General features: G+C 45.8%; 6 protein-coding genes across 7 annotated transcripts in view; 4 read left to right on the top strand and 2 right to left on the bottom strand.

Annotated features, from left to right (window-relative positions):
- Positions 1 to 37,553: 37,553 nt before the first annotated feature.
- On the bottom strand, positions 37,554 to 38,311 carry LOC123074815 (copper transporter 3). Its single transcript, XM_044497557.1, has one exon. It carries the CDS (start codon positions 38,199 to 38,201, stop codon positions 37,713 to 37,715), a length of 489 nt encoding a protein of 162 aa, XP_044353492.1. The 5' UTR covers positions 38,202 to 38,311; the 3' UTR covers positions 37,554 to 37,712.
- A 219-nt stretch (positions 38,312 to 38,530) lies between these two features.
- On the top strand, positions 38,531 to 42,988 carry LOC123079311 (ABC transporter I family member 10). 2 transcript variants are annotated; one of them, XM_044502054.1, is made up of 7 exons: positions 38,531 to 38,888; positions 39,772 to 39,858; positions 40,035 to 40,160; positions 40,242 to 40,364; positions 40,929 to 42,354; positions 42,438 to 42,585; positions 42,673 to 42,988. In XM_044502054.1, exons 1-5 carry the CDS (start codon positions 38,592 to 38,594, stop codon positions 41,136 to 41,138), a joined length of 843 nt encoding a protein of 280 aa, XP_044357989.1. In that variant the 5' UTR covers positions 38,531 to 38,591; the 3' UTR covers positions 41,139 to 42,354; positions 42,438 to 42,585; positions 42,673 to 42,988. The 2 variants fall into 2 exon arrangements, with proteins under 2 accessions (XP_044357989.1, XP_044357988.1); XM_044502053.1 differs by having other exon boundaries at positions 40,929 to 42,585.
- Positions 42,989 to 43,166: 178 nt separating this feature from the next.
- On the bottom strand, positions 43,167 to 46,454 carry LOC123074814 (uncharacterized). Its single transcript, XM_044497556.1, has 6 exons — positions 46,316 to 46,454; positions 45,561 to 45,779; positions 45,174 to 45,475; positions 44,392 to 45,082; positions 44,237 to 44,317; positions 43,167 to 44,148 (listed from the first exon to the last, which is right to left on the bottom strand). The coding sequence occupies exons 2-6, from the start codon at positions 45,675 to 45,677 to the stop codon at positions 43,564 to 43,566; spliced, it is 1,776 nt and encodes a 591-aa protein (XP_044353491.1). The 5' UTR covers positions 45,678 to 45,779; positions 46,316 to 46,454; the 3' UTR covers positions 43,167 to 43,563.
- A 3,558-nt stretch (positions 46,455 to 50,012) lies between these two features.
- LOC123074813 (uncharacterized) lies at positions 50,013 to 51,425 on the top strand. The gene is made up of 2 exons (XM_044497555.1): positions 50,013 to 50,401; positions 50,492 to 51,425. The coding sequence occupies exons 1-2, from the start codon at positions 50,113 to 50,115 to the stop codon at positions 51,211 to 51,213; spliced, it is 1,011 nt and encodes a 336-aa protein (XP_044353490.1). The 5' UTR covers positions 50,013 to 50,112; the 3' UTR covers positions 51,214 to 51,425.
- A 12,137-nt stretch (positions 51,426 to 63,562) lies between these two features.
- Positions 63,563 to 68,518, top strand: LOC123079310 (F-box protein At4g18380). Its single transcript, XM_044502052.1, has 2 exons — positions 63,563 to 65,126; positions 68,090 to 68,518. Exon 1 carries the CDS (start codon positions 63,894 to 63,896, stop codon positions 65,097 to 65,099), a length of 1,206 nt encoding a protein of 401 aa, XP_044357987.1. The 5' UTR covers positions 63,563 to 63,893; the 3' UTR covers positions 65,100 to 65,126; positions 68,090 to 68,518.
- Positions 68,519 to 69,366: 848 nt separating this feature from the next.
- LOC123079309 (uncharacterized) overlaps positions 69,367 to 70,823 on the top strand; it is a 2,883-nt gene continuing 1,426 nt past the window's right edge. Inside the window, exons 1-2 of the mRNA XM_044502051.1 lie at positions 69,367 to 69,909; positions 70,343 to 70,823. The exon at positions 70,343 to 70,823 is cut by the window's right edge and continues 368 nt beyond it. Of these exons, the coding sequence (XP_044357986.1) occupies positions 69,382 to 69,909; positions 70,343 to 70,823 (1,009 nt within the window). The 5' untranslated portion in view covers positions 69,367 to 69,381. The remainder of the gene's footprint in view (positions 69,910 to 70,342) is intronic.

The raw sequence follows: 70,823 nt of genomic DNA, 5'->3' as shown, positions 1-70,823 counted from the left end.
TTCTCCATGCATAAAACTTAATGTAATTTAAAATCTCGAAATGAAAAAAAGATATTTGAAACTAATTGCCGGTTTGATGTGTTTTAAAAATGTACAGCCCATTTCTCATTACTGATGGGCCATTTCTCGGCCAGCCGAATGAAAGCTCTCCTCGTCTTGAAAGATTTGCAGCCCAATAGGCCTGACAAAGCGACTTACTTGGCAAATCACAAAAAACTGGGCTGTGGCCGTGGACCCAGCTGTCAGCCTCTCCATGTACAGTACTCTTCCGATGGAAGTCGTTCCTTGACCACGTTGACCACGCCGCATGGAGAGCACCATGGCGGTGGACGACGGCGAGGCCTAGGAAGGGGACGACGCGGAGCCGGGGAAGACGCAGCAGTGGAAGCCCGCGCGGAGAGGAGTTCGAGGGTTCACTGGTTCGGTTGCGATGTCAGGTTGCCGTCGCCGCAGGGCCTGGCCAGCGGTGGGAATAGTAGGGGGCGGTGAGGCCTCCGCAGCAGCACAGCCGGCCACGGGAGGCAGGAGCATGCGGCACGACCGGCGCTGCTTTGGGCGGCTCGAGCAAGAAGACCAGAGGTTGAAGAAGCACTACAGCCGTTGGATGGACATCGTACGGTCACTGGAGCTAGAATCGTTCATGTTGACTAAAGTTGACAAAGGCCCCCGTCCTAGTCAACTTAGTAGGCCCACAAGTCAGCCTCCCACCATGGTGGGTCCCAGCTAGCAGGGGGAGTATTCAACTTTTTTGTGCGTAATAAGGAGGCACTTCCTTGCGTGCGAAGATATAGCTGGTGGGTCCGAGCTGTCAGCGGCGGTAATGTTTTTTTCGCCAAATACAGAGGCCCTTTCGGTGGGTCCCTGATGTCAGGTGAAGGAATCATTATTTTGCGTGTAATAAGGAGGCATTTCCTTGCGTGCGGCCGTGGACCCAGCTGCCGGCCTCTCTACGTACAGTCCACTTCAAATGCATGTCGGTCTTTGACCACGTTGACCAGGCCGCGCCGAGAGCACCAGGCGGTGGACGACGGCGAGGCCTAGGAAGGGAACGACACGAAGGCAGGGAAGACTCGGCAGTTGTTTCCCACGCGGAGGGATGTACGACTGTACGAGGGTTTACTGGTTCGTCTGCCGTCGCCGGAGAATAACAGCAGGTGTGGGTGAGTAGAGGGATGGCTAGGCCAGCGATGGGAGTACGGTGGGGCGGTGAGGCCTGCGCGGCAGCAGAGCCGGCCGCGGGAGGAGGGAGCAGGCAGTCCCGCCGGCGCTTGTTTGAGCGGCTGGAGCAGGAAGAGCAGAGATTGAAGAAGCACGACGGCCGTTGGATGGCCATCCAACAGTCACTGCTTGTGCGTCAACCTTTTTTTAGGAAAGCCTCAAATCAGGGGAAAATAGCATACAGCCCATCTGCCATTATTTCTAATAATTTATAGCCCATTTGCTAATTATTAAGGTTTTTTTTGGAGCCCATATTCTTTTTGTTAGCATTACAGCCCATATTGTGGCCACGGTTAAAAAATTATACGAAATTTTGCATATTTCGGTGCGGTCCGAACTGTTTTTAATCCCGAAATTTTGACTCACATTCAAACTGATTTTAAAAATAAATGTATATCAATATAAAATCCAACAAATTCTCCACGCATAAAAATTAATGTAATTTAAAATCTCGAAATGAAAAAAAAGATATTTGAAACTAATTGCCGGTTTGATGTGTTTTAAAAATGTACAGCCCATTTCTCATTACTGATGGGCCATTTTCTCGGCCAGCCGAATGAAAGCTCTCCTCGTCTTGAAAGATTTGCAGCCCAACAGGCCTGACAAAGCGACTTACTTGGCAAATCACAAAAAAACTGGGCTGTGGTCGTGGACCCAGCTGTTAGCCTCTCCACGTACAGTACTCTTCCGATGGAAGTCGTTCCTTGACCACGTTGACCACGCCGCGCGGAGAGCACCACAGCGGTGGACGACGGCGAGGCCTAGGAAGGGGACGACGCGGAGCCGGGGAAGACGCGGCAGTGGAAGCCCGCGCGGAGAGGAGTACGAGGGTTCACTGGTTCGGCTGCGGTGTGAGGCTGCCGTCGCCGCAGGGCCTGGCCAGCAGTGGGAATAGTAGGGGGCGGTGAGGCCTCCGCGGCAGCACAGCTGGCCACGGGAGGCGGGAGCATGCGGCACGACCGGCGCTGCTTTGGGTTGCTAGAGCAAGAAGACCAGAGGTTGAAGAAGCACTACAGCCGTTGGATGGACATCGTACGGTCACTGGAGCTAGAATCGTTCATATTGACTAAAGTTGACAAAGGCCCCCGTCCCAGTCAACTTAGTAGGCCCACAAGTCAGCCTCCCACCATGGTGGGTCCCAGCTAGCAGGGGGAGTATTCATTTTTTTGTGCGTAATAAGGAGGCACTTCCTTGCGTGCGAAGATATAGCTGGTGGGTCCGAGCTGTCAGCGGCGGTAACGTTTTTTTCGCGAAATACAGAGGCCCTTTCGGTGGGTCCCTGATGTCAGGTGGAGGAATCATTATTTTGCGCGTAATAAGGAGGCATTTCCTTGCGTGCGGCCGTGGACCCAGCTGTCGGCCTCTCCACGTACAGTCCACTTCAGATGCATGTCGGTCGTTGACCATGTTGACCAGGCCGCGCCGAGAGCACCAGGGCGGTGGACGACGGCGAGGCCTAGGAAGGGAACGACACGGAGGCAGGGAAGACTCGGCAGTTGTTTCCCACGCGGAGGGGAGTACGACTGTACGAGGGTTTACTGGTTCGTCTGCCGTCGCCGGAGAATAACAGCAAGTGTGGGTGAGTAGAGGGATGGCTAGGCCAGCGATGGGAGTACGGTGGGGCGGTGAGGCCTGCGCGGCAGCAGAGCCGGCCGCGGGGAGGAGGGAGCAGGCCTAGACGGGGCAGCCCAAAACCACGTCCAACACTTGCCAAAACTTCGTCCCTCGTTTTCTCTGTGTTTCGCACACTCGACATTGTGTGGGCATTTTGACTGTGCATCATATGAAGATGTGCTATGCATGAATGTTGATCAGCATGATGTTAACTGGCTGGTAGTTCCATTTTCGACCATGAATAAAACTTCCAACATGATGTTAACCCTGTTTGAAAAGGCCGTGTTAATATAAATGCTCTGCCTCTGAAAGTTGCAGTTTCTTATCTGAAACTGAACTTGCAGTTTCTTATCTGAAACTGAAACTTGCAGTTTCTTCTCTGAGAATCACATTGTCTGCACTTTTATACTCCTATGAAACTACATTTTTTAAGTGCTAAAAATAGATCTCTAGAATTCATAAAATACTTCATATGCTCAATACTGCAAATCTGAAATTCAAAAGACATTCATATCTGAAAGTACTCTCAAAATACACAACACAAAACACAATTCACAACCTGCAAATACTGACAACCCTAAGCTCCTCCTGACAATTCACAACCTGCCCGACTATTGGGCTGGGGGGGCAGCCCCCTCCTATTCCTCGGCGGCAGACAGCCGCCCCGTGAGACGATGTGAACGGCGAGGGAGACGATGGCGGGGAAGCGTCGTCGGGCCAACTGCTTTTCTCCTCTTGCAGTTGGGTTCGGTCGACGAAGACTCCACCGGCTCGCTCTGGCAGGACACCCTCACAAACGGCACCCTGTAGATGCTCGATCCTTCAATCTCTGGTGGATGCTCCATCTGGGATGGATACTCCCACCACCGCTCCCTCACGATCGGATTCGGTGAATCTGTTTGCTCCATGGCCCAGAGGAGCAGCTCTATGTACTCCGGCGCGACTCCCTCCGGGAGTATCGCCGCCTTTTCGCTCTGTTGCAGATATTTGGCCATGGATGTCGCCGTCGCCGCTACTTGATCCTTGTTGTCAAACCAAGACTATATCTCCAACATCCTAGCTAGCTTCACAGGGTCGCCGTCTGCGATCCTCACATATCAGTTGTACTCCTCCATCGATCTACTTCTCCACAGCACCTTCACTCGCCGACGGTGGTTTTTGAATGGAAGAGGAGAGGAGCAGCGCTGGTTTTGGATTAGAACGGGAGAGAAGCGACGCTGGTTTTGTACTGGAACAGGAGAGGAGGGGCGATGGTTTTGAAATGGAAGAGGAGAGGAGCGGCGCTGCATTTAGATTGGAACAGGAGAGGAGCGGCGGTGGTTTAAGAGGAGAAGAGCGGAAGAGCGGCGCTGGTGTTGGAAGTATTTTTTTGTTGTTTTGCGTATTTTGGGTCAAAGTTTGACCACGTACTGTATTTGACAAGCAAAATGTGAATGCATGTCACCAAAAATTGTATCGTTTGGTTCGTATCTGAATGTACTTTCAAATTATATTATTTTGCAACGTATAACATATATTTTATGTGCGAAAATCATGGTCAATTATGACCCAGAATAAAAGGGAGACTAGTTAATGTGGGGTCGCTTTCTTAATTGAAGGGTAAATTGATTTTGATTTTGATCCAGTCACAGCGCGCCGGCCCTCTCGTCCAATCCTAAATCGCTGCTGCACGCTCCTCTCCCTCTTCCCATTGCAAAACCACCTCCTCTCCTCTCCATCATCTCCATTCCAAAACCACCGTCTCGCCTCTCCCTCTTCTGGTCACATGCATGGACGAACTGATCTTCCGTGTCTTGCAGGGACCGTCCAGGCACCAACGTAGTACAACACTTCTCTAGTACTATCGCTCGTCTCCCTCTTCTATTAAGTCACCCGACTTGCGGGTCCGGGGAGTGTTCCTATGGTCGGTTCTCAATTGCCGTCCCACATGTGTGTGCAAACGCAATATGACGCGCGTTCCATTCGGAGAGCAGCGTGCCAGACCGACCGACCGTCTGGGGTGCGACGCGAACGCGACGGGCGTGTTGTATACTCCGTACATGTGTGCCGCCGTTTTCTAGACGCTTTGCTCCATGGCGCGGGCGCAATCCATGGATACAAAATTAGTATACTGTATACTATTTAAAAGTCGAGGGCGGGGCTTTTCCTGCGCGGTAGGCGGGGCAGTTCCGCCTAGTCGGTTCGACAGAGACGCGAGAAGACGAGGGAGTAGGCTGCTGCAAACGTAGGGCTGTGTGATTTGACAGCGAGTTACTGCTGGACAGGTGGGGCCCCGTGATTTGACTTGCCATTATCATTTTAACTGCGGCGCTACGACCGGTGTGAGTCTCCCGATTCCTGACCACCTCCATACAGGTGCCTCTCCCAATGCTCCACCATGTAGTAGAGGCTGGCTCTTGCATGAGAGCCCACTTCTCCACTTTTTCCTTGCCTCTCTTTCCTCCACATATGCAAAAATGCCATGTAAAGCGCACTATTGTACTTACTTTTACTTGCTCCTACAGGTGCTTAAGCTTGCCACATAGGCATAAAGTCTGATGTGGCAAGTTAATCAAGAAGAGAGAGACTAGTTTGGTGACCCAAGGAAGAAACGGTGCTAAGCGCGTGTACCTAGGTGAAAAGACAATTTTGAGTCTATAGCTAATTAAATGAAGCAAACTTAGCAACACCATTTCATTGGAAGAGGTCACTCCTTGGCAAATGCAATAAATACTAGTACTCCCTGTGTCCCATAATATAAGAACGTTTTTGGCACTACACTAGTGTCAAAAACGTTCTTATATTATGGGACGGAGGGAGTACGAAGAAAGAGATAGAGAGGAGTAAAAAAATTACACTTATAGCAACCTTATAGCCAACCTTGTTGTAGTATGAGTGACTAAGTGATGACTATGTATGACATGCCAACATCAGATAGCCTAACGCACCGTGTTAAATCTCCAAGGGCGCGACCGCGCGAGCGACGCGACGGTCGTGGTAGGCGCGACCATGATACGGGCTGCTGGCAGCCCTTGGATCTGAGATCAAACGGTCGCATGCTAAGTTGCTGAAAATTTGCAGAATAACCCTCCAGGATAGGATATTCACCCATAGGTCTAGAATCACGCCATGCAACCGTTCGATCTCAGATCCAAGGGCTCTCGGAAGCCCGTATCATGGGAGAATGGAAAGCCACTACCCTGCCGTTCGCACGCTGGCAGTTCGCTCCTACTCGTCCCCGCACGTCCTTCAATACTACGGCGGTTCGCTCCTAGTCGTCCCGTCCATTCACATTACGGCAGTTCCACTAATCCTAACCCTCCTCCCAAATCCATGGCGTCCCAAATCTCCACGATCGGCGGTGAGTACAAGGTTAGAACCATCACCGGCGATGAGTTCGACGTCATCTACACCCGTTCTTCCGCGACGGTGAAAGGATGCCTTTCTCGCTTCAGACGCATGTTCGAAGACTCAGATGATGAGTGGGTCGCTGGGCTAGATGTTGAGTACACCACAGTCCTGGGACGAGAGAAGGATCTAAAGGACGAAGAGAGGAAGAAGCCCGCCGTGATCCAGGTTTGCGTGCATGACTTATGCTTGGTCTACCACATATGCCATGCCGACGTTGAGTGCCAGGATTTTAAGGACTTCCTCGAGAGCAACCTAGTCAAATTCGTTACTGTAGACTTTGGTAACGACAAAGAAGTCCTGCGTCGGATAGGCCTCGTTGTAGGCAACACCTTCGACCTCCAGAAGAATCGGCTGGTGTCCTCTCGTCAGCCTTCAATGCTGACCCTGGCAGGAGCCATGGTTCATCCTTCGTACGGTAAACTGGAGAAACCTCCATACACGTTTCATCGTCATGCATGGCAGCGGAATGTACTAGATATAGACCACATCCACTACGCTGCAATGGATGGCTACCTTTGCTTCAATATCTACAAGGGTTGGATGAAGAGCAACAGCCAAGTGTGCGGTTCAAGCAAAGAAGTATCGGCCAAGAGGAAGAGGGACAAGGACGAAGTCGAGGACGTGGACGAGGACTCCGAGTAAGGTGGCAGTGTCGTTGCTCATGGTGGTTCTAATGCAGTGTCTACCGGAATAGTTGCAAAGTTTAATTTCAGGTGTGCTTAATTTAATTTGAGGGGTGTGTTGTGCTGAGCCCCCAGCAGAACTATGTTATGTTTCTTCTCGTTACTTTAACTCTTCAGTACGTACATACTAGTATTTCTTACATTTCATCTTTTAGTTGGTATAGTACTACCACTCGTTTCTTCACATTATATACGTACAATATATATGGCCAACATCATATAGCCAGCAGTTTAGTTGTCAAAGAATTTCAGGGTGCTTAGTTTTGTCAAAGAATTCCAGGATGCTTAGAGGGTGCTTGGATCCAAGGGACTTATTTTAGTCTGACTAAAAATAGTCTCTTTAAGAGGCTAAAGTTCCAAGCACCCCTGACTAAAGAGGGGCTAAAACTAGTCTTGAGACTAAAATTTTTAGTCAGGGGTACCCCTACTAAAATGTGGATTAGTCCTCTCTCTACTCATTTAACTCCTCTCCTTTAACACAGGCGAGTTCTGGATTGGAGGGTTTGGAGGATAATAAATGCTCATTAACTTGATTTTAGCCTTTTTAGTATTTGGATCCAAGCATGGGTGAGGCTAGCATGTTTTAGTCCCACTACTTTTAGTCATGGGACTAAAACGTATCCAAGCACCCTCTTAGTTTTATTTGAGGGGTGGGTTGTGCTGGACACCATTATTGTGACTAGCCTTTTTAATAGTACTATATGCATAATTTGGCGACGAGCGCTCTCTATATGTACCACCTTTTTTTAATTTCAAGTTTTGCTCCATGGCGCAATCCATCGATACTACTGCTGTACAAAAGTATACATTTTTTAAAAGGCTAGAGGGCGGGGCAGTCTAGCTTGGTCGGTTTCACGAGAGGCGAGGGCCTTTGTGATTTGACGGCTCATTACTGCTGGAAGGCGGGGCCTTGTGATTTGACTGCTCGTATAAATGCGCCGACGACCTGATCGAGGAGGAGCAAAGAACCGTGCGGTATACTCAAGTTTTCCACTGGAGTAGTACTGCGACGGAGGAGCACGAAACACGGCAGCCCAGTGCCATATGGCGATAAAAATGATCTAATTTGCTAGTCATCTCATTGTTAGCATTGTTCTATTCATTCCCTCAAAAAAACATTGTTCTATTCATGCCTCGCAGAGAACGTGACACGTGCGGCAAAACACCCGAAGCAAAAGATGAAACACAGGAGCAAAAGAAGAAGGAAGATTATCACCCCAAATGATCTAATTCGCCGCGGAGTCGTAACTGCTTCTTCATCGCCTCCACGACCTCCATCTCCTTGCGCGTCTCCTCCGCCATCTTCTTCATTCTGTCCATGACGCGGGATTTCTCGACGCGAGCCTTCATCATCTGTTCCACGGCCGCATTACGTACCTTGACAGCAGCCGGGTGCTCGATGCGGAGCTTCGTCAACTCCTCCTTCTGTTCCATGACGAGGGCCTGCAGCATCTTCATCGAGGAACTACTATTCTCATGCAGCTTCTTCCAGCCGGCGTTCTTCTCCTTCAACAGGTCGATCTCGTGGCAGAGCTTCGCCTTGTCCTCCTGAAGTCGCAGGATTTCGCCGGTCGCCTTCTTCTCCGAGGCAATGCTCTTCTTCAGCAGCATCACCAAGCCGGCGGTCAACTCCCCATGCTGATTGAGCTCAGCGGGCATGTCGTCGAGGCTCTCCTTCAGCAACTCCATCAAGCCTTGGATGAACTCCTTCTGCTTATTGAGCTGATCGGGCATGCCGTCGAGGGATAACGACTCCAGCTCCGCCAGCTCGGCATGTTCGCCTCCGCGGCTAGGGCGCTCCTGGGAGCCATCGCCTGCCCGTGAGAAATATTTCGAGGTCTCTGCGTGGCAGTGAGCCCTCTCTTTTTTTTCCGCAGCCTTGGTTGCCGCTCCCTGTAACGAGTAGTTCTCGACCTAGAGCTCTGCTCACCGGCCATGGCAACGACGGACAAAGAAGAAGCACTTATGAGGAGGAAAGGTAGAGTAATTTTCGGCTAGGTAGTTCCCCTTTTTATAACCTAAGTACTAGCACTAGTACTAATACCTGCATAGTGGGAACACGTTCAGGTTTGGTACGTACTAGTAGGTGTGAGCAGGCTTTCGAGGAACAAGGTAAAGATTAATTGATGGTTTTGGTTTCGAGGCCCGAAACGGCTCCCGATGAGTTTAGCGGAACATAAATTTCAAGTACTACACTGCTCAAATGCGTAAATATTATGTTACTATCAAAAATTGGCATAAAATACGAAGGAGACCAATGGAAGTACTACTAGCAACCCACGATTTAACTACTCGCATGCGCGCAGTGGAGTAATAATGTCTTTCTTCCGCCCTCACGTCCACTCAATTTGCATGCGCTGTATTAATTGACCATCAATGAAGTGAACGACTTTACACGCGTCAAATTATCACATGGGGTGGATCTTGGTACAAAATTGCGTCCGCCCGTGTACCCGCGTGTGCGTGCGAGGGAATGAGTGCGTGCGTGGCGTGCGTGCACATCTTCGCTTCGTGCATGTACCGCCAGTATGGCTTAGGGAGGACGAGTACATTCTTCTGGAACCAGCAGCACATCACTGTGATCAATCCAGTCAAGGAGGTCGCGACAACGCCTCCACATGTGCCACGTGGCTTCATGAACTGTAAGAGAGACACTGTGTAGCGTGCCATTGGTATTCTAATTTACGTGTTTTGCACATACTCGAAGTACTAGTAAGGTACACGTGCATTGCACGCATCAGATTTTGCAACCAAATTATGAATAAATACCGCACTATAGCATGTAAGCTCTGAGTCATATATGCCTGATGTAGCCCTTCGTTTAATTCTTATAGTTCATCTCATTCAAAATCAATTAGTTTTTATTAAAAAAACTAAGAACGCGGAAATAGGAAAAACATGGGATTATAGTGGAATGTCGTCTTGAATCCTACAGGATTGTACGAGTGTTTGATTGTGCATAGAAAAAACACAGAATTCTTTCAAAGAGGTTCTAGAATCTTCCGTATCATAACTGCCCAAACTTTTTTCTAGTTGAATTGCCATTATTATTTTTTTACTTTATGCTTTACAACGCACAATTCCATCCATGAATCATAAAATAGATTAAGGGCTTCTTTGATTCAAAGGATTCTCAAAGGAATTTTGAAGGATTCTAATCATTAGGAATTTTTCCTATCTTGGTTGTTTGATTCGTAGGATTGTAAACCATAGGAATTTTTCCATATGATTCATTTGCACTAGATTTCATAGGAAACATCCCATCCACTCAAACAAAAGAGAACCACTGTTGTTTTGAGGTTTGTGCAATAAAACAGCGCTTTGGTTTTCTGTTTGTTTACTTTCTGTAATGCCGAACATCATTAGATGAACTACTGGACTGCAATATGAAGTGGCCTTGCATTCAAACTTTCAAAGTTGAAGGGAACACGCAACATGCAAGGCATCACGCAAGGCATCGTTCCGATCTTGCTCATCTGCTAGCAAATCTGAGTTGGGGAAGATCAGAAACAAATGGATTTTGCGTGTGCGTGTGCGTGTGCGTGTGCGTGTGCGTGTGCGCGTGTGTGTGTGTCTGTGTGTGTGTGTGTAATGGATGCATGATCTCCATTGGTTCAGAAGCACAAAAGTGGCCGGGCTGTTCATGGTCACCAGGCATTTGTACCTTAACACCAATATATTCTTCCCGCAAAAGACTCCAGTACATCCGTCCGAACATGTAAATCCCTGCACAGAAGATGACAGGAACAAGAGAGCAGGCAATGACAGGTTGCTACTATCCTAAAACTGACGAGGCAAGCTGATTCTGTAGTACTATATGAATGTGTTCTGTTGTATTTAGGACCTATCCGTCTGGTTAAAAATGTTACCGTGTGAATGTCTGTTCGGTTTAGGTCACGTATGCCATACCACCGGCATTGACCATGGTGCATATCAAATGTAAAATTCATCTGCTATCATGCGCCCAATTTATATTTGGATGGTGATGTGCATCATAGATGGAAGAGACAAGAGAGCGTGACAGAAAAGGAAAATGCAGATAGAGAAGCGGTCGAGTAATAAACAAATTAAACTTCAAAGTTAAGATGAACCTCTCTTTTTTCAGGAGAAAATTCTACTACCTATGTATCATAATATAAGATGTTTTTGCAGTTCAAATAACTTTATCAATCATGGACATATATAAACGCGAGCCACTTCTATTCTGGACAAAAAGTAAGTGGGAGCAGTGTTAAGCAAAAAAAAATCAGGCCAAGCATGCACATGCAAATGCAAAAAAATAAATTAAATGCAAATAAGTCATGCTTGTGCTGATTGCTGAATACTCATTACTCGGCCGTTAATAAGGTAAATAACGACGATATAAATGTTGGGCACGACATATTGACCCAAACTGCTAGCTTACGAGGAAGGCCCTATTTGTTGCTCGCTGCGGTAGTTTATCGCCCAGTCGCACAAAACGCGCGGCGACTATATATCGCATTAAGCGAGTCGAAGGATTTCTCTCGCACAAGTTTTCTGTTTCTCGCGTAGCAACTGGGCCGGCCATTTAATAAACGAAAGTGGGAAAAAGGAGGGAAGTAACGGGGATCGGGTCTACTAGATAGTACTCCCTTCGTCCGTAAATACTTGTCGGAGGAATGGATGTATCTAGACATGTTTTAGTTCTAGATACATCCATTTTTATGCATTTCTCTGACAAGTATTTCCGGACGGATGGAGTACCTAACGACGATAGCCAAAGCGCCTACTTAACATAAAAGTGCCAATTTTTCTCCACCGCTTTTTCTCTCATTTAGTTTTCTCCTGGTTCTTTTTTCCTTTTCTTTTTTCTTCTCCGAATTTTCATATTCTTTTTTCATTTGTTTCTTCAGTTTTCTTTTCCTTTTTTCTTTTGTGTCTTCTTCACTTCTAATTTATTTCGGTGTTTTTTGGTTTTCGCTCTAGATTTTTTGTGTGTCTCAACAAAAAAATTCTACACATGTTTAACTTTTTTGAATACAAATCTATTATTCTTCTAACACATGGTCAACATTTTTTATATTTTTGAAATACAGTATTAACATTTTCTGAATACATGGTCAACATTTTTCCTACACACACTTTCAAATTTTTCGAATGCTTGATTAACATTTTTAAATACAAGATTAACATATCTAATACATGGTCAACATTTTTCTATGCACGTTTAATATTTTTCATATGATTGATTAACATTTTCTAAATGCAATATTAACATTTTTCTAAACATGGTCAATACTTTTTCTACACACTTTTAACATTTTTCAAATTTCTTGTTAACATTTTTTCAAATGCTTTATAAACATTTTCTAAATGCAATATTAAAAAAAGATTAACACATCATCAACAACTTTTCTAGACACGTTTAACATTTTCCAAATTCTTGATTAACAAATTTGAAATACTTGTTCAACATTTTTCAAATGCTTGATTACAATTTTTTATATACATCATCAATAGATTCCATCATTCTTTTACTACATAGTCTACACATTTAACATTTTTAAATGCTTGATTGACATTTTTTAAATAAATTTTCAACATTTTTTGAATGCTTGATTAACATTTTTATATACATGATAAAAATTCCTCATTTTTTAATACATGGTCAACATTTTTTCTATACACATTTAACATTTTTCAAATGCTAGCTCAACATTTTCAAATATTTTTTTACAGTGTTGTTTGTAAAATATATAGTTAAAATATTTTAAAGTGTAAACAAAAGTATAAAAAATAAAGTCAAAAACTAAAATAGAAAATTTAAAATAACAGAAAAAGGAGTCAGTGTGCTCCACCGCTCCTGGGCCGGTCCATCTTGGTCTCACGTTCAGCGATGGAGAAGCTGACGAGCCGGCTCATTTAGCTATATTCGCTTATGGTTTTGGGTACGCCGTTCCAGATTTGGTGTATATTCGCTATATTATTCTTTGGTTTTATCCGGTTTTAGAAACCTTTTAGAAGGTGTTTGTCCTTTTTCATTTTCTCTTATTTTTTCTTCTTTTTCTGTTTTATTTTTTATTTTCCAAATTTATTCAGAATTTCGAAATATGTGAAATTTTATATTTTTTTCTTGAATTCATAAAATATCAAGAATTTCAAAATATATTAGGGTTTTCCAAAATGGTTTGGGATTTAAAATATTGTTCAAAATTTCAGAAATTGTTTGCATTTTTCAAAAAATGTTTGGAATTCAATAGTCATACATGATTTAGAAAATTGTTCAGAATTTGGAAATATTAAAAAAATGTTTGCTTTTTCAACAATTGTTCATGAATTTCAAGAAACGTTCAAAAAGATTTTCAAAAAATTATCAGATCTATAGCTGCTGCTAATCTTAAAATTTCGCGCTGCCCATCAATCATAAAGGCTCAACAGCTTGAGAGGCTAGCAGAACATGTTCTTTAGCTAGAAGTTGCGTGTTCAATCCCATAAAGGTACACCCTTTTTTTGGATTTTCATGGTGCACCTTTTTGGTGCCAACAATTGGGTCAGCCCAGTCAAGGCTCCCCTGTGCATCGTGTTGCTATATTGATAGTACACTATCAATTAATTCTCAGATCTTCATCCAACCAAACGACGTGGTGATCCTGTTCTTCTGCTTACAACTAGGTAAATGTGTACGGCAATGCATGTTGATATTAGACAATATATTTATTGCGGGCATATATTAAGTAGGATATTATTTGGAGGTTGGTGTTGATGTTTGATATGATATTAATTGCATATTAAACATGTTGAGCGCTAAGAATTAGTGCAATATAGGTCATTGGATTGACTTGATTTGATGGTTGAGTTGAATCTCTCCCTTTGGTCTTTTCATATTGGTATAGATATAGATATAGATGAGATGACCTTTAACCAAATTAACATGATCGCACCAATAAATTTTTCAGAACAGCCTCAACTACCATCATTTTGTTGGCTTGCCAAAAAAATGCCTTTTTGATTAACCAACAAGCATATTTTCTTGGTGAATCAATATGCATTGATATTGTTAATAGGATCACACAGTAAAACCAATAAATATTACTTCATTGATACAAAAAGTCAATTTTAATATGTAATCACATTAATAATAAAATAACATGTAAGCCATGTGATTGTGTACAAAATGTGTACAGCCACGTTGCAACACAAGGCAATTATGTAGTAATATTATCACTCATGAACATTCATACAAGTGAGCAATTTTTAGTCGGATAAAAAGTAGAATTGCAGAACATTGTAAAATAAAGTCAAATATGGACATAAAGAGAGAGGGCTCTCATGGAAATAAGAGCAAGAAAAAACATTCTTGTGATAGGCCTTGCTTCAAAGAGAGGAGGATGACCAATCACAACGAGTGCTTGTCAAAAAGCTTTTGAAACTAATCTTGTATGGGATTTTTTATAGCCCGCTTACATGATACTTTTGACTATATAAAGGACGAGTAGATGAAAATGTAAAGAGAGTGAGCTCTCATGCAAGAATCTAACTATACGCAGACTTCTAGACAAATCTATATCTATACCTACTAATAAAGGGAGGTGTGTTTCTCTGATTTCTTGGTCCGTTCACCCATATTATATGTTTTTATTTTTTTCTATCCGAGGTGGTACTAAATTTTTTGTGCGTGGGTCCACCACAGCCACACATGCTGGGCGGCCACATCCAGCTATTTTTTTGAGAGAAGGGCCACATCCAACTACTCACCTGCGCTCCAAGCTTGCCCAGAAAAGCCTGGCGACCAAGCCTTTTTTTGGCCAAAAAAAATCCCGCGACCTTTTCTGTGCTGAAAAATACGGTTGCTAATTAGATAACCCCACCTTGTCTCTTTACACCAATTCTCACAAATTTAAATGCGTATGTGAGTTGACTGCAAAAACAAAGAGCCTCCTCGAGAATCAACAAACAAAGATATAGATAATTAAACTAGATGAAGAAAATATCTCGTAGATTAAATGAGATTGTGGGCTGGGAAGGAAATAATAAATTAAGAAAAGTAATTCCATATCCTGAGCACACAGGAAAGAAAATAATAAATTATGTTGTTGTGGGCACACGTAACGAAAGGAATTTGAAATTAAAAATGAGCACAGGGAGGATAATTAACCTATATGTGCATGTGTTTGGATTATGATTTGAGGACGCAACGTGTGGTGTGCATGAACATTTTGGCCTTGAATTGATTGGCAATGCACGACGGAGGAGCTTGACAACTGACCAAACTTATCGCCTTGAGACTAATCATTGTTTCATTTGAATCTTTAATTTTGCAAAAATATCATATCTATTATAAAGAATCACCGAAAGTACAAAACAACTCAAACATAATAAAAATTATATCAAGGTTCATAGACAACCGAACGACCATTGTCGCTGCTAGATCGAGCCGCCAACGCGCCACTATCGCCGCCCTCATACCGGAGCCGGCCCGACCTTGTCGATGACAACCGTGGCGTCTTCGTGCACATGCCCCTAAGGACCAACGTTCGGGAGCCGCAGTCGTCGGCATTGAATCCTTAAATCAATCTGAAGAACCTGACACCAAATCGCACTGTTGCATACACATAATAAGAAACCCTACGCCGTTTCAAGGAGATGGCATGAATCTACGCCGGAGCTTCGTCTAATCCGTTCCGACGAACAAACTTGAGAAGGATCAGAGTCCGGAAGACTGACTCGAAGAAGAAGCGCCGCCATCCGTCCGAGCATCGTCCTTGCAAGAAATAAAACCATACATATCTAAGCCAAGGCACCAGGAATACCCTCCCCGCCACCAGCCGCCGGAGTGGCAGGCAGAGGGGAGGCGAATCCACAGACTCGCCGGCAGAGATCGAAGGGAAGAAGACTTTCCCTAGTCGCCTTGTGAGAGGGGAAAGAAAAAGTTGTGTATATTGTTGCTTTTCAATATGATGTTATAATTTTGCTTACAATGTTTATATTACTCCCTTTATTTTAATGAATAAGGCGTGCACGCATCCTAGACATCAACCTTAAATTAGACCCCAATATGGATTATGTATGATAAAAATTATATTTTTGATTCACATTGAAAAGAAGTTTTCAATGATATACTTTAAGTCACGAAAATATATTTTTTTAACTAATTTACGATCAAAGTTGGATTTTGGTAAGCATGTGTGCGTTATTCATTGGAATGGAGGGAGTATTAATTAATGCATGCTAGAATGTGACGACCAAGCTCATCGCCTTGAGACTTATCACGCTTGTCATAAATAGGTGGACAAGTGACCACCATCGACGATGATACAAAGAGGAAACGTGACAAGCTTACTAGGGGTGTGCGAGAGTTTGTTCTTCCATTGCAACCCGTGAACATGTTTGCTAGTATTATAAACGTAAAGAGAGAGGAGATGAGAAAGTACAAATATCATAGCCAACCCTACATTGATGAGTGACTATAGATGATGGCTAGTAGCCAAAGCATTTACCAAGACCATTAATGAGATAACATAGCGACGACATCCTGTTGACGATGTAATTTGGCTAGTTAGTATGGGCCAAATTAATTTTATCATTGATCCAACTAATCAGTTGATGCATAGCTTCAATATTGCAGCTATCTATATAAGGCTGACCAGATTTCAGGGATGCGTTGAACTAGCATACTCCTGCCATGAATATCTGTTAACCAACCTCGTATGCTAAGCTGAAGTATGGAGTTTGCATGGACTAGATGGAGAGTATGCTTAGTACATGTTCATTACTGTTGCATGTGATAGCGACGTGGCCGGAGTATTTTATTATTTCCTTGTAGATACAAGAGTATATCTACGTGACATGGTTAGAACTAGAGCCAGTGTATTATTTAGTATGATTAGCGACATGATCGGAATATTTTACTATTTTCCTTGTAGGCCCAGGAGGATTTGTACGTGACATTAATTTGGGCCACTAGTGCAAGTTGTAAACAACTGAAATAAGGCATATCCTATTCGGTTTTGGCTTCAGAGTTTTAGTCTTATATGCCAAGTCCAGCGTGCCGTATATATGTAAGGCCATGGCCGATTGGAAAACCCCTAGCAATCGATCTATCAATACAAACTCTATTTTCACGTACGTCTATTTTCCGTCGTTACTTCTTGCCGAGCCCTAGCAGCCCTAGGGTTTGGTGATCTTTGCCGTTTTGCGCTGAAAAGCGGCCGGTTCTTCTCCACGAAAGCGAGAAAATCTTTGTTGCTTTGCTCGTAAAGCAATCGTTCGTCGTCACCAAAGCACGACAGATATCCTGGTGTTGCTCGGCGATTTCGTGTGCCAACACAATTGGCGACTCCGCTTGGGACGAGAAGAAGAAGAGATACACGATGAGTACCGAGTCCAAGAACGGGAGCGACATCGACCCGGAGAACGTCATTGCCGTCACACTCGACGATCTGTCGGAAGATGATCAGCGCGAGCTTGAAGAGGAGCTTGAGAAAGAAAAGGTTGAGAGGTTGAAGCTAAAGTTGGCTGGATACGCGAAGACGAGGAACGGCGTCGTTAAAAAGGTAGTTCCGAGCCCTTCCGATGCGTTCAACACTCAGGTAAAAAACTCAACCGAAGAAATTGCCCATCTAATTGATGTGTCCATAGCTAGTAAATATGGTTCTGATATGGAAAATACGACACGTACAATTACTCGAGCAGTAGCTAATAGACTTGAAGAATTTAAGGTGCAATTTAATAAAGATCTTGAAAATTGTCTACCTGGTCATGTACGATCATTAGTTTTGCAAGTCAATGATGAGTATTCTGGAAAAAGATCGATGCCACCAGACAGTAGCAGATTTAACAATTTGCCAAGTAATATACATACGCCTAGTGCATCGGCTAATGCTATGCAGCCTCACGTGCCTTTAAACAAAAATCTGGATGGCCGGAACTATGTTGGTAGTTCGGCTAATAATGTTGTTCCTAATACTACTGCTCCTATTGTTTCGACTTCGGCTCCAGAAAATCACAATAGCAATAACCAAAGTTTTGGATTTAATTCTAATATGCAACAGCCTAGTTATCGGACAGTGGCATATAGTACACCACCACTGCCGCCGGTCGGTACCGGGGTTCCGTATGGGCCGGTACCTAATTCATATTTTAGTGGGTCTCCACTTCAAACTTCGCATGCTCCAATTTTTTTGCCAGAATTTCCGCCACGTGCTTGTGTTTCATCTGCTCCACAAGCCAGTTCTATACAGCCCAATGATAATTTTAAAGATCAACTTGTTAGTATACTTAGAGAATCTGGTTTAGAACCTAAGTGTGACGCCCGGATAATTAAGCCACAGTGATACTCTGCTAATGATGCCACATCACCACGATCACTATTGCTAATCTCACATTAGTTCATAACCGATCCAAATTCAAATTTGAATAGGGGCCAACAACAAAAGTTTTGAAACATTAAAACTAAAATGTTCATCATGTGGCAAATAATCCCTAACTAGTTTTGGTGGTGGAACGAACCTTTTCATCGTGTTTAAATGCCCTAAACTAATTAAAAACAATGGCTAAAATAATAATTTCATTGCTTTTGAAAATATAAAAATATTAAACTAAATTATTTTGGGTCCAAACTAGGTTTGGCAGTGGCCTATTTTGATGTTACTAATTTAGGTGCTAACTTGGTATTTTAAAGAAACTAAACTAACAAAAACTAAAATAAAAATAGTAAAGAAAAGAAAAGAAAAGAAAAAGAGAAAAGCCCCCCCCACTGAGCCACGACCCAGCAGGCCACCAGGCCGGCCCACCAGTCGCGCCCATATCCCCCACCCCGATCGAACCCTAGGGAAACCACCCCCCCCCCCACTTCCCCCATCGATCCAGATCTAGATCGGGATCATCCCCGTCGCCCCGCACGACCACCCACTCCTCCCGCACGAACCCCCCACTCCTCGTGACCGAAAACCCCACCCGCTCTCGTTCTCCAGCGTCGCCAAGCACCCCGCACCCGACCCCTTGCCGCGCCGGAGTCCCACGTCGCCGTCGTGCCCGCGCCCGAGGAACTGTCACCTACGGCCATCGCCGACGCCCGCCTTCTCAACCCTCCGCCCCGCGTGGATCTGGTCGGGGCAGCCGACGCCCCGCGCCTCCCGTTGCCTCCCCGACCCCGTCGCCGGACCGTCCCCGTCTTCCTCCTCAACGGCCTCCACCGAGCCTCGCCCCCCCCGTACCCCTGCAACGCCGGTGAGGGCCACGCCCTCCCCCTCTCTCTATCTTGGCCGCGGTCACCGCCGCTCGCCCGCGCTCACCACATCGTGCCCGCGCCCCGTGCGCGCCCGCAACCGCCACACAGCCCAGCGCGCCGCGGCTTGCCGCACCCACGCGCCACTCCCTTCCTCCCTGCGTGCCCCCGTGCCACTGCTCCCCCCGCGCTGCCCACGGCCACGCCCGCCTCACGCGCCCCCACTGGCAGCTCGGCGGCTCCCCGGACCGCCACCCCGCTTCCGTCCCGCGGCGTCCCTGCTGATGCGCCCCACCGACGCGCAGCCCTGGCCCCCTGCTCCGCTGCTGCCGCTCGTCGCGGTGCCCACCGGCGCCCAGCGCCCGTCCCTCCCCTGTCGACCTGGGCGGGTGCCCAGTGGCCGCTCGAGGCGCCCGTTAGCCGACCCGCTAAGGCCCTGGCCCTATGACAAGGGGCCCCACCCCCTGGAACGTTTTAATAATATATATATATATTAAATAAAATTAATTAATTAATTATATAACTAAATTAATTAACTTAATTAATTATGGTTAGTTTAGCTAATAGTTAGCCAACTAATTAAACTTATTTAGTTAGTCTGAGACAATGGCGAACGGGCCCCACCTGTTAGTTTGACCGGTCAACGGTCACAGACTCACAGTTGACCGCTGACGTCATGCTGATGCACTAATGCTAATTTCGAATTAATTTAATAATAATAAATTAAAAATTGATTAAACCTTTAAAAATTAATATAAAATAAATCGTAGCTCGGATGAAAATACTTTGTACATGAAAGTTGCTCAGAACGATGAGACAAATCCGGATACGCAGCCCGTTCGTCCGCCACACACCCCTAGCATATCGAACACACAACTTTCCCCCTTCGGTTCATTTGTCCGAAAACGCGAAACACCGGGGATACTTTCCCGGTTGTTTTCCCCCTTCGTCGGTATCACCTATCCCTGCGTTAGCTCACCCCTGGCACCGCGTATTGCCTTGTTATATTTTGTGATGCTATTGTTTGCTCTGTTATTTATTTGTTTCCCCTTCGTTGCTTCTTTTCGGTAGACTCCGATACTGCGATAGACCCCGAGACTTTGATGCTTCAGTGTTCGACTACGGCTACGCTTCCGAAGATTCCTTTCGTCTGCAGAGCTTCCAGGCAAGCCCCCCCCTTGATCACCAGATATCGCCTATTCCTTCTCTATACTGCTTGCATTAGAGTAGTGTAGCATGTTACTGCTTTCGGTTAATCCTATTCTGCTGCATAGCCTGTCCTTGCTACTACTGTTGTTACCTTTACCAGCAAACCTAAATACTTAGTATAGGATGCTAGTTTTCAATCAGTGGCCCTACATTCTTGTCCGTCTGCCATGCTATACTATCGGGCCGTGATCACTAGGGAGGTGATCACGGGTATATACTATATACTTTATATACATGACACGTGTGGTGACTAAAGTTAGGTCAGCTCGTTGAGTACCCACAAGTGATTCTGATGAGGGGGCTGAAAGGACAAGTGGCTCCATCCCGGTAGAGGTGGGCTTGGGTTCCTGACGGCCCCCAACTGTTACTTTGTGGCGGAGCGACAGGGCAGGTTGAGACCACCTAGGAGAGAGGTGGGCCTGGCCCTGGTCGGCGTCCGCGGATACTTAAAAATAACATGCTTAACGAGTTCTTGGTATTTGATCTGAGTCTGGCCATTTGGTCTATACGCACTAACCAACTACGTGGGAAAGGTATGGCCACTCGACGTCGTGGTATCAGCCGAAGCCTTCGTGACGTCAGCGACTGAGCGACGCACGCCGGATTGGAACGTAAGCCTGCTCTTGTATTAAGGGGGCTAGTTCTCCTTCCGGCCGCGTACGTAACGTGCAGGTGTGCAATGGACGATGGGCCCAGACCCCTGCGCGCATAGGATTTAGACCGGCGTGCTGACCTCTCTGTTGAGCCTAGGTGGGGCTGCGACGTGTTGATCTTCCGCGGCCGGGCATGACCCAGAAAAGTGTGTCCGGCCAAATGGGATCGAGCGTGTTGGGTAATGTGGTGCACCCCTGTAGGGAAGTTTATCTATTCGAATAGCCGTGATCTTCAGTAACATGACGACTTGGAGTTGTACCTTGACCTTATGACAACTAGAACAGGATACTTAATAAAACACACCCTTCCAAGTGCCAGATACAACCCGGTGGTCGCTCTCTAACAGGGCGACGAGGAGAGGATCGCCGGGTAGGAGTATGCTATACGATGCTACTTGGTGAACTTACCATCTACTCTCTTCTACATGCTGCAAGATGGAGGCTGCCAGAAGCGTAGTCTTCGATAGGATTAGCTATCCCCCTCTTATTCTGGCATTCTGCAGTTCAGTCCACCGATATGGCCCCTTTACACATATACCCATGCATATGTAGTGTAGGTCCTTGCTTGCGAGTACTTTGGATGAGCACTCACGGTTGCTTTTCTCCCCCCTTTTCCCCCTTTCCTTTCTTCCTGGTTGTCGCAACCAGATGCTGGAGCCCAGGAGCCAGACGCCACCGTCGACGAGACTCCTACTACACCGGAGGTGCCTACTACTACGTTCAGGCCACTGACGACGACCAGGAGTAGTTTAGGAGGATCCCAGGCAGGAGGCCTGCGCCTCTTTTGATCTATATCCCAGTTTGTGCTAGCCATCTTATGGCAACTTGTTTAACTTATATCTGTACTCAGATATTGTTGCTTCTGCTGACTCGTCTATGATCGAGCACTTGTATTCGAGCCCTCGAGGGCCCTGGCTTGTATTATGATTCTTGTATGACTTATTTATGTTTTTAGAGTTGTGTTGTGATATCTTCCCGTGAGTCCCTGATCTTGATCGTACATGTTTGCGTGCATGATTAGTGTACGATTGAATCGGGGGCGTCACATGTTGGTATCAGAGCCGACTACTTGTAGGAATCCCCCTTTCCAACTCCTTGGCTGAAGTTGAGTCTAGTCATTGAAAAAGTTTTTACTAACATGGATGTGCGGCTTACGGGCCCACGTCGCCATTGGGTGGTATTAGGATCTTTTACTCCTCGTCTATACTCTGGGAATCTGATCTCTCTACTATTTGGGTTAAATGATTTTGCTAAAAACAGACTAACTTTAGGTTCTCGAAAATACTTTCTCCCGGAGAGCCCCTCACTCCAGATGATTGCTTGCTACACCAGAAGATTTCGAAGATACTCTCCGATATTATCCCGAGAACTTGTGCTCATTGCGTTTGCAATCCCCTACCCCCGATAACATCCCTATGGATAAATACTTACACCTGTCCTTCCTACTTTCATTCCCAGCTGCTCTTGTTATTACAAGATGCATCGAATTATTCTTCGACTTTTAAGAATCTCTTGAGCCACTGCCTTACAGATCTTTGCCGCATGAATACCCCTACGGATAATTCCTCACACTTATCAAGTATCCGTTCATCCACAGTTGATTCCCGATTTCACAAAAGTCTTCGAAATACCATTCGTTCTTCTAAAAATCCTTGACATCCTAATGCTCTTGAAATTCTTGCTTACTAGCATTATGATTAATCCCATAAGTCTCGTAATCTTATTGGCATCCTTTGTCGTTATCATTTTGAGTTCATTGATTCAATATGTTGCGAATGCTCGCAATCCTCAATCAGATCCTAGAGTTCATCCTTCCGGCTCAGACTTCATTTTTAACATGAGCTGGATCTCGACCAATCAAATTGTCGTCGTTTGTACCCCTAAGGCTATGCAACTTATCCATCCCTAATCAGAGCATTGCTTCTGATCCCTTGTCTTGGAATTCATAATTCTTTTGCAAATGAGCTTTGAAGTAGTCAGTTGTTTCTATCATCTGATCTCCTTACATGCTTTCTTCTTCTGGTTGAGTACCGATGCTCACACCAGATCCCTTATGGACCACCAGATCCTTTGTTGAATTTTATCCGACAACGTCCTTCATATTCAATAACCTTGTGAGCCCTTCCTCGAATACACAATGCCTTTGGTAAATTGTATCCTCTGCTTTCTCAACCATGCTTTTCTTCCGAGCTTGAGCTATTTACCCCTGAAGTTTGTGGTATATGTTTCTAAGAAGCCCCGATGGGTTGAACCTATACCTTCTCTAAAACCGTGTGAACCCGAAAGTTTTCACGAGTCATACTCTTCTGGTGCTTCGCTAGATAAAATTTCAACACTGCAACTTCTTCGAAGACGAGAAGTGAATGAAAGGTTATGCATTAAAGAAGTGGGAGTCGACCTTGAACTTAGTGTTCATGCCCATGGACACGATGTAGATCCTATCATGGAAACTTCTTGTGATAATAACTATTTCCTTGATATAGGTTCATCTAGTATCCATGTTTGGTCCTTTGCAACCGTGGTTCCGACCATGATTGTTCTCCTTTGATTCCATTTCTCAGACAAGATGAAGTACTTGTCTTCTGCAGATCATTTCACGTGTCCACCGTCTACTCTGCTCTACCGTCAAGTATTACACTCTGGTATCTCGAGAATATCACCGAACTACATAACTTCTTGTGAGTTCTTCATCAACTATTATTTCTCGATGATTCCAATTTTCTCCGGGTTTTGAGTTGTTTGTCACTCGAAACACCAATAACTGAATCGAGTTCGTTCTACGGTTCAACTACTCTTTGTAATCCTTATTACCTGTGAGTTGTACTCGCTGATGTCATTCCCAACCGATTGGCTACATCATCATCGTCATGTTAAAGCTTAAACTGTGCTACCTGGTCCTTATTCCCAGAGCACAACTTTCGATGATGAGCTAAGCTTACGTCGATCTTCCTTGTCTAACCGTTTCACCTCAAACAACAAGCTTGATTCCGAGTTTGTGTCGTATCTGTGGTTTCAATAACTTTTCGCTCCATCCTTCCTTTTGCTTGATGTCGTCGATGAGCGATTATATCTTCATGAAACCTCTCGACAATTGTGTCATGATCATCAACATTCTGAGCTCTTCCAGGATATCAATTGAATTCATGATGAGAAATACCACCCTTGCCCTCGATGATTTGTGTTGTCATCGACCACTTTATTGCCTTCCCTCCAACACAAACTTGTTTGTGTTCTATGTTATACCTTGAGTTCCTTGCTATCTAGCATTTGTTCTTCTTTACCTTGGAGTATTACCATCTTTTATGTCAAGAATGTCGTGAGGATTACTCCACCTCTTAAGAATTCTTGGTATAGTGATACTTCTCACCATCACCATTCTTTCTTGGTCCCCGTGTTGTTTCTAACCAGAATGCCGACAATTGAACTATGATGTGTGAATTCAAAACTTTTAGCAACCCTATTGCTTTGAAGTGAATGGTCGATTGATTCATTTTAATTCTTTTGATCATTAAGTCGTCGTTCTAACATTTATCGTGCAACCCATCCCATATTTCGGGTGCACCTGTCAACCAATGTTTAATTGTGGATGTTTTCCTCGAACATACATCACTATATCTTTTGATCTGACAATTGTTATCTCCTTGTTCACATAATTGTGGAAATCCATCTTGTTGGAAATCTTGATGAATTGTCGCTGAGTCCATCAGCCACCTCCTCATCCTATCCTTGGTTTAATGATGAACTCTTATTTCGGAACTCGCTTCCATAGATCATTTTCGAGAATCTCATAATGTCCTCTCGTCAAATTGTGTTGAACCTTTTCTTCTCAGGCATCTTGAGTCTGAGGTATCCTGACACCAATTGGATCTGAACCTCGGTCAGATATGATGGTTGGGACATATTTCCAAGAGTTATAACATTGGTCTCTACATAACCCGGTAAGGTGGTGTCTTTGCTTAGCATCCCTGGCCAGAGGACCTAGTGTTATAGTTTCCTTTTTAACAAGGTTAACCATTTTTCCATGAGTAAATTGAATGCCTTATTTAATAAGTTTATCATGATGGATCCTTTGTGTATCCAAAGTCTGACCTTTGCTTGAAGACCATGACAATGCTATCTCGAAGCATGCCTGTGGTACTCCGATTTTCAACAAAAACATTTGAAGCCCAATGCTAAATGTTTCTTGCTCAATTATCCAAACACCGTTGTCTGGGTAATGTCATGAAATTTCTCCCCCCTTACCTAAAGGGTTTTCTACATTATATCATGTCATGGATATAATGCTCTGCTTGTCCTTGGGAAGGATATACCCCTGAAATATGTGTTTAAACATATTTTCCTTTCCATTGTTTTGTTTAATCTTTCTTGTGATCTATATGATCTAAGCAGTAATAATTTACTGCTTATGTAAACACCTCGATGTACAACTCTGTCAGTAAGACCCTGTTGCTTTTGTTGATGGCATTCTGGTAACCACCGATGGACGAGAACTTTGCCTATTGGTCCGCCTCGTTCAACGAGCAGGAAAATGGTTCTCTTCGTCCCTCGCCCTTGGTATCGATGTTGTTGCCGACATAACTGACAGGCTATCCTCTGACATGCCTTGTTTACATGATCGTGTAAGACGTCATCGCCTTCCTACTTTTAACCCACATGGTGGGCCCATAACCCACAGTTCCACAGGATCGAAACCTGACTCTCTTGCACTCCTTGTTCCCAAGATTGTCCTCGCGTGTGGCCTCGTATGTAATTCACGAGCTACCTTCCGAGAGATCATCAATTCTGGTATGAAACACAATACTTATTTCGGTTGCTCCAAACCCCTTTCACACTCTATTTCCAACAACGAACAATTGTCTATCCACTTGAAACTTCTTATGGTACCTTCGAACTTTACTCTCGATGTGTTTTAATTGTTCACCTCGAGAGGTACTCATATGCTCATTCATGGGTTAATCCTAGATTATTACCCTTACAGCATTTTGTCATTGTCGATCTGCCCCGTTACCTATTCATAAGTACGAAGGAACCCCCGAAGAAAGAATGCCGACTTCATCACGATGACCCGAAGCCGAGAAATTAAGACATCAACGAGAGTGATTAACTCCTCGATAAGAGCTACCAAGACCAAGAAGAATTCGTTAGAATTTTGGAACCAAACTTTTTCCCCTTACTCTGCCTCTTAAATCTCGGGACGAGATTTCTTGTAGTGAAGGAGAATTGTGACGCCCGGATAATTAAGCTACAGTGATACTCTGCTAATGATGCCACGTCACCACGATCACTATTGCTAATCTCACATTAGTTCATAACCGATCCAAATTCAAATTTGAAATAGGGGCCAACAACAAAAGTTTTGAAACATTAAAACTAAAATGTTCATCATGTGGCAAATAATCCCTAACTAGTTTTGGTGGTGGAACCAACCTTTTACATAGTGTTTAAATTCCCTAAACTAATTAAAAACAGTGGCTAAAATAATAATTTAATTGCTTTTGAAAATATAAAAATATTAAACTAAATTATTTTGGGTCCAAACTAGGTTTGGCCGTGGCCTATTTTGATGTTACTAATTTAGGTGATAACTTGGTATTTTAAAGAAACTAAGCTAACAAAAACTAAAATAAAAATAGTAAAGAAAAGAAAAGAAAAAGAGAAAAGCCCCCCCCCCACTGGGCCACGGCCCTGCAGGCCACCAGGCCGGCCCACCAGCCGCACCCATATCCCCCACCCCGGTCGAACCCTAGGGCAACCACCCCCCCCACTTCCCCCATCGATCCAGATCTGGATCGGGATCATCCCCGTCGCCCCGCACGACCACCCACTCCTCCCGCACGGACCCCCCCACTCCTCCTAACCGAGACCCCCACCCGCTCTCGTTCTCCAGCGTCGCCAAGCACCCCGCGCCCGACCCCTTGCCGCACCGGAGTCCCACCTCGCCGTCGTGCCCACGCCCGAGGAACCGTCACCTACGGCCATCGCCGACGCCCGCCTTCTCAACCCTCCGCCCCGCGTGGATCTAGTCAGGGCAGCCGACGCCCCGCGCCTCCCGTTGCCTCCCCGACCCCGTCGCCGGACCGTCCCCGTCTTCCTCCTCAACGGCCTCCATCGATGGCGGTCATCGCCGCTCGCCCGCGGTCACCACGTCGTGCCCGCGCCCCGTGCGCGCCCGCAACCGCCACACAGTCGTGCGCGCCCGCAGCCCAGCACGCCGCGGCTTGCCGCCCCGCCGTCGTCCCGCCCATGGCCCCTCCCCCTGCTACCCCAAGGCCGCGCCCCGACCAATCCCACGCGCCACTCTGTGCGCCCCCGTGCCACTGCTCCCCCCGCGCTGCCCACGGCCACGCCCGCCTCACGCGCCCACTGGTCGCTCGGCGGCTCCCCGGACCGCCACCCCGCTTCCGTCCCGCGGCGTCCCTGCCGATGCGCCCCGCCGACGCGCAGCCCTGGCCCCCTGCTCCGCTGCTGCCGCTCATCGCGGTGGCCGCCGGCGCCCAGCGCCCGTCCCTCCCCTGTCGACCTGGGCGGGTGCCCAGTGGCCGCTCCAAGCGCCCGTTAGCCGACCCGCTAAGGCCCTGGCCCTATGACAAGGGGCCCCCACCCCTGGAACGTTTTAATAATATATATATATTAAATAAAATTAATTAATTAATTAATTAATTAACTTAATTAATTATGGTTAGTTTAGCTAATCAGTTAGCTAACTAATTAAACTTATTTAGTTAGTCTGAGACAATGGCGAACGGGCCCCACCTGTCAGTTTGACCGGTCAACGGTCACAGTTGACCGTTGATGTCATGCTGACGTCATGCTGATGCACTAATGCTAATTTCAAATTAATTTAATAATAATAAATTAAAAATTGATTAAACCTTTAAAAATTAATATAAAATAAATCATAGCTCGGATGAAAATACTTTGTACATGAAAGTTGCTCAGAACGACGAGACGAATCAGGATACGCAGTTCGTTCATCCGCCACACACCCCTGGCATATCGAACACACAACTTTCCCCCTTCGGTTCATTTGTCCGAAAATGCGAAACACCGGGGATACTTTCCCGATTGTTTTCCCCCTTCGTCGGTATCACCTATCCCTGCGTTAGCTCACCCCTGGCACCGCGTATTGCCTTGTTATATTTTGTGATGCTATTGTTTTCTCTGTTATTTATTTGTTTCCCCTTTGTTGCTTCTTTTCGGTAGACTCCGATACTGCGATAGACCCCGAGACCTTTGATGCTTCGGTGTTCGACTACGGCTACGCTTCCGAAGATTCCTTTCCTCTGCAGAGCTTCCAGGCAAGCCCCCCCCCCTTGATCACCAGATATCGCCTATTCCTTCTCTATACTGCTTGCATTAGAGTAGTGTAGCATGTTACTGCTTTCGGTTAATCCTATTCTGCTGCATAGCCTGTCCTTGCTACTACTGTTGTTACCTTTACCAGCAAACCTAAATACTTAGTATAGGATGCTAGTTTTCCATCAGTAGCCCTACATTCTTGTCCATCTGCCACGCTATACTATCGGGCCGTGATCACTAGGGAGGTGATCACGGGTATATACTATATACTTTATATACATGACACGTGTGGTGACTAAAGTCGGGTCAGCTCGTTGAGTACCCGCAAGTGATTCTGATGAGGGGGCTGAAAGGACAGGTGGCTCCATCCCGGTACAGGTGGGCCTGGGTTCCTGACGGACCCCGACTGTTACTTTGTGGCGGAGCGACAGGGCAGGTTGAGACCACCTAGGAGAGAGGTGGGCCTGGCCCTGGTCAGCGTCCGCGGATACTTAAAAATAACACGCTTAACGAGTTCTTGGTATTTGATCTGTGTCTGGCCATTTGGGATATACGCACTAACCAACTACGTGGGAAAGTTATGGGCACTCGACGTCGTGGTATCAGCCGAAGCCTTCCTGATGTCAGCGACTGAGCGGCGCGCGCCGGATTGGAACGTAAGCCTGCTCTTGTATTAAGGGGGCTAGTTCTGCTTTCGGCCGCGTACGCAATGTGCAGGTGTGCAATGGGCGATGGGCCCAGACCCCTGCGCGCATAGGATTTAGACCGGCGTGCTGACCTGTCTGTTGAGCCTAGGTGGGGTTGCGACGTGTTGATCTTCCGCGGCCGAGCATGGCCCAGAAAAGTGTGTCCGGCCAAATCGGATCGAGCATGTTGGGTAAGGTGGTGCACCCCTGCAGGGAAGTTTATCTATTCGAATAGCCGCGATCTTCGGTAACAGGACGACTTGGAGTTGTACCTTGACCTTATGACAACTAGAACCGGATACTTAATAAAACACACCCTTCCAAGTGCCAGATACAACCCGGTGGTCACTCTCTAACAGGGCGACGAGGAGAGGATCGCCGGGTAGGAGTATGCTATACGATGCTACTTGGTGAACTTACCATCTACTCTCTTCTACATGCTGCAAGATGGAGGCTGCCAGAAGCGTAGTCTTCGATAGGATTAGCTATCCCCCTCTTATTCTGGCATTCTGCAGTTCAGTCCACCGATATGGCCCCTTTACACATATACCCATGCATATGTAGTGTAGATCCTTGCTTGGGAGTACTTTGGATGAGTACTCACGGTTGCTTTTCTCCCCCTTTTCCCACTTTCCTTTCTTCCTGGTTGTCGCAACCAGATGCTGGAGCCCAGGAGCCAGACGCCACCGTCGACGACGACTCCTACTACACCGGAGGTGCCTACTACTACGTTCAGGCCGCTAACGACGACCAGGAGTAGTTTAGGAGGATCCCAGGCAGGAGGCCTGCGCCTCTTTCGATCTATATCCCAGTTTGTGCTAGCCATCTTATGGAACTTGTTTAACTTATGTCTGTACTCAGATATTGTTGCTTCCGTTGACTCGTCTATGATCGAGCACTTGTATTCGAGCCCTCGAGGCCCCTGGCTTGTATTATGATGCTTGTATGACTTATTTATGTTTTTAGAGTTGTGTTGTGATATCTTCCCGTGAGTCCCTGATCTTGATCGTACACGTTTGTGTGCATGATTAGTGTACGATTGAATCGGGGGCGTCACACTAAGGGTAGAGCATGTGCATATCAAAAACCATACCCTGATTATTTTGACTCGACGCCATATCCTCGTGGTTTTAGAATTCCAGATTTTGTTAAATTCACGGGGGAAGATGGTAGATCTACTTTTGAGCATGTAGGACAATTTTTAGCACAATGCAGCGAGGTCGGCACATCGGATGTTTTTAGACTAAAATTATTTCCTTTATCTTTATCTGGTACTGCATTTACTTGGTTTACATCGCTTGCTCCTAATTCTATTTCAACATGGGCACAATTGGAGCAAAAATTTCATGAGTATTTTTATAGCGGTGAAACAGAACTTTGGCTTTGAGATTTAACTATGGTTAGGCAAAAATATAATGAGCATGTTCATGATTATATTAGGAGGTTTAGGGATGTCAAAAACCAATGTTTCAGCTTGACCATAGCCAAAAAGGACTTGGCCGATCTTGCCTTTGCGGGTCTACTCGCTCATATTAAGGATAAACTAGAAGGGCAAGAATTTTTAGATGTTAACCAAGTTTTACAGAAGGCTTTGGCGCAGGAAAACCGGGCTAAGGAAATTAAACAATATAGCCGGTTTAAAGATAATAGAAATAAAGAGAAAGATAACCATGCGGTTAATGCCTTAGATTATGATAGTGATTCGGCTACTGAGGATGATGTTAATATATGTGTAGCCGAATGGGTTCAAGCGCCAAAGTCAAAACCTTTTGCATGTTCTGCTTTGAAACCTACACCTGCTAGAAGAGGCGAAATTAAATATACTTTTGATGTAAGCAAGTGTGATATAATTTTTGATGTTACTGCAAAATAAATTAATTAGAGTGAAGGAGGGTCATGTTATTCCACCTCCAGAAGAATTGGGTAGAAGAGCTTATTGTAAGTGGCACAATTCTTTTTCTCATGCTACTAATGATTATAATGTGTTTCGTCGACAGGTGCAATCGGCCATCAATGAAGGACGATTGACGTTTACAGAAGGTTCTAAGATGAAGCTCGACAGCGACCCTTTTTCTATCAATGTGGTCGAGCTTGAGAGTGAAAAAATGCTTATTCGGTCGGATCAGACCGAATCCGCAAGAGAGAAAAATGTTGTTGATAACAATGCTCCTCCAAGGATGATCAAACCAAAAAATCCAGAACTGGGAGTATGGAAAGTTAATGGCAGAAGAAAACAAGCTCCAAGGCCAAAGCCGGCAGTTAGCATGTTGTTGGAAAAATATACCTCACGCAAGACCAGCAATGTGTTTAATCGGCTCGGAGGTAATAAGCGTCCAAGATCTCCTTCTGGACCTCGCGGTCATGAGCAATGGCAAGGAAGTGCGTATGACCAACAGCCATATTTTGCAATGGAGCCAACATATTGGGGTTGTGCACCTCCTCTGTATCCGCAGCTTCCTCCATTGGGGTTTAATCCTTGGGTGCCATATCTTACAGGGCCAGCAGGTTATTTTCAGCCGAGATGGATCCCGCCGAGGCCTATGTTCAGACCAAACGTGCATGAGAAAAGGGCTCGGTTCAATGAGGAAGCTAGATCACATAATGCCATCGAGATTCGAGGAAGTCGATCACCTGTACGCAATGCAGATGACAAAAACTATAAGGGTGGTCACAAACACGTGTGGGTGCCGGTGAAGCGTGCTGAAACTAAAGCGGCAACAAATTCAGATGATTTAGATGCTGCTCATGGTCTGAAAATAGCGGAACACCAGTCAGATGAAGGTGTTGTCAATTGTACAGAAACAAGCAGTGTCTCAAAAGAAGCTCTCGGTACAGAGGAAAAAATTAATGGTGTAAAGTTGCGGCAAGCTGGCCAGTCTAATCAATTTGAAAAGCAAACTAATTCTGGGCATGACGGCCAGATGCTATATCCTCACGTACTATTCAGAAGCCTAAATCGGCTAGCACACAAACTGATTTGGTCATAAAGAATTGTTGCACAGGAACGTCCAAGAGTTTGCCTCCGAGGAGTTTCAAGTCTAATACTAGTACATCTACACGTTGGGACTCAGGCGATGTACGCGGCCAGGGATTTAATGCCAGTACCGTATATGATCAGCGGAGAAGTTTTTTGGCCAGAGATAAAATGTTTGCCAGAAAAACAGAAGTACGCCAGTATAGGCCGAAGGACCCGGGGGGCAGCCAAATTAAGTCTGTCGCATCAGGGACTAAACTAGCACCGCAGTGGTGCCCAAAAGGACTTACTCACACTCAGAAACGACGTGTACAGCGACTGCGGACATTGGCAATAAAGGAAGAGATAGCTGAGAAGAAGCACGATAAATGGTTCAATCAAGATAAACAATAATATCCACAAAGACTTGGAAGGAGAAGCGCATCGGAGCGGAGGAGAATAAAAATATGGATGACGCAATTGTTGCTGAAAATTCAGAGAATAACGGTGACGCACCTACTGATATGGATGTTAACATGGTGTTCGCGTTCCCTGCTGAATTTCACGCGCCCGAGGCTGAAATTGCTGAACTTGTTCTTGGCCCAAAGAATGCTACATTTGAGAAACCAGAGAAGCATGGCTAGCACCTAAAACCATTATTTATCAGAGGTCACATCGATGGTAAGCCTATTGGTCGCATGCTTGTTGATGGCGGTGCAGGTGTTAATATTATGCCCTTTTCGGTATTTTCTAAGCTGAACCGAAAAGAGAGTGAGTTAATGAAGACCAATATGGGACTTAGCGGGTTCTCAGGAGAATTATCTGAAGCTAAGGGTGTTATTTCTATGGAGCTCACAGTCGGAAGCAAAACTTTGCCGACTGCATTTTTTGTTGTTGATGTCAAAGGCCGATATAATATTCTGTTGGGACGCGACTAGATTCATGCAAATTGTTGCATCCCTTCTACCTTACATCAGTGCTTAATTCAGTGGGTTAATGATGATGTGGAGGTGATTGAGGCCGACAATTCTTCATGCATTGCTTTGACGGATGCGTGAGTTGATTGGCAACACGGTGAGATGTGATGTTTGACCGGTAGGGATTTGTCGGACTATGATTATATCAGTATTGGTAGAGATGGTTTTGTACCTATAAATGCGCAGCCGGCTAATGTAGCTCGGCTTAATGATTTATCTATATAAATGATGAATAAAGACGATAGTATTAAGTGGCTGCAAAGACGCACGGAGGAGTATGTTTCGGAAAGAGCGATATGCATGAAACAATTGAAGATTTTGGTGACATGGAAAAGCTTGGACAAGGATTCTCATCGGTTGATCCACTTGAAAAAATTGATATTGGTGATGGAAGTATTCCGAGACCTACATTTATCAAAGCTAGCTTGAAAGCCGATCAGAAAAGCAAGGTATGTCTATTACTTAAAGAATTCGTTGATTGCTTTGCTTGGAATTATACTGAGATGCCCGGTTTGAGTAGAGATTTAGTAGAACATAGACTACCTATTAAATCTGGTTTTAGGCCGCATAAACAACCTCGTAGAAGTTTCAATCCTAATTTGTATGACCGCATCAAAGAAGAAGTTGATCGGTTGATAAAAGCTAAGTTTATTCGGCCGTGTAGATATGCAGATTGGGTTTCTAATATTGTGCCCGTGGAAAAGAAAAATACTAGTAATATTAGAATCTGTGTTGATTTTAGATATTTGAATAAGGCTACTCCGAACGATGAATATCCTATGCCTATAGCCGACATGCTTATTAATGATGCATCGGGACATAAAGTGATTAGCTTTTTAGATGGTAACGCAGGTTATAATCAAATATTTATGGCCGAATAAGATATGTCTAAGACTGCTTTTCGTTGCCCGGGTTTTGTTGGTTCGTTCGAGTGGGTCGTTATGACATTTGGGTTGAAAAATGCCGGTGCTACATACCAACGAGCTATGAATTTAATTTTTCATGATCTTTTAGGCATTGTACTAGAGATATATATTGATAACATAGTTGTTAAATCGGATGGGTTTGATCATCATTTAGCCGATTTAAGATTAGCTTTTGAAAGGATGCGTCGGTATGGATTAAAAATGAACCCACTCAAATGTGCTTTTGGCGTGTCGGCTGGTAAGTTTTTAGGCTTCATAATTCATGAAAATGGCATAGAGATTGACCCTAAGAAAATGGAGGCAATTAGAAATTTGGAGGAACCCAAGTGTAAAAGGGATATGCAAAAGTTGTTAGGAAAAATTAATTACTTGAGACGATTCATATCTAACCATGCAGGGAAAATTGAATCGTTTGTTCCTCTACTTCGGCTAAAGAATGAAGCCAAATTTACTTGGGGGCAGAGCAACGAGATGCTTTTAATTATATAAAGCGATGCTTGTCGAATCCTCCAATATTGCGGGCGCCCAAGTCCGGTGCATCGTTCAGGCTGTACATTGCTGCAGAAGATAGGGTGATCGGTGCAGTGTTGCCGCAAGAGGTCAGCGGGAAAGAATACATCATTGCATACTTAAGCCGTCGTTTGCTCGACGCCGAAAGTCGGTACGTGTTTATTGAAAAGTTATGCTTATCTCTGTACTATGCATGTACCAAGTTTCTGCCTTATCTTCTTTCTAGTACGTGTGTAGTAGCATGCCAGGCCGACGTCATTAAGTATATGTTGCAACAACCGATTCTTAGTGGTAGGATTGGAAAGTGGGCTTACGCATTCATAGAATATGATTTAAGATACGAATCGTTGCGTGCTATGAAGGGTCAAGTTATTACCGATTTCATTGTTGACCATAGGATTAAAGATGATGAAAATATTAATTATGTTAGTGTGTGTCCATGGAAGCTTTATTTTGATGGATCGGTTTATAGGGACGGGCAAGGCGTCGGTAATGTTTTAGTTTCACCTAATAATGTTGTTTATGATACATTGGTCCGTTTGGAATATCCTTGCACTAATAACCAAGCTGAGTACGAAGGTTTACTGGGTGTAAAGGATGTAGATGCTTTTGGGGATTCGCTTCTGGTAGTACAACAAATTAAAGGCGAATTTCAATATTTTGATGGGTTATTAAATAGTTATTTGGACCGATGTTTGGACATAATTAAGTCTCTAGATACGTTCACCATCCATCATATACCCAGAGAAGAAAATTCTAAAGCTAATTGTTTAGCACATCAAGCATCCGGTTATCACATTAGTAAAGGAATGTTTTTTATATTAGAAAAGCCGATGCATGCTGAGTCTATAATGTTGGATACTTTGCCATAGGGTGCACTTGGGCCAAGCACAGTTGAACAATTAGTTGTACAGTGTAGTGCAGATTTGATGCATGAGTCACAAACGACCGAATTAGCAAATAACTTAGACCCAAGTGATTGGAGAGTTCCTCTAGTTAATCATTTAAAGGATCCAAGTCAAACGAGAGATAGAAAAATTCGGCGACAAGCTTTAAAATATACTTTGTTTAACGATGAGTTGTATCGCCGAACAATAGATGGGTTATTTTTTAAATGCTTGGATTCTGATCAGTCTAGAATAGCTATGGGTGAGGTGCACGAAGGAATATGTGGAACACATCAGTCGGCTCACAAAATGCGATGGTTGTTAAAGAGAGCGGGGTTTTATTGGCCGACTTTTCTAGAGGATTGTTTTCGGTACTATAAAGGTTGTGAGGCATGTCAAAATTTTGGTAATGTACAGTTAGCGTCCGCATCTATGTTAAATCCCATAATTAGGCCGTGGCCATTTAGAGGATGGGGCTTAGATTTTATTGGTGAAATACATCCTTCGTCTTCTAAAAGACATCGCTTCGTCCTAGTAGCCACAGATTATTTTACTAAATGGACAGAAGCAGTTCCTTTGAAAAACATGACCCATAAAGAGGTTATCAATTTTGTTTTAGAGCATATTGTTCATAGATTCGGTATTCCTCAAACTTTAACTACCGATCAAGGTGCTTCTTTTATGTCTCATCAATTTCACGAATTTGCCGAATCTTTAGGAATTAAATTGTTAAATTTGTCGCCTTATTATGCTCAAGCTAATGGACAGTCCGAATCTAGCAATAAAACTTTAATTAAGCTTATAAACAAGAAAATTGAGGAGCATCCGAAAAGATGGCATGAGGTACTTTCGAAAGCTTTATGGGCTCATCGGATATCTAAACATGGAGCAACTCAAGTGGCACCGTACGTCTTGGTATATGGTCAAGAGGCGGTGTTACCTATAGAGGTTAATTTACAAGCTCTTAGAGTGGCCAGACAAAATGATTTGTTGGCTGTAGATTATAGTGAATTGATGATGGATAGGATAGATGAAATTTCAGAAGAGAGATTAAGAGCCTTGCGAGAAATTGAAGGAGAAATTAAGAGTAGCCAAGGCTTATAATAAAAGGGTGAGAGGGAAATCGTTTCAAATAGGAGATTTAGTGTGGAAAAAGATTTTACCTATTGGAACTAAAGATAGGAAATTCGGCAAATGGTCGCCAAGTTGGGAAGGCCCGTACAAAATCATAGAGATTGTTCCTGAAAATTCATATTTTGTACAATCTTTGCAGGAAGAGAAGTTGTCCAAAGCTCTTAATTGAAAATATTTGAAAAAGTACTATCCTAGCATGTGGCACGAGGCTTGAGCACGTTTGGCCGATATATTGTTCAAGATATCGCCCTAAGAAAAAAAATTGGCCGATGTATCTTTGGACATCGCCCAGAGCAGTAATATGGTCGGTGAAGTGATCAATTTCATCCTACGGTAATTGCTATTGTATTTTTGGTCAATACAATTGTATCAAAAACAGGGAGCATGTGTTGACAATGTAATTTGGCTAGTTAGTATCGGCCAAATTAATTTTATCATTGATCCAACTAATCAGTTGATGTATAGCTTCAATATTGCAGCTATCTACATAAGGCTGACCAGATTTCAGGAATGGGTTGAACTAGCATACTGCTGCCATGGATGTCTCTTAACCAACCTCGTATGCTAAGCTGAAGTATGGAGTTTGCATGGACTAGATTAAGAAGTATTCTTAGTACATATTAATTACTGTTGCATATGATAGCGACGCGGCCGGAGTATTTTATTATTTCCTTATAAATACAAGAGTATATCTACATGACATGGTTAGAACTAGAGCCAGTGTATTATTTAGTATGATTAGCGATATGGTCGAAATATTTCACTATTTTCCTTGTAAGCCCAGGAGGATTTGTACGTGACATGTTAATTTGGGCCGCTAGTGCAAGTTGTAAACAACCGAAATAGGGCATGTCCTAGTGGGTTTTGACTTCAGAGTTTTAATCTAATACGCCAAGTCCAGCGTGCCGTCTATATGTAAGGCCATGGCCGATTGAAAAAACCCCGGCAATCGATCTATCGATACAAACTCTATTTTCACGTACATCTATTTTCCATCGTTACTTCTTGTCGAGCCCTAGCAGCCCTAGGGTTTGGTGATCTTTGCCGTTTTGCCCTGAAAAGCGGCTGGTTCTTCTCCATGAAAGCGAGAAAATCTTTGTTGCTTTGCTCGTAAAGCAATTGTTCGTCGTCACGAAAGCACAACAAATATCCTGGTGTTGCGCGTCAATTTCGCGTGCAAACACATGCATGTTGGCCATCACAGATAGACAGTACTACACGAACAACTAAATCCAGCATCTCAATCAAATAACAAAAAAGTTGATCCCGGTCGATATTCAAGATGTAACCAAACAAGAACGGTTGTGAATAGTGAGATGGCAATCACCCAGATTAACAGGATCACACCACCAAAATTTCCAAACCCATGCATACGGATAAGAAGACCTAGCAGCACGCCGCCGGCGCCAGGTAGTCCTTGGCCCCGTCCTCCACCTGCGCCTGTCCGCCGAACAGGCCGGCCCTGAACAGAAGGAACCCCACCGCGTGGCCGGCGACTGCCACGAGGAGCACGCCGACGTTGAACGACATGAGCGCGAGCATGAGGACGTACGCCATCCCGACGCGCAGCGCGTGCACGGCGGCGCGCGCCGCCCCCGCCGCCACGGGCCGGTCGCGGGAGGAGAGGCGGGACTCGAGCCAGCGGCAGGAGGAGAGGCACTCCACGAGCACGGCGAGCGCGAAGACGACGAGGAGCGCGAGCGCGTACATGCCGCCGCTCGAGCCGGGCCACCCGTGGAAGAGGATCTCCGAGTTCTTGCCCCAGTAGAAGGTCATGTGCATGTAGTGCATCCGCATGCCCCCGTGCGCCGCCGCCGCCGCCGGGGCGGCGCCGCCCATGCCCGTGCCCATGGCGTGCCCTCCTCCCATGTCCATCGCGCGCTGGCCGCCGATGATGATCTGGTGGGGTTCGTTGCATCTGCGTCCGCGCCCGCGTGGGTGTATATGTGCGGGGCGGCGCGGCGTGGCGCGGCGCCTGTGCAGTACGCATGTACGACACTGGGCAGCGAAAGGAAGTACACAGTCGTCAGCCGCGGCTGTCAGTCAGATCGTAACCACCCACGGCCCACGGGATCTTTTTTCTTGAGGGGTCGGCCCACGGGATCTTTGTGAAGAAGGATGGCGGATCCATTTTTCCTCTTCTGTGGACAGGCTTTCAGATTGTGGGCCGATTAGGTAGCTTGAAGGGTGGGTTGGTCGCGATCTTCTTTCTAGCCGCCCAGTGTACCGGCCCAGGCCCATCACCTCTTATCGCCCTCGCCGACGATGGCGCACAGCCTCACCGGCGGCGCCGTCCCCTTCTGCTGCTACCCTTGCCCACCCTGCTGCGCCGCCGGGCGAGCTACCCCGACCGCCCCCCCTTCCACCCGCCGCCGTGTGGCCGCCTCGGCGTCCCCTCCGCCGTCCCCGCCGGCCATCGAGGGCCGCGGGGTGGGATTTTCGGTGACGACGAGGCGGGGGGTGGTGCTGCCGGTGCTCAAGGACTGCTCACTGTGCGTCCCGCCGGGGCAGCTCTGGATGCTCCTCGGCCCCAACGGCTGCGGCAAGTCCACCCTCCTCAAGGTCTATCTTTTTCTGAACTACTACTCTGGTGCTTGTTTCCACGCGCATTTTTATCGATAGACCGGCGGTAGCTGTGCTCACCAGGCCATTGACCGAAATACAGCATGCAAATTATCAATTCCAAGACCCATGGTTAAGTAGCTGGTCTGTTCTTAAAGAGAATTTTCTTCTTAGTGTGTAGAACCAACTCATGGAGTGAATACGATACCACAAGCACAATCTGGTCGTGTTTGATTCAGTTCTCATAAAAGATATTTTTGGAGGATTAGGCATAGCATGCATACTTTATCAGAAATCAAAATGCTGAATGGTATCCATTGAATCTTTGGACTGTCCCGGATTTCCTTTGAGCACCGAGATAAGGGTCTGTGCGACCTAGGAATGGCTCAGAATTTGCTGAGTTTGCGGTCATTCGAGTTGCTTGAGAAAAAAAAATGTCAGCCACCATCAGGAACCAACAGGAAATTTAATGTGATTACTGATAGTAAATATATCCTGTAGCATAACTACCAGCATCTTCACGTGTAAATGAGCAATCATGCATCAGATATTGAGTGTATTGTATCAAGTACATTCGACTATTGGAGCACTGAACACCAGATCGACATGGTAATTTCACATTTCTCAGGATATATGTTCAACTTCAACCTGAATAAAAATTATGACAGGAGTAGTAAGGGAGTATTCTAAGAGAAGTTGCATAATCTGTTCTGGTATTGTTAGAATATATTTCATAAAGCAGACTGATACAAAATTTGGTTTTTGAATCAATCTATTTGCTTGCAAGTTTTTCTTTCTCTTTGCATACTTGGACTACAAAACTTTGATAGATTTTCGTACTACTAGTACCTCAATGGGATGCTAACTTTTTGTTCTTTTGTAGGTTTTGGCAGGTTTTCAAAATCCCTCTGCTGGTACAGTGCACATTAATAGGCCATTCAGCTATGTCTTCCAAAATCCTGATCACCAGGTTATCACTAGTTCTTTGATGATTTTTTACCTGCAATTGTGCCAGAACGCATTATCAAGTGGCTTTGAATTCACAGAATGTTTGTATTGTTGATTCTTGAGAGCTTTGTTAGTAATGCAATTGTCCCAAATTAAATGAAGTTCTGCTGCATATTGAATTCTGTCTTTTGGATGCAGGTTGTGATGCCCACGGTGGAATCCGATGTTGCATTTGGTCTTGGTAAGCTCAATCTTTCATTGGATGAGGTTAGGTCAAGAGTGTCACAGTCTCTGGATGCAGTTGGAATGTTGAGCTACTCTCAAGTAGGCAGCTGACATGCACATTTTGGATTATAATCTACTATTGTCTGCACAAGGTTCACAAACATCCTTCATCCAAAACAGAGGCCAATCCAAACTCTGAGTGGTGGGCAGAAACAGAGAGTTGCCATTGCTGGTGCTTTAGCTGAAGCATCCAAAGTACTACTGCTGGATGAGCTGACCACATTCTTGGACGAATATGATCAGGTATTAAGATTATCCATGTTTAGTTTTTAATAAGATGCACTAAGATATATGATCACGAGGTACCTTTGTTAGAGCAATCTTCAGTTAGCATTCCATTTCGAACTGGAGTTGTAGTTTGGCAATTGCGCTAAAGCTCCCAACAGTCTTTAGTTCATTAAAATTGGTGTAGCCATGGTTCTCATAGACACATTACGATTTTGGACTATATTACATATAATTTTCTGATGCTTCTGTCGCATTTGTTGTGTGGTTGATATGCCTTAGAAGCTATGGCTAACCTACACTGTATTATGTATGGAAAATCCTCTGCTGGTTGTTGAAATTATAAGAAATCGTTATATTTTCCTGTTTCTGATATGTACTCCCTCCGTAAACTAATATAAGAGCGTTTAGAATACTAAAGTAGTGATCTAAATGCTCTTATATTAGTTTACAGAGGGAGTAGTTATCATCCTTTTTGATTGACTGGTAGTTACCACTTAGCAGGCCTACTCTTACCTTGTAGTTATACTTGATTGTTATGGGCATTGTAATCTTGGTGATCTTGGTTTCATGAAAGTGCAGATGGGCGTGGTCAAGGCGGTGAGGAACTCTGTAACTGCTAGTGGGGAGGTTGCGGCACTGTGGGTGACTCATCGGCTGGAAGAACTCAGATACGCAGATGGTGCTATTTACATGGAAGATGGCCGGACGATTATTCAAGGCGACGTCTCCAGTATATCCAGATTTATAAAGAGGAAACAAGCACGCTACTTTGGTCATTTTGAGCTCTGATCTTTGGGAGTCCCAAGCTGCAGGCAGAATTATCTGCTCTTGTGTAGTACGAGTACATCACTACATCATGGTACTAGAAAACAGTTTCTTCTCTACGGCGTTTTGTATGTTCGCAACTGGGAAGTTAGGGATTCTGTCGCTCTCGCCTCTATCGCTGCCGAAACATTGGTTTGGCGAATTTAGTAGCTGTCGATTTTCGGTTCATACATTGTCCTTGTTCATTGCTTTTAATGTTAAGAGTGTGCCTTCATGCAAGAATGTGGTATGTTCTCTTGCGTTGTCCTTTGCTTTGTGGTCGCCGTTTGGCAAGTGATTTTCTGCATGGAACCATTCTTTCATATACCAATCATATCTTGGGTGTGGAAAGCGTGCCTAAGATATTTTTTAACTGTGTCTAGATGTTGCTTACACTGAAATCAAATAACAGATAAACAAGAATCTAATGCTAACCATGTAGTTTTGCATGCACTATTATATCCATTAAGTAGTTGAAAGCCGTTGCAAATTGCATCCTGAATTGCATTTGTGCGCCAATGCCAAAGTGCTGATCACCTTCTGTTGTCGCCTGTAAATCATGTAGAGTTAATTACCCTATTAGTACACAAACTTGCAGTGCGGGTACAATTTCATACAACAAGTTGCAAAATGACTCATCTTGCCCCCTAAACTCGTTTTGCGGGTTCACTGATGCACAATTCGCGTCCGCATTAGCCACGTCGGCCCCTGGTACTTGCCCACGTTTAGGATAATTTGCAGGACCCCCCCGCTGTATGCCGTAAATAGGTCTCTAGCCCAACCATATCCCGTAGCTCTTTTGTCTTGTATCTTCGACCTCTCTGTTTTTTCCTCAAATCCCCAGCGAAATCCGTAGACCTCTCCTCTGTTGTTACCCCAATGTCTGCGCAAGGACGGCACAAGGCGGCTCACCGTGACGCGACGTCCTCGCCGGCGGATCGTGGACGGATGGGCTGGGCGGCGACGTTGGTGTTCGCACTCGCGGCGTGTTGGCGGGGGCGCTCGCGGTGGCGTTCGCGGCGCCGTTGTGGTGACGCTCGTGGCTGTGTTGGTGGGTGCGCTCGCGGTGGCGTTCGCGGCGCCGTTGTGGTGACGCTCGTGGCTGTGTTGGTGGGTGCGCTCGCGGTGGCGTTCGCGGCGCCGTTGTTGGTGACGCTCGTCGCTGTGTTGGTGGTGCCGCTCGCGGCGGCTGCTGCAACGAGTGCTTCTTCTATTCATAAGCTCTCGTGTTACAGTTATACTGCAGTATATGATCTCTGAGCAGAACATAAATTTCTTGCATAGGCAAATCGAAATGGCCACTGAGTATGCAAATGGCCCTGACTTTCGTGGGATTTAGCAGGAGATTTGCGGGCATTTTCGTAGCCCTGTTCTTAGAGTGTGTACAGAAGGATTGGACGCTGGGAGTTGGTTTCTAATTTGTTCGTCAGAGGTGTGTAAATAGTTGTGCTGAAAAAGATTTTAATGGGCTCACTTCTGAAACTTTGCACTGATATATACAGTATTGTGTGCTTTGAAGGGTTGTGAATCTCCTTGGATATTTGAAATGGGTTGATGATGAATGGAAAGGAAGATCTAGGACTGTTATTCACAAAGCCTGCGGAAGAAATCATGAATTTGAAGAATGCATTGCTGGAGAAGGACAAGCGAGTTGAAGGATAGCAAGGCTAAAGTCACAATGAGGCAGAATATAAAAAGCATGGAGGAGGGAATTGGTTTTATTCTCTGTACAGGTGCATTTGCCATTGTGTATGTGCTCTGTAGGGTGTTTGTTTGAGAGTTGTAATGCAGTTGCGAGGAATTCTGTATTAATAAAGAATTTGTCTCGAATCCAATGTGTGAACAAAGTTTTAATATTTTGCAGATTTTGAAGAATAATCATGGCATGCTGTTTCTTGTTATAAGCAATTCTATTTGCATTTTCATAGTAGCTGACAGTGAACGATGTCCAACTTGGACTGAAACTACATAAGTAGAGCAAAATTTATAAAAATCTCAGCTATCTGTTGTAGATACTGCAGCAGTGAATGAACATACATCAGCATGTAACAACACTGACTGAACAACAGCAGGAGCGACTAGATAAAGAAGAGCATAGATGAACAACAACACGTACATCAGCAGTAACTGAACTTGCACAGTTCTACATAAAGAACAGTTATAGATGACTAAACAACATGTGTAGTTGAACAGAAAAACAACATGGACACCAAACAGTACGTCATTTATTTGCAGCAACACTTACTAAAAGTTCACAGTATTTTGACTGACTGAAATGAAAGAGCAACACTGACTGATAGTTCACAACACTTACTTAAAGATCAAACCTAAAAGGGATAAATCTGACAGAAAGTTCACACATGAAAAAAAGGAAGGGCTTAAAAAGTCACACATGAACTTTGCTAACAACCTACTCCACATGACCAATAGGTGCATTCTGGGTCACATTTATTACTTCTTGGGTATTCAGTTCTGGAATCACATTTGTATTAAGGTCTGGAATAGCACTGTTTGTTGTGTTTCCATCTTGTCCAAGCAGTAGATGCCACCAGCCATTTCCAGCAGATGTAGATGATGCAACACCTCCTCTTCCACCTGTTGCAGCACCTCCTCTTCCACCTCTTGCGGCATAGGTTGGCCATGTTGCAGCAACTCTTTCACCTCCTCTTGTTGCATTGTTTGGTCCTCTTGCAACACCTCTTCCACCCCTTGTTGCCGCATTGCTTGGCCCTCTTGTACCTCCTCTTGCTGCATTACTTGGACCTGCAGTAGCAATGCTTGATCCTCTTCTCACCCTCTTAGTTTTGCCTCCGCGTGAAGCACTAGTTTCTCCCTCATCAAGTGCCCTTGCTTTGCCTTTTCCCCTTATCCTACCCCTAGTTGTAGCAGTAGTAGTTGATCTTCTCTCAGGAATGGAGTCCCTGGCATCAGCTACAAATCTTGCAATTTCTGGCAATGGACCAAGGGGTCTGACATTTGAGACATGGACTCTCTCCTACAAGAAATATTCACAAGGAGCAATCAGAAGTGAACAATGAAAACTTACATGCATCAGTTAACAAAGTAAAGCATCCGACAATTACCTCTTCCCTCATTCTGTAAACCATGCTAAGAGGCAAATGCATAGGATCCATCCTTGAGTCCAACACATGTGGCCTTATGTCCTGCAAATTAATCTTGTCCAAATAAGTTAACTCTTGAAAATGAATGGCGAAATTATGCAAAATTAAATGGTTACATTTAAAATTGAAGGATCTTCTATTTCATCTTCTTGCTCTTGCGCTTCCCTCTCCATCTCTCTCTGCATGAACTTCTGATGCCCCTTTTTATTGTGATCTGCTTTCCCACAAATTGAGCAATGCATACTAACACCTTTCTTGTTCAGAGCAATGCTGCCATCCTTCTGAAGCTTTTCTTCAGGTGTTTTCTTCCTGTTCTTTGGTGGCCTTCCCATCCTCTTCTTATACACTGGTGGATGAATGAAAGGTCCATCCACTTGCTCCCAATGAGCTCTGTCTCTCATAGGCATTACATTGTGGCCATATGCTTGCAGGTAAGTCTCTATGGTGTAGCACTTGTGGACCATATCTTCTGGATCTATCCTCTCTTCTCTAAAGCATGCAATTGAGTGGCTGCAAGGTATACCACTCAGTTGCCATCTCCTGCAATCACAGGTCCATGCATGAATATCCACAAGATAAGTGTTGTTCCCTGATAACACAGAAAATACTCCAAGTCCAGAATGACTTGGAAAACAGCTAGCAGACAACTCAATTTCCTTCTCCAATTTTTTCTTAATCTTTGGGCAGATCCTACCGCTCCAACTATTTACTGCTTGCCTTTGTTTGCCCTCATGTCTTGCAGTGATCTTACTCTTTATGCATTCCATCATTGAAATGACAGGAAAGTCTCTTGCTTCTAATATGTAGCTGCATTACAATGACAGTCACTGTGAGTAAATAACAAGAATAAAAAATAGGAATTGAAATGAATTTTCTAGCATCAATTCAAATTATGTACCTGTTGTACACTTCTGACATATTGTTAAGCAGGATATCGCACTTAGGGAAAACACTAAAGAAAGCTTTCACCCATTGCGTAGGATCTTTACCATCCAACCAAGCATAAGCACTAGGGCTGTCCTCTCTCAGCTTTTCTCTATTCATTTTGAACTTTGTATCATTAGTAGATCTTGCAATTGCCCACAGATCATTTTTCAAAGTTTCACCTTTGAAAAGCATATGAAAATTTTGATATAGATGTCGAACACAGAATCTGTGTTCTGAATCTGGGAACACTTTTGCAACAGCATTTATTAAGCCCTAACAACAATGCACACATGTCAATACTTATATGTGATCTTATGCAGCAAGTATGCACCAAAAAGAACACATGATAATTGCATACCTTCTGTTTGTCACTCATTGTGGTGAATGGAGAAGTGTTCACAATGTTCAAATCATTTTTTACTGTTGTCAGAAACCACTCCCATGAGAATGTTGATTCTACTTCAACCATTCCCATAGCTATCGGATAGATGCAATCATTAGGGTCACATCTGAAAGCTGCTGTTTCTTTTGTCACATCTGAAAGCTACTGCTTCTCTTGTCAAAGAAACTTCTGAAACTAAACAATAATTTTAGTCACCAATTAGTGAAGCAAATCGAATCTGAAAACCATTGTATCTTTTGTCAAACAAAAATTCTAAAACTAATCAAATCTGACGAAACAAACCAATTACTGATGAATATGAAAACTGAAAACTGTTGTTACTTTTTCCCTACAATTCGTCAGTGATAGACTTCTAAAACTTCCCTACAATTTTGGATTCACATGTTATCGGGGTAATGAAATCTTCCGGATATATTCCTCAGTCACAACATTATGAAACTAATCACATATTAGCACACAACAACAATCGAATGCAGCAGCGGAACCACTTCCTGCCACTCTGAACATCACAACCAAACACTCGTTTCAGTAAACAAAAAGCATCGTCCTACCACAAAACAAAGATGTACAAATGCCAGATTATCAACCATACGCATTAGTAAACAACCACACGCGGGCAGGAATACCTCCGATCAAATACCATCAAAACCCTAGAGGTAAGGAGGCCGAAACAGAGGACCAATCCAATACAGCAGAAGGAGTTTTCATACCATAATCCGGCGGAAACTCGCCAATGCCCCGAGGACGTGGCTCCATCAAACGATGATCTCGTCGGCGGCGTCCAACGAGGCAGCGCCGTCGCCGCCGCGGATGAGAAACAAACAGGCCAAGAGGCCGATCAGAACCGAACAGGTGAAGGGGTTTGTGCTGGGTCGTTTTCAAGTTTTCTACTCCCAGATCTCTAGAGGACCGCGGGTTCGGTTATTGCTATACTTGTGGGGGTTTCTGCATAATACCAAACCGATCGGCGCGTGCCTCCCATCTGACGTGGCAGGTTTCGGACTAAATTGTACTCCCTCCGTTCGGAATTATCTGTCTCGGAAATGGATGTATCTAGAACTAAAATACGTCTAGATAATCCATTTCTGCGACAAGTAATTCCAAACGGAGGGAGTATCTATCTGTTCGCGCAGAGCAAGTTTAGGAGCTCAGTTGAGTCATTTTGCAAGTTACTGTACAACATTGTACCTGCGCTGCAACTTTATGTACTAAAACAGTAATTAACTCAATCATGTACTCCCTCCGTAAAGAAATATAAGAGCATAGGTAAACTAGTAATCAGAGGGAGTATAGTAACTTCTAATGAACAGGAATATAACCCACCACTTGTAATTGTAAATCGTAGGTAAACTAGTGCTTTTTCTCCTTCCCATTGGCCATTTTCAGCCGTTATCTCTCAGTCAATCATCTTTGTTGTAGCATTACTCTTCCATCCATGTTGTCGGTGCCGCGCTGTGTGCTTGTGAACTAGACATGTGCTTGCTTGCAACTAAATATTTTGTATGAGAACATGATGTAAATGATGCACGATAACAATGGCGCATGTTCCAGCCAAACCACATTTGATCCAACGAAAAGCACGATGCACCTCGCAACAAGATTTCAACAAGTATATATAAAACAAGTAATGGTTATCCTTTCGGCCATAACGCATCGGATACATGAGATTAGCATATTACGAAGGAATGCGTTGGTAGCCCTAGCAAAATACGTTCGATCAACAGCAACCCATCACAACTCATCATAGGGCTATCCTGTCAAAAAAAACTCATTATAGGTTTTTCTTTTGGAAACACTTAAACCCAACAGACTAATTTTGTGGCTGCATCGGCCGCATCGTACGCTATCCGATCTCAAGCGATCTCGTGGCTGGGAGCACTTCTCTCCCCCAAGCAAACGACACAGAGCCTTATCCAGAAACGTCTCGGTCTTTCTTTCTGGCTCCCTCCCGAACTCTCTCTCCTTCCTCCTGCCTTCCTTTGTTGGAAGGGACAACACATCAACTCGATTAGATGTGCAACTAAGGGTATATATATTTCTAAAACATGTGCGGTGTTGCAATGGTTTGCAATTGGGGCTATGTTTTTGAAACATGTGTGTTTTTGCAATGGTCTGTAGCGGGGGCTATGTGTTTGAAACATGTGTGATGTTGCAATCATGGCTGCAGTGCGCTTCTGCAACATGGCTCATGTTGCGAACAAAAACGAATGGTATATTGTGATGGCAACATAGGTGCAACCGCAACATATGCATTATTTCAAAAGAAAATAAATGGTTCAGTGGGGAGCGCAATAGTGCTCATGTTGCAAAGCAATGAGTGCAACAGGAGCCTTATTGCAAAGGCTGGCACGCTCATGCTCACGGGGGAGAGATTGAACGGTTGTCTCGGGCTTCATCCAACGGCTGCCGAGGCAATCGATCTTATCAAATGGCCGTGCAACGAGAAGAACCCGGGAGCAGCGAAAAGAACGGATGCAAGCACGAGCACACCTGGAGCTGCATGCAGTGGCAGAGCACCTCGTTGAGCAGAAGTTGTGTGCAGTCTGTAGACCATTCTAAAGAGGGCCTCATTCATGTGGCCATGGAGCACCTGGATATGCTATGGATCCATTTGTGGGTGCATTAGCGCCTGTGTTGCAAGTGGGTCTCAACAATTTAATCATAAACACTACTTGTTATTCTCTCTCTCTCTCTCTCTCTCTCTCTCTCATTCAATGGCATTTCCTGCACTTGGGTCTGTCCATGGATTGGGCGCACCGCTCTCTGGTGGTTACATTCATCTACTCGCAATTTCAATCACCAGGTCGGTTTCTGTGGCATTTTCTGCGTTGTCGTGTAGCTCTGATGCGGGCCTCGTAGACGGTGAGGTGTCAGGAAGGGCAACTAAGACGACAGATAGAAGGAACGGTCGTTGTGTTGAGGAAGCTTAGATGGATACAATAACGATTATGACCGTTAGATATGTTGCCCAGTTGAGATGGGAGCTAATAATGTCACCTTTGTAGTAATGCAGAGGATCTCAAACCCAAGTAAAGGACTTAACCATCAGGGCTAAATGACCACTAATTATTATGGATCCGTATATAGAATACCATCAATATACAATCCGTACACGTGCATCATGCATGTTGAATGGTTAATCTTAAGGGTCGACAATATCGCAGAAGGAACAGTCCCGGCACCATCACCATAGATCAGACCTAAAGAAATCGCTCCCACAAAGTCATCAACTCCTTGCGATTCAGCCACTCCCAGACAAATGGGATAATTGTCCCGATGAACATGTCGATGGTGTAATAAGCACCGATGTAGAAAGGACTGGACATGGTCATTGGGATTGGGATGAAGCTGGACACTTTCTTTGGAATTAAGTCCATACAGTCTCTCCTTTATGATACATGGGATGTCCTAGGCAATGGGAAAATGTACGGCAGCCTAGGGCCCATCTCAAATATGATACCATTAGCAAGTGTGCGCGGGGGGTGGGGGTGGGGGGTGGGCTTGCCCCCTCCCCGATAGTTCACCATGTTCTACTTATTCAACAGTTGCTTATGGTTGAGTACATGTTTCTTTGGGTAGGGCCTATCAAGTACTTTTACACATGCTCTAGATAAGGCTTGAGGAAAAATTCATGTCTGAAAGGTTCAGGGCTCGACATTGTGGATCTTTCTGTTCAAAATGATGCCTTCCTTATGAAGCACCCCTACAAATTCTAAAAAAAGTTGGCATTCCTTGGATTAATGTTGCCTAAAAATGTTATCCTTGATCTACTCCTCGACTGCTCGCTCCTCTGGATCCCTTTGGTGGCAAAATGTCTTCAAGCCCTCCTCTAAATTAGAACTTGAACTCTGGTGGGCTGTGGATATCAAAGTCCTCCTAACCACGTACTCAAGTACATGTTGAGTCGCGTAAGTCTTGTGTTCTGATGGAGGAATGTTATAGTTGACCTTGGCCATTGATGCATGCGGGCGGCTGATCGAGTTCCTTCGCCGGGTGGGACTTTCGGTGACGGAAGTGATAAACTGGTGCCGGTGGTATCTAGATTTCCGGTTGAGCTGACCACCATGCATGCTAGCTGGATCCTTGGGTCCATGTGTAACTTTGGTCCAAATCTTTCCGGAGAAAGCAGCAGCGTAGCTCAGCTATCACGTTCTTGATATACATCCGGAAAGTAAGACTTTGCGCTGGTCAAAGCACGCGAAACAACGGAGTGCCATGCATATGCATGCATGCGCGCCCACGCTCCGAGCCGACGACCCTTGCTTGATTTCAGCAACAGCAAGCATGTATGGTCACAGCGTCACTTTGTCCTCCCCTACGCCACTTCGCTAGTAAGCCACTTCGCCTCCAATTAAGCTCCCTCGCTAAAGTTACCACGCCACTTCCATCTCTCCCATAAGAATCCCTCGCTAGGCGCCACACAAACGCACACCACAACCATCGAAAGCCGTACAAACACACACTTGATCGAAGAAGCTAGCACTTCACGAGCTCGATCGTCGCGGCAATGGCGCGGCGCGGCGGCATGGGTCAGCAGCTGGCGGTAGGCTGCTGCCTCCTGGTGGCGCTCGCGCTGGCGTGCGGCGTGGCCTCGGCGCAAACCTCGGAGACTGGTCAGCCCATCAAGCTCCCGCCCAAGGCCACGTTCCAGACCATCACCATCCCCAAGAACAGCAGCAAGCGCCTGTACGCAGTCACCTGCCCCGAGAGGCGCAGAACGCCGTGCGTCGTGTCCTGCCCAAGCCGCTGCCCCAACAAGTGCCTCGCCTACTGCAAGTACTGCATGTCATTCTGCGGTAAGCTAGCTGTTCCCGACGGCATTACGCCGGCCTCGTTGATCTTGAGAATGAGACGTCAGTTCAGACGCTAACGCGTTGCATGTATAGTGTGCGATCTCGTCCCGGGCACTTCGTGCGGAGACCCTCGCTTCACCGGCGGGGACGGCAACACCTTCTACTTCCACGGCAAGAAGGACCAGGACTTCTGCATCGTCTCCGACGAGGCCCTCCACATCAACGCCCACTTCATCGGTAACCACAACCCTGCCATAAGGCGCAGCTTCACGTGGATCCAGGCCATCGGCGTCAGCTTCGGCCAGCACCGCCTCTACGTCGGCGCTCGCAAGACCGCCGTCTGGGACGACGAGGAGGACCACATCCACATCATGCTGGACGGCGAGGCCGTCGACGTGGAGACCGTCAAGAACACCCGGTGGGTCTCCAAGGCCCTTCCCGCCTTGTCCGTCACGCGCACCGACACGGTGAACGCCGTCATCGTGGAGCTCGACGGCGTGTTCAGCATCTCGGTCAACGCGGTGCCGATCACCGAGGAGGACTCCCAGATCCACAGCTACGGCAAGACCGGGAGCGACAGCCTCGTGCACCTTGACCTCGGCTTCAAGTTCCATTCCCTCACCAAGAGCGTCGACGGCGTGCTCGGCCAGACTTACCAGCCGGAGTATGTCAACAAGGTGGACATCAGCGCCAAGATGCCCATCATGGGCGGCGCGCCGAAATATCTCTCGTCCAGTCTTTTCTCCACGGATTGCGCCGTCTCCAAGTTCCGCAGCAACAACGTCGCCGGGCCTGTCGTCACCTTTGCCTCGTAAATCGTTCGCCCTTATGGACATGTAAGCACCCATTCATGCTACAATGGAATAATAAGTCAGTAATTGGGGTATATATGTACGTACACAAAAAGAAATAAGTTCGGAAAACATCGACCGGTGGTGTTTGAAATCTTTCAAACATTGTAGAAAAAAGCTGTATTTCAATTGAATTGTGGTCGAGCAATGTTTAAACATGACAGTTTGTGTAGTAACTTATATGATACGCGGGGGCGGGCCCAGCATAATTCATGGGTATTTAGATGAATTGGCAAAAACATTTCATGTAAGGGAATAGAGAGAAGATTGGCGGAATATGATGAATGTATTATTGAGCCTCGAGGACGAGTATATATTGAGTACAAAACTTGGAGGTACGACACCTCCTAAAGATAAGATGGAAACAATACCTATCTATTCCCAGGCAATCTCTACATGCTAAATACTCCCTCCGTTCCTAAATATAATTTTTTTTTAGAAATTCTACTACAGACTACATACGGAGCAAAATGAGTGAATCTTCACTCTAAACATGTCAATATACAACTATATATAGTTTGTAGTGGAATCTTTAAAAAGACTTATATTTAGGAACGGAAGGAGTATATCTCTAACACATGCAACTTGGCACTTTTAATGTCGAATCTGGATTCACTAAGATAGAAATAAAGCATTGGGTCGAACTCTTCTTTGGTGTTAAGGTGGTAGCTGTGAATAGCCATCGACTACCTGGAAAAATAGAAGAATAGGCCCCCTCGATCGATTCTCTGTGGGCCAGCCCATTTAAAAGTATTTGAGTTTGAGTGGAGTTCGGTCACTGGTTTGGGGAAGCACCTCTTTCTACCCCTCAAAAAAAGGGGGGAAGCAGCTCTCTAAAAAATGGTTTTGGGAAGCTTCCTCAACGGTTATGGTAAGCTTTTAAAAGCTTCCAACCAGTTTTTTGTTTCTTTTTATGATTGGGACAATTTTGTTTGGTAATATTTTATTTTACTTTTTTTATTTTTAAAATATGTGAACTTTTTAAACTTCAAACAGATTCTTCAAATTTGAGAATATTTAAAAAAAGATAAACACTTTTCCTTAAATTCCTGAACGTTTTCCCCTTTCAAATACGTGAACTTTCTTCACATCCACAATTTTTTAAAATCCATGAACTTTTTTCAAATTCATGATTTTCTTCCACATTCCATGAATTGTTTTCCAAATTTCATGAATTTTTTCTCAGTTTTTTTGAGAAATAAATAAATTAGTAAACCTTTTAGATTCACAAACTTCTTTATATAGTGTTTTTAATTTTTTTTTGCATTTTTTTCAAAATTATGAATTTTTTCTAATGTGTGAAAAATATTGCATGCATTTTTTTCAAATTCATGATTATTTTTTCACATTTTTTTAAAATTTCGTGAACTTTTTTGAAAAGCCATTGGTCAACGTGGTCCCTGGTCAACTGTTAACAGCGGCGGGTCAACTAAAAACTGACCAAACCGAGAACCATGGAAATAAAAAACTAAGCGAACTAGGAACTTTACGGTGTCCCGACTAAGGGACCTCTCATCATAATGACCGGAACCTGGTGGGCTGGGTCAAGGACCTCCATGTCGGTTTCGTCTTGGGCCACTTCGGACGGCCCATGACGTTGCAAGGAAGATCGAGAAGGCTTGACGTATACTCCAAGACGCTGGATTTGGCTTCTCGTATGTAGCCAACTAGTATCTTGTAACCCTAGGACCCAGGTACATATATAAACTGAGGGGCTAAGCTAGTAAATGACACATTACAATCTTTTGGTTAATACGTATTCTGTACTACACCCCATCGCAATAAACACAAGCAGGGCGTAGGGTATTATCTCCTCGGAGAGCTTGAACCTAGGTAAAATAGTGTGTTCTTGTTACCATCGCTTTTAGACGCCTAGGTTAGATCCCCTACCTCGAGATCTGCAGATTTAGCTTCCGCCAGCTAGCGATCTAGTAATGGAGCCAACACTCGCCATGTTTTATTGGGCCGGCCCATGAGTAGGAGGTGCGTGAGCGTCAGTTCTTAACTGGCACATAAGGCACCAATTAGGAGCTCTGCTCTCAATATGAAGCTACCGTGAGCGGGATGTACTAAAGTAATGCAACCCTATCGAACTCCTTGTGCAGGAGGTGTCAGTTTCATCACGATAATCGGGTTTGAATTCCATCTTTGTCTCTCTCTGTCTTGAACCATTTGCATCAATCTGCCTCAAACCATGTATATCGATATATAAACTTCATTGAATAGTGAGAGCAATCTCATTCAGGCTAGCTAGTCTGAACACAAGAACATAAAATGGGTACTCACTAATTCATGAGAAGGCGAAGCTTTTCAGTAGTCTACAAAGAAAGGAAAGAGGATCACATTCTAGACAAAAAAGGAGTAGTCACAACGCGGTTGACCAAATTGTTGTCTATGCCAATTGTGCAACCGTGAACTAGAATATGTGGTGCACATGTTCTTCAAACATAGATCCACAAGGCGCGTTCGAGATGTGATTAAAGTTTGGCTCGAAATGATTGTTATTTACACTGAACTGGAACATTTTCCTTCTTCCCATGGATTGGTGGTGCTCGATGGCCAATATCAATGGCCAAAATGGCATCAGTAGCAAGAGGAATGGAATGACATCCCTCCTCTTCATATCACGCGAGATTTGGAATAAGCACAATGAGAGAGTGTGATATGTCTCTATAATTTTTGTTATGTTCATGCTATATTTATACCATTTTTACATACTTTTGGGGCAATTTATATCATTTTTAGTTGGACTACCTACTAATCCGATGACAAATGCTAGTTCATGTTTTCTATCATTTTTTTGGCTTTTTAGATGAACAATTTTCAAAGCCAGAAACATATGGAAAAACTTAAAAAAATAGGACAAAAGACTCCACCATCCAGAAGATGGGTGCGAGGGGAGCCACTAGGTGGCCATGCACCCCCTCGGCGCGGTCAGGGGCGACACATGCACATACCACGTGTGATCTCCTTAGGCCGGTTTGACCTCTCCTTCGATCGCGAGAAATATCCCAAAATATCAAAATTTCCCTTAAAATTTCAACCCAATCAAAGTTATAGACCTGAGGTGATTTAAGAAACGGCGATCCTACACAAAAAATATCAAAAATAGAGAGAAGAGAGATCCAATCTCAGGGGGGGGGCTCTCACCCTCCGGGAGCCATGAGCACCAGAGACCAAAGCGGGAAACCTCTCCCCATCTAGGGGAGAGGCCAAGGAAGAAGAAGAAGGAGGGGTCCTCTCCCCTCTCTTCTGGTGGGGCCGGAGTGCCGCCATGTGAACCATGGTCTCCATCAACTCCACCGTCTTCATCAACATTTCCATCACCTTACTCCCTCTTTATATAATGGACCACTCTTTCGCAAACCTTTGTAATCCCCTACTTAAACATGGTATTTGATGTTATTAATTTTTTTTTGAAAAGGAGGTTAAAACCCCCGGCCAAGATGCTATTAATTATTATCCAATGATTTCTTGCATTCCGTTATGTCTGAGTAGATTCTTTTTGTCATATGGCATAAGTGGTGATCTACTATGGTTGTCCTTTGGTATCCACCATTTGCGCACATGTATGGATCACGCCTAAGGGTTTTGCATTATGTGATTAATTTGCTTAGGATAGGACGGCTGGAGTGACAGATATTACCGTGTCCTAAATTAAATTTATGAATTGTTACATATATGGAATGAAGGGGACCAATATATAATGCTCGGATTGGGTTTTACATTAATGAATCTTTAGTATTTTCTATGCTTGTTAAGCCTTTCAATCATAAGTATGTATGAGTTCAAGTATGGACAATATGTTAGTAAAGACCTCTTGCACATATAAAACGGAAATGATTATTATCGCCTAGTATTGTAACCAATGGCCTATGGACAATTCCGCACGTGCTACCACCACTACTCCACATGTTGGGGAACGTAGTAATTTCAAAAAAAATCCTACGCACACACGGGATCATGGTGATGCATAGCAACGAGAGGGGAGAGTGTTGTCTACATACCCTCGTAGACCATAAGCGGAAGTGTTTATCAACGCGGTTGATGTAGTCGTACACCTTCACGATCCGTCCCGATCAAGTACCGAACGTACGGCACCTCCGCGTTCAGCACACGTTCAGCTCGATGACGTCCTCGCCTTCTCGATCCAGCAAGAGGGGCGAAGTAGTAGATGAGTTCCCGGCAGCACGACGGCGTGGTGACGGTGTTGGTGAAGAAGAATCTCCGCAGGGCTTCACCTAAGCACTACAAAACTATGACGTAGGATAAACTAGAGGGGACGGGGTAGCTGGCACACGGCTTGGTGTTTCTTGATGTGTCTTGGGTGCTAGCCCTACCCCTCTATTTATATGTTAAGCCTTGGGGTCGAAACTTGGAGTAAAAGCCTCCACAAAGTCGGTTTCACCCGAAAGGCAAGAGTCCTTCTCGGACTCCAAGGCCGGACGCCAGGGTTCCCGGCGTCTGGACCCAGACGCAAGGGACCCTGGCGTCTGGCCCCTGGACTCCGCAAAACTTCCTTTTGCGCTTTTCAAAAACCTCGTGGGCTTTCCCATTTGGCCCAGATAAAGTGTTCTCGTGCCCAAACATTTCGGGAAACATCAGGAACCCCTTCCGATGGATTCCGGAACCTTTCCGGAGATCAAACACTACTATCCACATATCAATCTTTACTTCCGGACCATTCCGGAGTTCCTCGTCATATCCGTGATCTCATCCAAAACTCCGAACAACATTCGGTCACCAACATACATAACTCATAGTACTATATCGTCAACGAACGTTAAGCGTGCGGACCCTACGGGTTCGAGAACTATGTAGACATGACCGAGACACCTCTCTGGTCAATAATCAATAGCGGGACCTGGATGCCCATATTGGCTCCTACATATTCTACGAAGATCTTTATCGGTCAGACCGCATAACAACATACGTTGTTCCCTTTGTCATCGGTATGTTACTTGCCAGAGATTCGATCGTCGGTATCTCAATACCTAGTTCAATCTCGTTACCGGCAAGTCTCTTTACTCGTTCTGTAATACATCATCCTGCAACTAACTCATTAGTTGCAATGCTTGCAAGGCTTATAGTGATGTGGATTACCAAGTGGGCCCAGAGATACCTCTCCGATAATCGAAGAGACAAATCCTAATCTCGAAATACGCCAACCCAACAAGTACCTTCGGAGACACCTATAGAGCATCTTTATAATCACCCAGTTACGTTGTGACATTTGGTAGCACACAAAGTGTTCCTCAGGTAAACGGGAGTTGCATAATCTCATAGTCATAGGAACATGTATAAGTCATGAAGAAAGCAATAGCAACATACTAAACGATCGAGTGCTAAGCTAACGGAATGGGTCAAGTCAATCACATCATTCTCCTAATGATGTGATCCCGTTAATCAAATGACAACTCATGTCAATGCCTAGGAAACATAACCATCTTTGATTAACGAGCTAGTCAAGTAGAGGCATACTAGTGACACTCTGTTTGTCTATGTATTCACACAAGTATTATGTTTCCGGTTAATACAATTCTAGCATGAATAATAAACATTTATCATGATATAAGGAAATAAATAATAACTTTATTATTGCCTCCAGGGCATATTTCCTTCAAGGAGGCCCAGCGCGTGGACCCGGCCGCCGCCCTTCAGGAGGCGACGGAGAGGAACGCGCAGAAGGCGCAGGAGGAGCGGGAGGCCGCAGCGCGAACGGAGGCTGATGTCCGAGCCGCAGCGTCAGCCCAGATGGAGGCCCAAGCCGCAGCGACGTTGTAGGCGGAGGCAGCGACCAAGGGGCTGGCAGAGACCGACGCCAAGGCTGCGGAGGAGCCGGCCGGTAGTGGGATCTCGGAGGCTGCCAATCTGGAGCAGCCATAGCCGCCGGTGGTGGAGGCCCAGGCAGCGACTGGAGCAGCCAGAGCTGACCAGGCGGCGCCGGAGCAGGTGGTTACCGACTCCGTAGTCCCGGAGGCCGAGGTTACCAAGTGCGCGCCGGGTGCTGGCGAACGGAGCGACAGCCGCCCCAAAGGGTCGGAGACGCTACTGGCCGGTGCTGGGATGGCGACGAGCCAGGTCATGACAGCGCGCTCCCCATTGCACCTGTGCTAGGCGCGAGCGGCCTCTGGCCGAGGCCGGTGGAGACCGGGGCCGCGAGCCTCCAGGGGGCTGACGCCGAAGCCACGAGCTCCGCCTCGCCTGGCTGGCCGTCAGGAGCCAGCACAGCCGTCCTGAACCTCGCAGTGCAGGACGTCCTGGACAAGTTTGCCACCCACAGTGCCACCCTCCTGAAGGCGAGGAGCAAGATGGCAGCGATGCAGACGTCTGTCCGGGTACGCTCTTGACTTTGCTTCTTCATTTTTGCAATCTTCAGTGGGGGCGCGCTAGCGCACCCACTGGGTGTAGCCCCCGATAACGGTGTCCTAGACTAGGGGGTACTATCCACGTCGTCTCCCGACCAGCTGGATCGGGCCAAAGACCCCCATGGCGGTTCACTATTGGGCCAGCTCAGACAGCCCATGCCGTATAGAAGGAGGATTCTACAAGACTTGGCGCCCAACACAAGGACTCCTCTAAACCCTAGGCCTACGGTGTATATATAAACCGAGGCCAGGCTAGTCAATAGACAATATCATATCCATTACTACAATCTCGTGGTAGATACATATACTCTATACTACACCCATATGAATACAATCAAAAGCAGCATGTAGGGTATTATCTCATCAAGAGAGCCCGAAGCTGGGTAAAACCCCGTGTCCATGTTACCATCGCCCCCAGACGCCTAGCTTAGGACCCCTACTACGAGATACGCCGGATATTGAACCGACATTGGTGCTTTCATTGAGAGCCTGCTGGCGGTCGCCACGGGGCGATGGGAATTCGGATCATCTTCGGCGCGATCTACGCATCGGAGCCGAGCTTTATGGTCGATGTCGGCATCTTTTGTCGCCGGCTCGACTGTCCACCTTGGCTTAACCAAGGACTGTGCCCTACCTCCGATCATCATGTTCGGACGAGGGCCTTCATCAACATCAACTCCGATCTCTATCATGATCATGGAAGAATCATCCATGGAGCTCGGGGGCTCAACGTCAACATTGCCCTCGGGCGACCGTGCTGTTTTTTCCGAACAGCAAACTTGTATCCGCTGCGACCACCTCCTCGAGCATCACTTTGACGATTCCTTCGGTGGAATTGTGCGAAATTAAGTGTAAAACAACCATGCCAAATTTTGTCGAGTTCCGATGGAGGAATCTCTGGCAATCTACGATATACCAGAGCCCTGTCAAATCTGGACGAGTTTAGGGCGTGGTCTCCAGAGCCCAGCTCGGAGGTCCTTTAAAAGATCCAACCGTTCATCTGCTGAGGAATTCTCATATCTACTACCCCTCCAAATTTTAGCTTGATCCGACGGTTCAAACTCCGGGAACCTTCCGATGAGTGGACCAATTTTTGGATCTGTTTTCTGCGCGAATACGAATCTGGCCCGAGTTCATGTTTCTTCATGAACGGAATATTGGACAACCCTTTTGAAGTAATTTTTTTCTAGGGTATTGTGCGTTGTTTTTAAACACGTAGCCATAAAATTTTAAGCCTCCTCCGAGGTAATCTTCACCATCACGCTGGTGTCAAACCAGTCCGGCAATATTGCTCCACGGCTGCCGACTTGCGCTAGACACGTCGCCGCTTTGTTGAGCCGAGCTCAACTTTTTCGATCATTATCTCGGCAAGCCGAACAAGAGTTCGGCATCAGGAAGGATAAATCATCACCAACATCGCTGCCCCACGGATTACACGGAGCGGGCAAACCGGCATCGCCGCATGGTCACTTCATCAAGCCGGCATTGACCGCGTCACAAGTCATGACCTGCGTCAGCATGGCCGCACTGTTGCTTCTTCAAGCCGGTGTCCATCACGCCGACCTGCTTCAACACCTCGGCTGACATGGTAGCTGCAACGTCTCCTCACCGACCTGCTCCGTCACCTCGGCTGGACCGGGGACTTGGCTGTTTCTTCATCAACATACTCCGGTGACTTCGGCGTCACCAGCCGACCAGCTTCGTCACGTTAGCTGGACCGAGGGCTTTGTCTCGGCAAGCCAACCTTCGCCAGCATCGCCATGCCGTCGCTTTATCGCCCATCAGGCAATGGGTGTGCGGATCGAGTCCCAATTTTGGGAGTCATCTTTCTTCGGATTGCTACAACAAATAAACCAGGTGCTATGTATCCTAATAATTTTTGCTTGTTTGGGTTTATTTTTCCCAAGAAATTATTACTCTGGTTTGTTCCATCATTTGTACGCAGGTCTATCAAATGGTGGCCGCATTAACGATTGTCACATGGTGGTTCGGTAATGGACTTCGACTACGTCACGTGGTCTCTTCGGCAAGCCGACGCCGTCGTCCCAATCGGCGTAAATCGGCTCGCGTGATCACCTTGTTGGTCGTGTTGCCATACCGACGTGTTCGGTTGCCTCGGGGACTTTGGCATCGTTGAGAGAGCTCTACCTCATCGAGTGTTCGGCACACAAGCCATATGTCTTTTATTACTCACTTTGCATAAATTATTAATTATGCAACATTTTTTTAAATTTATTATTATTCCTATTATCTCCGGCTTGCACTATTTTCTGTGCACAGATAAAGGATCCGGATCGGGCAGCGCTGTCACCTCTGCGTACCGACGTACCACGTCACCTCGGCTAGACCAAGGGCTCCGTCATCACTTCATTCACCCACGGCGGGAACTTCAGCGTCACACTGCGGGCTTGCATTGGCCGTGCTATGTCGCCACTTCGGAGTGCCGAACTCTTCGCTCCGCCACCTCGGGACCGGCTTGGGGGCTGGGACCTTGTCCCACCGTATGCTCGGGCCGTGCATCGACACCGAGCACATTAACCAGCTAAGTCGCTTTTATGCTCAGAATTTTCAATTTTAAATTTTGTTCGGTTCGACCAAGCATTATACCTTTTTTGGCAAATTTTAAATTTATCATGATATAAGGAAATAAATAATAAGTTTATTATTGCCTCTAGGGCATATTTCCTTCACCACACTCGCTATATTTTACTTTCTTGTTCATTTATTTTGTAGCAACTAACTTTTATTTACGAGTTATTTACTTTCTTGCAAACTATCCTTTTATAAACGCAAAGTAGTTTTATTTTGTGTTTCTAAGTAAAGCAAACGTTTGATATACGTAGGGTTGTATCAGTGGTTGAATGCATCTTAAAGAATATAAATCCAACATTTAGTTCTTTGTTGTGTTTGACACTCTTTCTTATAAAAAAAGGCTACAATTGATCCCCTACACTTGTGGTTTATCAGAGTATTTAGAAAATATCTCATTTATGCCATGTGTTGTTGTTTGTAAGATTAAAGAGGAGGTTCGATTATGAGCGATAGCGGGCACTATGTGTTTGAGTTATTTGATGTCGTGAGTGTAGATCATGTATGAGCCCGTGCACTTTATTTCTTTGTAAAACTCTCCTTAATTAATGTGATGGGGGCAAAGCTTTTGTCTCTATTTCCGAAAAAAGACGATTGAATAACTGCTCACGTGGTAGGGGTGCAAACGGCGTCCTCACTCATCCAACAAAATGTTAGATTTTCTGGACCTCGGCTCACTAATCTTGTATCTCAACCAGTTACAATTTAGAAATCTCAACCAGTTTAATACCATAATCTGCTACTGGAGTAAAAAAAAATGCCAATATAAAAGGTGGGTTGTTCTACTACTGCTTGTAGTATGAGAAAAAGAGAGCAATAATGCATCTGTTCACTCACTTCACTTCACGCCACGCCATGCAACACGCGTCGTGTTTATGAATCGAGTTCGAGTTTGGATTAATGTTATGCGCCTTGCTGGAAGACCTAAATTTTTGCTCCACGGTGCACTGCCTTGTTCTGATAAAGTGTCAATACTCAAGCTCGTTGTGGACACACTTTCTACCCTTAGAGTTCTTCCACCATGTGGCAGTTATATCTCTTCATTCTCCCACCGCGTCCTCTCTATGTAGAGGAGAGAGGCTACGTAGAATGAAAAACACACAATAGACCGCACTAAACACACACGTTTCGACTTCTTCTGTGCTGAGTTGCTTCTTCGATCACTCCATCCCGACAATTGGGTGCACAATCGTCCGTGTTAGAAGGGAGAGAGGGGGATTGTTGCGGAATATGATGGATGTATTATTGAGCCTCGAGGGCGAGTATATATTGAGTACAAGACTTGGAGGGCAAGACGCCTGTCCTAGAGATAAGGTAGGAATCCTAAACTACCAAATACATGTAAGCCAAATATGTCTCTAACATCCCCCACAGTCGTAGCGGTAGCGTTGCGAACAACATGAGCGTCGCGGACAGTCAGACTGGAGAGAATAGCAGCCGACGGGCTGACATCCCCCCGCAGTCGTAGCGGGAGCGTCATGGACGGTGTCGCGTCATGGACGCGTTGACTGTAGAGGAAGCCGACGAGTTGCTCAAGCGGATGATAGCCCTTTGTGCCGATGTCGAAGTAGCCGAGAGCATAGGGTGGTGTAGCTGTGGTCAAGGTAGCCGTGCGAAGAACACCGTGGTCGATGTCGAGTCGGGTTAGCCGGTGTCGAGGGAGTCGCCGTGGAGCCGCGGGCGCAAGGAGGCGCCGAGTTAGTCATGGGCGCAGTGGTGACGAGGTAGTGGTGCGCCGGAAGGATGATGGTGTTGACGAGGCGTCCCACCGGGTGTGCCAAAACCGGGGACACGTCGTAGACGAAGGCACGCGTCGGTGTTGCCAGCACCGGGCATGCGAAGACGGACGAAGACGAAGTTGACGAAGCACCATGTTAGAAGGGAGAGAGAGGGATTGTTGCGAAATATGATGGATGTATTATTGAGCCTCGAGGGCGAGTATATTGAGTACAAGACTTGAAGGGCAAGACGCCTCTCCTAGAGATAAGGTAGGAATCCTAAACTACCAAATACATGTAACCCAAATATATCTCTAACAGTCCGGGAGAGCAGCCCTCCGAAATGCGTCCCTTGAGAACCTGCACCGAAGGAGGGGTGATAAGGTTTTGGGAGCGTTTCAACGTGATTGCTCGCTCAACTTTGACTACATCATCGATGTTCGTCCGCATGCTTCGATTACTTCCTCTACAACGGGCGACCCACCTTGTCTTCACCATCATGACCAAAGATGTTGTTGCACCGGAGTTTCTGATGCCCTCATGTGCCTTGAATATTTCTGTGTTGACACGTGTCCTTGGTCCATATGTGTTAATATGTATGTGCTTAGATGTTTCTAATTGTCGTGATTTGTCATGTCAGTACTTATGATGATGCTATTTCTGACTGTCTAAATTCCGAACACAAAACTCATCAATAAGTTTGTAATTAGCTCATCTTAGCTGTAAAATTAACATACTGCTTGCATCCCTAAACTCTTACCCTAATACCTAATCGTACTTCTTCAAATAAAAACGAAAAAGGAAAGGAATAGCTGCTCGTGGGGATTCCTAACATGCGTGCTGTTGGGTCGCCGTGGCGTTGCGTCACACGAGTGCACAACACCCTAACACCATGGATGCAAGCCGTGTATCCATTCCACGAAGAAAGCTGAAACACACTCAAGCCCAAACTACCGCACTTGATTAGCGTATGGAATAAAATCCACTCCGCTTGACGCCGAAGCTTCCATCGATCTCCCCGTACCACCGACCAGCCACGCTAGCTAGCGGCCCAGGCCACGTTGCCCGCCCTGCCGTGCAGCGGGGACGACGATCGGGGCCGAAGCGGCGGCGTCAGTTCCGCGGCCAGATTCCTCGCGTGCCCGCTGCTGCAGCCTGGCTCCCGCCACTCGCACAGCGCATCTTGTCAGTAAGCTCCTCGATCCATATATCGAGCTGTTTCCTCTGACAATGCCTCCGCTTCTTCGCTTTGTTTAATCGTCATTATCAGCGCAGGTCACCGCTGAGATCCCGTTCCCATCGATCGCCCCAAAACACCTGAGAGGCTGAGAATGAGTTAGGAAGCCATTTACGTCCGCACGTACGGTCGATCTGATCCGTCCGTTTCTCCAGGATCGGACGGCTCCGGAGGCCCCTGCGACGGGCCATCGGTCCCGGTCTCCGTCAGCCGGCCGCGGGGTTGTTCCTTGCACGGCACCGCGGGCGGCGCGGCGCGAGGTCAACAACCATGGAAACGTCATGATCCCATCCCCCATTGGCATTGGGTCGCCGTCGGAATTTTGGTGCGAGAGCGACGGGTTGAGCCACCGTCTATCTATCTGCAAGGTCAGTCAGGCGTCGCTCCCCTTCCCCCGAGCGAGTCCAAACGCCCGCACCACAAAGACACCACGGTGGGGTGGTGGGGTGATCCACACATTAGCATTACCTCCGCGATCAGCGGTCGAGCCCGACACGTGACGCGTCGTCGCCCGCACCCACCACCCAAGGGCCAAGGAGAGGGGGGTACCCATTACCCAACCCAAAACCAAGACCAAGCGCCCGACCTCGCCTCACGCGCAGCCGCCGTGCCGTGCCCCGTGCCGACTACTCGCTCGCTCGCTTCCACCAGAAATCCCCCAACCCGCGGCTGACTCACTCCCGTCTCTCCCCGGATCCCGATCTGCGCTGCCGGCTGGCTTGGCTGGGGCGGATGGAGGAAGGGCGCGAGGGATGGCCGTGCGCGGCGGCCGCGGCGGGGGAGGCGGTGGCGGAGGAGGGGGAGGAGGACCAGTTCGACCGCCTGCCCGACGCGGTGCTCCTGGACGTCTTCAACCGCATCGGCGACGTCAAGGCGCTGGGCCGCTGCGCGCTCGTCTCGCGCCGCTTCCACGGCCTCGTCCCGCTCGTTGACTCCGTCTTCGTCCGCGTCGACTGCGTCATTCCCGACGAGCCGGCCCCCGCCTCGGCCGGCTCCCCGCAGGCCGCCGCGCCGTCGCGGGGCCGGGGCGCGCTCGCCCACATCGCGCGCCTCGTGCTCGGCGGCATCGTCAGGCCCATCCAGGCGCTCGGCCAGATCCTCTCCCCCACCCTGGCCATCGTCTCCCGCCGCTCCGTGGCCCCGCCGCCCGCCTCGCCGCCTCCGCCCGCCGGGGACATCTCCCACCACTCGCCCTCCGAGGTCCTCCGCTCCTTCAAGGAGCTTCGCAGCCTCCGCATCGAGCTGCCCACCGGCGAGCTCGGCATTGACGACGGCGTGCTCCTCAAGTGGAAGGCCGACTTTGGCTCCACCCTCGGCAGCTGCGTTATCCTCGGCGCGTCCTCTGTGTCGTCCAAGCCGCTGCTGCCAACAATGTCGTCCCCTGATGCCGCGGACAGCGAGGCTGCATCTCTCGATGACAACAGGGAGCCTGAAGAATTGGCGAGCATCCCTGAGTCGCTTCATACTAATGGGGGCCTTAAGCTCCGCGTCGTCTGGACCATCAGCTCGCTGATTGCTGCATCGGCTCGGCATTACTTGCTGCAGCCAATCATCGCCGATCATGAAATGCTTGATAGCTTGAACCTAACGGATGCTGACGGGCAGGGTGTGCTCACTATGGACAAGAAGCAGTTACAGGAGCTGCGAGTGCGGCCTGTGTCGGTTTCTGGCAACTCACACCGCACGCTCATGCCAGCGCTTATTATGAGACTTTGGTATGCTCCACATATTGAACTTCCCGGGGGAGTACTGCTGAAGGGCGCCACGCTGGTGGCGATCAGACCAAGTGACGATGTGCTGAGGGAGGGGGGAGGGGTTGAGGCTGCTGGTCCGGCAGGAGCTAGCTGGATCTCAGATGCCTTTGAGGAGCCATATCGAACAGCGGCAAAGGTGCTTTTCAAGCGGCGGACATACAGCCTTGAAATGAACTCGTTCTGAGCTTCACAGATTTTAACTTTCTAGGAGGTAATTTATCACTTCACATGATTATTGCACATCATTACTGCCAGACTATTTAGATCAGTGCTGATGTCCTGTAGCATTGCAGTATCTGGAAGGAATCAATGCAGTTTCCTTAAGTGGAACTACCTTTTTTTTCTTGCCAAAATCGAAGTGCATAGAGTGAAACCTAGATTCGCGCATATTTTATCATTATCTCTAAAGTTCGCCACCTATGTCCGGAAGCGTATATGCTGTTCTGGATTTATTCAATAATAAAGGATTGGGGTGTATGTTAGCAATATTATTGATTTTTGACTCATTGACATTCTTCTCGTTCGTGAGAGTTATGAAACACGTGGCAAGGTTTTCCATGCCTCTCCAGTTCTAATGGGTCCCAATTCTGAAGGCTTGGCAGTGAGTTATTGAATCTAACACCGGCAAATTTTGTATCATTCTTATTGTTATTAATATTACTAATGCCCAACTTGTAGTTTTGTACTAAGTATTACAACTGGCACCAATGTTTTGCTTCTCCACAGTTTGGAAGGTTCTAAGAGCCTGATTGACATAACCATAACTATGGGTATTATGCAAACATAGCTTGCTTTATGGTGAGCATAACTTGAAATGCTTAGTTTGTTCTCCTTAATCAACAGAGAGTAATGGTAATGGGCACAGGTCACAGACGAATGGTTTGGGTGATCAGGGTTTCCGGGTGCATTTGTTTTGCATACGTATTTTGGTTAGTGTACTGACAGGAAAGGATTTAATGTTTATATAATATTTATTTTTACTGCCATTCTGTTGGTTTGCTGGACCATGCACTGATATGGCTCATGTGCCACTTTTGGCATGGTAAAGGCACAATATATGAGTTCTTTTCGAAGTCCAGGGTTGTTGAATTGGTCTTACCACAGCTATTCGTATGTCTGTTTTAGTTCCTTTCTGTTCCTGCTGGCATGTTTGCTGTGATGCAATTTCTCGAGTATTAGGCAGGTGGTTACTGGGAATCAATAATCTTTTATGGTTTTTGGAGGTCGTGTTATGATTAGATAGGACAGATAATAATGCTCGCGCGGTCTTGTCATCTTTACGGGACTTTTGGTTCCCAGCCGATGTTTGCCACTCCTAACTTTAGGCACACCGCGCACTACATATATAGGTCCATGTTTGGTTTGCACTGCAACTGTGTAAAGATGGCAATCGGATGAGGCTTCGTCGGGGCGACGTTCACCAGACCCGTGCGTGAACCCATCATCAGGTCCAGCGCCTATGCACGGCCCTATCCATGTATTTTTTAATGGCACCCATGTCGCAACCCGACTGGTCACCCAAACTGATTGGGCACCCACCGTTTTTTTAGTAGTTTTCTTAATTTTTACTTCATGCCCAATACTTGGTGCCATGCACTTCTGAACAGATGATTGTTGGTTCTTCTTCTAGTCTCATATAGTAATATATCTGCAGAACTCCACCTCTCGTGTGCTCGATTAGGCGAGGTGGTACTAAAGCAGCTGACCAGCTGCATATTTTGCTTGCCGTTGTGCATGCAAAACACATGCACACGCTAGCTTTGGAGGCCCAACTGGCCAACGTGTTTCTCAGTTGAAGCTACTTGGGTAGCATTTAGTTCATTTATGGGTTTATCTCTTTCGAGCAACCCAACTGGCCAACGTGTTGCTCCGTTGAAGCTACTTAGGTAGCATTTAGTTCATTTATGGGTTGATTTCTTTCAAGCAATAATCAAAGCAAGATAGATGCATTTTACCCTAAAACAAATCTTCACCAAAATGTCCACATGTCATTTAAAATTAAAATAAAAATATTTAAGCACTAGTATTAATCGGGTGACCCATGGGTAACCCACGGGCACATACTCGTAGTCCTGCCCTACCCACTACTAATCGGGTTACCCATGGATACAACCCATGGGGAAAGAGCACAGCGCATACCCTACCCATTCGGGTCGGTTGCCCACAGGCGGCCATAACCATGGGCCCAATTGCCATCTTTACGACTGTGGCTTGCTGCACTTAAATACTCCTATGGCCCATGTCATAGGTTCAACATTTTGCCAAGCATTTCCACACTTCTTGCTAACTTTTTGGTTAGCCACACTTCATAGCAAGTCATGCTAGTGGTGTATGTTTGCTAGAATTTTAGGACCATTCAGTATAGTGGCCCCTGTGCGAGTCTGTCCATTTATGGCTAGAATGGAGAATGACTACTTAAATGATGAACCCTCTTGCATGTTACGGGTCTACAATGGAGAACAATCGACAATTTATGCTTAATTTTAGTACCCAGAATTGTGTTTACTTCATAAATATGCAGAGAAAGCGTATGGCGGTTTGATGCAAGACTCTTAAGGAGAGTATTATAGAAGTTTGTGGTATAGCCTAGTCTGTAAAGGAGAATTCTCTAGATTTTTTTTTATATGCCTTACACTCTGAACTTGAAGGATACATTTTGACTCATTGAATGCTTATTGGATGGCACAAAGGATTTGAAATGATGTGGCGCTTTCTTAGCACTTCTTTTGCACTCAACTGTAAAAGAAAATGAAGATTTGACTTTTAGAAGGGACTAACAATGCTTTTCCCCAGTCATACTTCTTTTTTGTAACTCGTTATTTATGTCATACTCCCTCCGTCCCAAAATTCTTGTCTTAGATTTGTCTAGATACGAATGTATCTAGTACTAAAACATGACTTGATACATCCGTATTTAGACAAATCTAAGACAAGAATTTTGGGAGTGAGGGAGTACGTAGTTTCTTTACTATTGAAATCAACCATTGCATATTTACAATTAATAGCACTGATATCCGTTGCATTTCTTACGTATATGTTCTTTTACCAGACTATGAAGCATCAGAGACAATTCTTAAAAACGTGCCTCTGTCTGTTGCATTTTTCCATTTTTATTATTTATTATAGCTGATCCATTGAAATGTTTCACTGATATCATTTTCACTCTACTTGCAGGATGATGGGATGCCCTTCAGGCGTATCAGCGTATGTAGTAGTGGTGGACCTGACGCATATGCAGATTATACACACCCTGTTTGTGCTGGGCTTTTCAGCTGTGTGGAATGGAATGTCTCTTCTACAGCAAAAGTACCCTGAAGTGAAGCCTCTAGATGCTTAGGTTGGTTGGCCATTGTTGACTATCCGCCTATTGGACATATTCGATCGAGTAGCATCCCTTTTTCACTGTTACTCTGCTAGTTCTATACCAAATTATAGGCTGAAACATTCTGTCATTTCCAGACACATTTTAGCTGTGCTGTGGCATATGTCACTGAAACGGTTGAACCTTTGTGTGTATCAGACTAGTATAATGTTTCTAGATTGAACTTTTACTACAGAACAGATGCATAATTATCTATGTCTATACCATAATCATTCGATCAACCGAGACATACCGACCGGATTTTTTAATCGACGAGGAAATAAGTAGGGATTTTTTTCTTCCAAATAGTTTCACTCCACTTTGATGTTTAAGTTCTGTTGTACTCCTTTGTTTCATTTACAGCATGCATTGTCGCTTGCATTATTGCATATGTATGAATACTTTGTGTGTGATACATTACCCCTCCTCCCAGTTGAAGCATGAAAGTTCCGCTTCTGTTCAAAACTGAGTGGCTGAATGTTTCTTTGCCAGAATTTAAAACCTGTGGTCATTGGTGAGTAATTCATCTGCATGAGGCCATTTGTGCCTCAAAAGGTTCGACAGCTTCAGGTCGTGTGTCAAATTGTAGGTGATTACGTGACAGAATATACACCTGCGGCACGGTAACTGTTGAATAACCTCATGATTTTGCATCTCTCGAATAATAAGATATTATATCCACGGTAACCGTCCAATAAACATCATGACGGCACAGTTTAGGAAAAAAGGCGAAAGGCATGCAGGCAGTTGCATTTCGAATTGACTCGACGAGATAGCACTCGCTGTTCCATGGACCTAGTTGTAATTTGTTTTACCTCTATTGTGCTATGTACTGAAATGATTGATGAATAGATTGAAAATTTCTCTTGCAAAAATAAAATAAAATCACTCACTGGTGCTAGCCTGCAAATCCAAACAAGAATGAGATTTTTGTTTTCTTTGACACAAAACACTTTTTTTTCGAGACAGATTGAGACAAAACACTTGACCACTTAGTCTGGGCTTAAAAAGTTACGAAGCCCAGGCCCAGGATTAGGACGGTCCAGCACCGGATCGACCACATCACGTCCACATTCTCACCTAAAAAACATGTCCACATCTGGATATGGCCCATCACCACGACAAACTCCCGAGTCTTAGGGCGCCACCGGCGGCGAGGATGCCAGCGGCAGACGCAGAGCTTCCTGCTGCCGCATCTCCTCCAGCACTCCCGCAGACCGCCCCTCCTCGGACGGCGACGAGCACACCGGAGCACCCAGACCTCCAGCCCCGGCCGTCTCTGGGAGCGCCTCCATCACCCAAGGTGAAAGCCGGCGGGGAAAACCGTGATCCCTGGCCGCCGGGGGCAAAAGCCTCCTTCTCCGGTGAGGTGGAGAGGGGCCTGGGCTCTGTCGGAGCGGAGCCCTCCCGTCTCGCTTCGCCGACGAGCACGCCCCCCGCGCCGCCCTTGTCGCCTTCTGAATCGCCGGAGGCGGATCGTACAGTTACTGTTTCGCCCATCAGCAGATCGACTTCAAGCCCGACAGGGATGTGGCCGGAGCTCAGCCCAGATAAGCAGGACTCGCTCTGCCAACAAGATGATCATTCACAGGGTGGTGATACGTCGACATGGTCATGGCCCAATCTACCTGAGGTACGGGATAAAATGTACTTTTACAGATCTTTCTGAAAGATGTGGTTAATCCTTCTATAGTAGTTGGCTACTCTAGGTTTTGTTCAAAGAATAGGTTATGGAATTGGTCGAAAAAAAAGAATAGGTTATGGGGAAAAATCCAACAATATTGATTTCTTAGTGATATACTAGTTGATCATACAAATTGCTACGAAGTGTGAAAGCCACCTACATTACTCTTACATAGAAAAGGAACCTTGGCACGAGCTGAACTTATCTACCACAATTACATTACAATGCACTTACAATGCACTTACCTTCCTCCATGTGCAGCACATTTTGTACAAGTGCGAGCAGATCACTTGGGATTTAAAATTTCTCTGTATGATCCCACTATTATTTGTTAAAAAATGCACAATCCCAGTGATCAACTATTTTTTCCATGCTTGTGCAGGATATCTGGTGCCTTATACATTCCCTAATGCCATTGCGTGATTCTGCCCGTTCTGCCTGTGTATCTCGCACATTTCTATGTTCCTGGAGATGCCACCCCAAGCTTATATTCAGTGAGGAAACACTAGGCTTGAAACAGAAGGAAGGCCAAAATATCGATATAGCAAGGGGTTTCACTAGCAGAGTTGATCATATTCTGAAAAATCACTCAGACACCGGTGTGAAGATACTCAAGTTTGTAATCCGTGATCATTACAATGTCGACACTTGTCATCTAAATAGTTGGCTCCAGAAAGCTGTCACACCAGGGATTGAAGAAGTCACACTTTTGCTGCCTACGAAACATAGGAAAATGTATGAATTCCCGTGTTCAGCTCTACTTGATGGGCGTGGAAACTCAATCTGGTATCTTTACCTCACCAATTGTGCCTTCCGCCCCCCGGTTGGATTTGATTGCTTGAGAAGCCTGGCAAAGCTGCATC

The sequence above is a fragment of the Triticum aestivum genome, chromosome 3D (genome assembly GCF_018294505.1).
Source record: "Triticum aestivum cultivar Chinese Spring chromosome 3D, IWGSC CS RefSeq v2.1, whole genome shotgun sequence".
Taxonomy (NCBI): Eukaryota; Viridiplantae; Streptophyta; class Magnoliopsida; order Poales; family Poaceae; genus Triticum; species Triticum aestivum.
The sequence above is the reverse complement of the archived record's forward strand: the minus strand, read 5'-3'. Positions and strand labels throughout refer to the sequence as shown.

What these genes read in the sequence shown, in the direction of transcription:
- LOC123074815 (XM_044497557.1), bottom strand. Translation starts at nt 38,201, where the DNA reads ATGGACATGGGAGGAGGGCACGCCATGGGCACGGGCATGGGCGGCGCC.
- LOC123079311 (XM_044502054.1), top strand. Translation starts at nt 38,592, where the DNA reads ATGGCGCACAGCCTCACCGGCGGCGCCGTCCCCTTCTGCTGCTACCCT. An exon ending in GCAAGTCCACCCTCCTCAAG is followed by an intron (nt 38,889 to 39,771) that starts GTCTATCTTTTT and finishes GTTCTTTTGTAG; the next exon opens with GTTTTGGCAGGTTTTCAAAA. An exon ending in TCTTGGACGAATATGATCAG is followed by an intron (nt 40,365 to 40,928) that starts GTATTAAGATTA and finishes ATGAAAGTGCAG; the next exon opens with ATGGGCGTGGTCAAGGCGGT.
- LOC123074814 (XM_044497556.1), bottom strand. Translation starts at nt 45,677, where the DNA reads ATGGGAATGGTTGAAGTAGAATCAACATTCTCATGGGAGTGGTTTCTG. An exon ending in CAATGAGTGACAAACAGAAG is followed by an intron (nt 45,476 to 45,560) that starts GTATGCAATTAT and finishes CATTGTTGTTAG; the next exon opens with GGCTTAATAAATGCTGTTGC. An exon ending in TTTACAGAATGAGGGAAGAG is followed by an intron (nt 44,149 to 44,236) that starts GTAATTGTCGGA and finishes TATTTCTTGTAG; the next exon opens with GAGAGAGTCCATGTCTCAAA.
- LOC123074813 (XM_044497555.1), top strand. Translation starts at nt 50,113, where the DNA reads ATGGCGCGGCGCGGCGGCATGGGTCAGCAGCTGGCGGTAGGCTGCTGC. An exon ending in GTACTGCATGTCATTCTGCG is followed by an intron (nt 50,402 to 50,491) that starts GTAAGCTAGCTG and finishes TTGCATGTATAG; the next exon opens with TGTGCGATCTCGTCCCGGGC.
- LOC123079310 (XM_044502052.1), top strand. Translation starts at nt 63,894, where the DNA reads ATGGAGGAAGGGCGCGAGGGATGGCCGTGCGCGGCGGCCGCGGCGGGG.